Source organism: Rattus norvegicus, chromosome 15 (genome assembly GCF_021556685.1).
Source record: "Rattus norvegicus strain SHRSP/BbbUtx chromosome 15, alternate assembly SHRSP_T2T, whole genome shotgun sequence".
NCBI lineage: Eukaryota > Metazoa > Chordata > Mammalia > Rodentia > Muridae > Rattus > Rattus norvegicus.
In genome coordinates this window covers 45,954,041-46,026,129 of record NC_141548.1, presented here as the reverse complement: position 1 = coordinate 46,026,129, position 72,089 = coordinate 45,954,041, and the positions used below count along the sequence as shown (strand labels likewise).

At 42.4% G+C, this 72,089-nt stretch overlaps 2 protein-coding genes and 1 pseudogene across 2 annotated transcripts; 1 reads left to right on the top strand and 2 right to left on the bottom strand.

Moving 5' to 3' along the window:
* Window positions 1-22,204: 22,204 nt before the first annotated feature.
* LOC134482139 (cilia- and flagella-associated protein 251-like) lies at window positions 22,205-42,676 on the bottom strand. The gene is made up of 5 exons (XM_087586861.1): window positions 42,393-42,676; window positions 32,355-32,421; window positions 30,753-30,798; window positions 28,190-28,304; window positions 22,205-24,693 (listed from the first exon to the last, which is right to left on the bottom strand). The coding sequence occupies exons 1-5, from the start codon at window positions 42,491-42,493 to the stop codon at window positions 24,540-24,542; spliced, it is 483 nt and encodes a 160-aa protein (XP_087442987.1). The 5' UTR covers window positions 42,494-42,676; the 3' UTR covers window positions 22,205-24,539.
* Window positions 42,677-43,261: 585 nt separating this feature from the next.
* Window positions 43,262-48,565, top strand: Nefm (neurofilament medium chain). The gene is made up of 3 exons (NM_017029.3): window positions 43,262-44,368; window positions 45,193-45,317; window positions 46,736-48,565. The coding sequence occupies exons 1-3, from the start codon at window positions 43,295-43,297 to the stop codon at window positions 48,072-48,074; spliced, it is 2,538 nt and encodes an 845-aa protein (NP_058725.2). The 5' UTR covers window positions 43,262-43,294; the 3' UTR covers window positions 48,075-48,565.
* A 14,039-nt stretch (window positions 48,566-62,604) lies between these two features.
* On the bottom strand, window positions 62,605-64,049 carry Slc25a3-ps1 (solute carrier family 25 member 3, pseudogene 1; annotated as a pseudogene).
* Between the last annotated feature and the right edge of the window lie 8,040 nt (window positions 64,050-72,089).

Here is a 72,089-nt window from a genome sequence, read left to right as displayed (position 1 = left end):
AAGGCAGACCTATCAGAATCACAATAGACATTTCGCCAGAAACTATGAAGGCCAGAAGATCCTGGACTGATGTCATAGAGACCCTAAGAGAATACAAATGCCAGCCCAGGTTACTGTATCCTGCAAAACTCTCAATTAACATAGATGGAGAAACCAAGATATTCCATGACAAAACCAAATTTGCACAATATCTTTCTACAAATCCAGCACTACAAAGGATAATAAATGGTAAAGCCCAACATAAGGAGGCAACCTATACCCTAGAAGAAGCAAGAAACTAATTGTCTTGGCAACAAAACAAAGGGAAGAAAAGCACACAAACATAAGCTCACATCCAAATATGAATATAACAGGAAGCAATAATCACTATTCCTTAATATCTCTCAACATCAATGGCCTCAACTCCCCAATAAAAAGACATAGATTAACAAACTGGATACGCAACGAGGACCCTGCATTCTGCTGCCTACAGGAAACACACCTCAGAGACAAAGACAGACATTACCTCAGAGTGAAAGGCTGGAAAACAATTTTCCAAGCAAATGGTCAGAAGAAGCAAGCTGGAGTAGCCATTCTAATATCAAATAAAATCAATTTTCAACTAAAAGTCATCAAAAAAGATAAGGAAGGACACTTCATATTCATCAAAGGAAAAATCCACCAAGAGGAACTCTCAATCCTAAATATCTATGCCCCAAATACAAGGGCACCTACATACGTAAAAGAAACCTTACTAAAGCTCAAAACACACATTGCACCTCACATAATAATAGTAGGAGATTTCAACACCCCACTCTCATCAATAGACAGATCATGGAAACAGAAATTAAACAGAGACATAGACAGACAAAGAGAAGTCATGAGCCAAATGGACTTAACAGATATTTATAGAACATTCTATCCTAAAGCAAAAGGATATACCTTCTTCTCAGCTCCTCATGGTACTTTCTCCAAAATTGACCATATAATTGGTCAAAAAACGGGCCTCAACAGGTACAGAAAGATAGAAATAATCCCATGCATGCTTCGGACCACCACGGCCTAAAACTGGTCTTCAATAACAATAAGGGAAGAATGCCCACATATACGTGGAAATTGAACAATGCTCTACTCAATGATAACCTGGTCAAGGAAGAAATAAAGAAAGAAATTAAAGACTTCTTGGAATTTAATGAAAATGAAGGTACAACATACCCAAAATTATGGGACACAATGAAAGCTGTGCTAAGGGGAAAACTCATAGCTCTGAGTGCCTGCAGAAAGAAACAGGAAAGAGCATATGTCAGCAGCTTGACAGCACACCTAAAAGCTCTAGAACAAAAAGAAGCAAATACACCCAGGAGGAGTAGAAGGCAGGAAATAATCAAACTCAGAGCTGAAATCAACCAAGTAGAAACAAAAAGGACCATAGAAAGAATCAACAGAACCAAAAGTTGGTTCTTTGAGAAAATCAACAAGATAGATAAACCCTTAGCCAGACTAACGAGAGGACACAGAGAGTGTGTACAAATTAACAAAATCAGAAATGAAAAGGGAGACATAACTACAGATTCAGAGGAAATTCAAAAAATCATCAGATCTTACTATAAAAACCTATATTCAACAAAATTTGAAAATCTTCAGGAAATGGACAATTTCCTAGACAGATACCAGGTACCGAAGTTAAATCAGGAACAGATAAACCAGTTAAACAACCCCATAACTCCTAAGGAAATAGAAGCAGTCATTAAAGGTCTCCCAACCAAAAAGAGCCCAGGTCCAGACGGGTTTAGTGCAGAATTCTATCAAACCTTCATAGAAGACCTCATACCAATATTATCCAAACTATTCCACAAAATTGAAACAGATGGAGCACTACCGAATTCCTTCTATGAAGCCACAATTACTCTTATACCTGAACCACACAAAGACCCAACAAGAAAGAGAACTTCAGACCAATTTCCCTTATGAATATCGACGCAAAAATACTCACTAAAATTCTGGTAAACCGAATCCAAGAGCACATCAAAACAATCATCCACCAGGATCAAGTAGGCTTCATCCCAGGCATGCAGGGATGGTTTAATATACGGAAAACCATCAACGTGATCCATTATATAAACAAACTGAAAGAACAGAACCACATGATCATTTCATTAGATGCTGAGAAAGCATTTGACAAAATTCAACACCCCTTCATGATAAAAGTCCTGGAAAGAATAGGAATTCAAGGCCCATACCTGAACATAGTAAAAGCCATATACAGCAAACCAGTTGCTAACATTAAACTAAATGGAGAGAAACTTGAAGCAATCTCACTAAAATCAGGAACTAGACAAGGCTGCCCACTCTCTCCCTACTTATTCAATATAGTTCTTGAAGTTCTAGCCAGAGCAATCAGACAACAAAAGGAGGTCAAGAAGATACAGATCGGAAAAGAAGAAGTCAAAATATCACTATTTGCAGATGATATGATAGTATATTTAAGTGATCCCAAAAGTTCCACCAGAGAACTACTAAAGCTGATAAACAACTTCAGCAAAATGGCTGGGTATAAAAGTAACTCAAATAAATCAGTAGCCTTCCTCTACACAAAAGAGAAACAAGCCGAGACAGAAATTAGGGAAACGACACCCTTTATAATAGACCCAAATAATATAAAGTACCTCGGTGTGACTTTAACCAAGCAAGTAAAAGATTTCTACAATAAGAACTTCAAGACACTGAAGAAAGAAATTGAAGAAGACCTCAGAAGATGGAAAGATCTCCCATGCTCATGGATTGGCAGGATTAATATAGTAAAAATGGCCATTTTACCAAAAGCGATCTACAGATTCAATGCAATCCCCATCAAAATACCAATCCAATTCTTCAAAGAGTTAGACAGAACAATTTGCAAATTCATCTGGAATAACAAAAAACCCAGGATAGCTAAAACTATCCTCAAAAATAAAAGGACTTCAGGGGGAATCACTATCCCTGAACTCAAGCAGTATTACAGAGCAATAGTGATAAAAACTGCATGGTATTGGTACAGAGACAGACAGATAGACCAATGGAATAGAATTGAAGACCCAGAAATGAACCCACACACCTATGGTCACTTGATTTTTGACAAAGGAGCCAAAACCATCCAATGGAAAAAAGATAGCATTTTCAGCAAATGGTGCTGGTTCAACTGGAGGGCAACATGTAGAAGAATGCAGATCGATCCATGCTTATCACCCTGTACAAAGCTTAAGTCCAAGTGGATCAAGGACCTCCAAATCAAACCAGACACACTCAAACTAATAGAAGAAAAACTAGGGCAGCATCTGGAACACATGGGCACTGGAAAAAATTTCCTGAACAAAACACCAATGGCTTATGCTCTAAGATCAAGAATCGACAAATGGGATCTCATAAAACTGCAAAGCTTCTGTAAGGCAAAGGACACTGTGGTTAGGACAAAACGGCAACCAACAGATTGTGAAAAAATCTTTACCAATCCTACAACAGATAGAGGCCTTATATCCAAAATATACAAAGAACTCAAGAAGTTAGACCGCAGGGAGACAAATAACCCTATTAAAAATTGTGTTCAGAGCTAAACAAACAATTCACAGCTGAGGAATGCCGAATGGCTGAGAAACATCTAAAGAAATGTTCAACATTTTTAGTCATAAGGGAAATGCAAATCAAAACAACCCTGAGATTTCACCTCACACCAGTGAGAATGGCAAAGATCAAACACTCATGTGACAGCAAATGCTGGCGAGGATGCGGAGAAAGAGGAACACTCCTCCATTGTTGGTGGGGTTGCAGACTGGTACAACCATTCTGGAAATCAGTCTGGAGGTTCCTCAGAAAATTGGACATTGAACTGCCTGAGGATCCAGCTATACCTCTCTTGGGCATATACCCAATAGATGCCCCAACATATAAAAAAGACACGTGCTCCACTATGTTCATCGCAGCCTTATTTATAATAGCCAAAAGCTGGAAAGAACCCAGATGCCCTTCAACAGAGGAATGGATACAGAAAATGTGGTACATCTACACAATGGAATATTACTCAGTTATCAAAAACAATGACTTTATGAAATTCGTAGGCAAATGTTTGGAACTGGAAAATATCATCCTGAGTGAGCTAACCCAATCACAGAAAGACATACATGGTATGCACTCATTGATAAGTGGCTATTAGCCCAAATGCTTGAATTACCCTAGACGCCTAGAACAAATGAAACTCAAGACGGATGATCAAAATGTGAATGCTTCACTCCTTCTTTAAAAGGGGAACAAGAATACCCTTGGCAGGGAAGAGAGAGGCAAAGATTAAAACAGAGACTGAAGGAACACCCATTCAGAGCCTGCCCCACATGTGGCCCATACATATACAGCCACCCAATTAGACAAGATGGATGAAGCAAAGAAGTGCAGACTGACAGGAGCCGGATGTAGATCGCTCCTGAGAGACACAGCCAGAATACAGCAAATACAGAGGCGAATGCCAGCAGCAAACCACTGAACTGAGAATAGGACCCCCGTTGAAGGAATCAGAGAAAGAACTGGAAGAGCTTGAAGGGGCTTGAGACCCCATATGAACAACAATGCCAAGCAACCAGAGCTTCCAGGGACTAAGCCACTACCTAAAGACTATACATGGACTGACCCTGGACTCTGTCCTCATAAGTAGCAATGAATATCCTAGTAAGAGCACCAGTGGAAGGGGAAGCCCTGGGTCCTGCTAAGACTGAACCCCCAGTGAACTAGACTGTTGGGGGGAGGGCGGCAATGGGGGGAGGGTTGGGAGGGAAACACCCATAAGGAAGGGGAGTGGGGGGAGGATGTTTGCCCCGGAAACCGGGAAAGGGAATAACACTCGAAATGTATATAAGAAATACTCAAGTTAATAATAATAAAAAAAATATTTAGGTGAAAAAAAAAAAAGAATGTCATCAGTAAGTATCTAGCACCTGTTGGGAAGTCCTCTCAGCTCTGCTGCAAACTGTGTGCCTGTGTTTTCAATGAACGAATTTGGAAAGTATCTTGGCTTATACTCATGAAACTGTTACCTTATTGGAATATGGCTTGTAGGGGTAACATCAATGTGTTCTCATGCTGTGGTCCCCTACATTTGGCTCCAGGATAAAACAGCTCTTAGCCCCTTTGAGATATGAATTATGTTTTTTGACACTTCTCCATTGCAGAGGCAGGGAGGCAATTCACTAGCTGATGGGTAAGGATATGCTTTCTGGCTCACAGATGATGGGTTCTTCTTTGTCACATGGTATGACAAAGTGACAAAGTAAGCTCTCTAGAGGCTACTTTAGAGTCACAAATAACATTCAAGAGGACTGAGCCCTCTTGTCACCTCTTATCACTTCTAAAGATGCTTTTATCACCTTTTAAAGGCAGTCTCCAATGCCCACCACATTGGTGATTAGATCATTAATAATTGGACATTAGAAAACACAAACGTTCAGACCCTAGCACAAATAAAGTCATGCTTTATATCATATGAATCAAAGAAGTATGTTCTAGACAGTGAGCTATACCACACCTAGCATTATGGCAAAGTCACAAAACAGCAGCAATGCCAGATGTTAGTGACACTTAGAAAATAACTGGAACCCTCTCTGTTGCTAGTAAGGATACAAAAATGGTACAGTCACTCTGGAAGACTGTTTGGATCACTTTTAGGGGAAGGGAGTTTCTCTTCACAAAAACGGATTTTCACCACAGTATCAACAATAGTACTTTTTGAAGTACTAAATAGTTGAAAATATAACCACACATATACCAACACACAGTACTTAAATTTTTCTTCCTAATTGCCAAGACTTCAAAGTAGCCAATATATCTTTCAGTAAGGTAATAAACATGTTGTGATCCAGAAAGTTGAATGTCGTCTAGCACTAAGTAGAAATGAAACAGGATGGAGGAACCCCAAGTAAAAGAGGCCAATCTGAGGCCATAAGCTGTCAGTTCCCATAAGCTGTGAGATTCTAGAGAAAGAAAAGCAATGATGACAGATGAGAATGCAGTGGCTGCTGGGGGTGGTTGGGGGTGATGAAAGGGTGAAGCATGGAGGGACTTTAGGATAAGGAAGACACCCTCTATAATGGTGGATGTATGATATCTGCTTTATGTCCTTCTAAACTTGTAGCATGTAGACTATACCCCATCAGGAGGGAGACCTAATGTCCACTGTAGACATGTAGAATGAGTTCACGAGCCATTACAGGTGATAGGAGATACTGACATTAGGGAGACGGTTGATGTAGGGAGCAAGGGATTTGGGGTAATCTCTGAAGGACTAGGGTAGATATGCATGCAGCTGTCCTCTTACCTTATGTGATGCCTACTTTAATTGTGAGCTTGGTACAAGCTAGAATCACCTGGGAAGAGAGTTCCCATGGGCATGTCTGGGAGAGATTATCTTAGGTAATTCATATGGGAAGACCCGGTCTACTTTGGGCAGCATCATTTCCTAGGCAGAAAAGAGGACTAACAAGATCAAGCTAGCCACAAATGTCCAAACAAGGGTTTATTCATTCATTTCTCTTTGTTCTTGTGAACGTTATATCACTAGTTGTTTACAGTTATGGCCTTGAGCTCCCCTCTAATGATGAACTATAACCTGTATTACAAGTCTTTCTTTCCTCCAAGTTGTATTTGTTGGGGTATTTTATTGCAGCCACTGAAATGAAAATATAACTCCGCGTCATCACTAAGACAGCTGTCATTACATTATGCCTAGTGTCATTACATTATGCCACTGACCTCTTGACTGCAGTCCATCCAGAACACAAGATTGCCTCCCTAATAGAGTCATACAGTCGTGTGTGTGTGTGTGTGTGTGTGTGTGTGTGTGTGTGTGTGTGTGTGTGTGTGTGTGTGTTTATGCATGAGTGCACCCAAATGTCATTCTGGGTGAGAAACAATAAGTGTCAGAGAGCTCCTATAACACCTTTAAAGAGTGTTCCCCAGAGATGAAGTTAATAACATTTGTTTCATTTGCCAATTTGGGAGACAGAACTTCCTGAAACTGGAACAAATCACCACCTCCCACAGGAATGATTCCCCTTTCCCTGGGAACTGAGAAAGACAATCACAAAAGCGTGGCTCAAGAGTGGGCAGGAAAATGACTCAGGTATTGTTTCTTCTGCACTGTGTGATGCAAGGCTTCACTCTGCAGATGGAGTTGGTGAGGTTATGTTAGGAAAAGCCAAGCATGCGTTGGTTCAGGCTAGGACCTCTGACTATGAGTATGAGGACTACCTTGCCTCCAATCCTCACTCAAGGCCATCTTAGGCTACATATCTTCCAATGTTCTTGAAAGTACAGTAGGGTTTAACAGACTAAGAACTTAATACACTTGATACAGCAGCTAAGAAAACTAAAAGTCAACTCTTAAGAAGCCCAGGACTTTCTCACTAATACCATTCCCACATGCTAGAAAACAGCAGCATTGTACATTTTTCAAGAGGTAGAATGAGTTAGAACAATTTAGGAGATGCATAGTAAAACATGTTAAATGCTAAACTTAGGAAGTGTTCTAGCCAAGAGAGCATTTTACTTGATCATGGGAAATAAAATAGTCTAAGAAAATCTCTACACAGGCAGGCAGCATATCATCCATGCTCTGTCCAGAAAGTGCCTCCTGCCAGAACAGAACAGTGGTGCACTGATGACTGGGAAACTCCAGCTCTCCAGAAAATCAAGGAGACCCATTCCATGTGATTCAGTAGCAGAACCTCCTGCCGAGTGTTTGAAAGAAGTGAGCCCACAAGGCTGGGGCTTAGTTCAGTGGTAGAATGTGGTGTTCTATCTTGAAAGGGATCCTGGGTCCAATTCCTCAGAACCAGAAATGGGTGGGATGATGGGGGAGGGAGTGGTATTGGTGATACCACATAAAAATCAAATTCCGAGTACTGTCTAACAAGGCAAAGAGTATTCTCTGCGGCTATCCTAAGCTCTGAGGAGAACCTACACAAGGGCAGTGGAATCAACAGAAAATGGGTCACGAGAAAGAGAAAAGCACAGCTCAATGAGGCTGTGGGTCAGACCCAATTAAGCATATTCATGAATTATGCAAAGATACGTTATGATGCTTGTATATCCACTTACGTTGTTAGTTATGCATTACTTAAAATAAAAAACAAGAAGAATAAACATTGTATAAGCCTTTTCCATAGTGTTTGTTCTCAACGAGCAACTTCTATCCTTTCCTGAGCAATCAAAGACTTAAATTTCAGACATCAGACTTAGCCCCCAGCCTGTAGGAAGTGTTCTATTTTTATTTTTTAACTCCTTCCTCCGCCCTCATGACCTCACCTCCTTCCTATAAATACTCATTCAGATTAGTTGGGTAGTTTCTCATACACAAACACGTGTCATTGTAAAATGTAGTTTTATGTGTCTACATATGTTCAGTTTGCATGAATTTTGTGCTTTATAGTTTGCTGTAATTCTTGTTTCTTTTCATCAGGCCCTGGGTTTGTACCCTGTCTGTATACAGCTGGATGCATATCTGTTACACTGTCTCTCAGATATGCATGGTATCCCACAGAATGCAATCTCCTCTTTACATTTCTCCATCCCACTAGTTACATTCCACAGTTACATTTCCTGGCTCCCATAAACCCTCCCATACAGAATTTCTGCAATGCTGTGGGTTTCTCTGTAGTAAATACCTCCAGATGGATCTGTTGCTTCTGATTAAAAGCAACATTTCCCAGGGAGGAAATTATTTGGCTTATGCTTTCAGGTCACATTCTATCACTGATAGAAGTCAGGGCAGGAGCTCAAGCAGGAACTGAAGCAGAAACCATGAAGGTGTGGTGTGACCTGCTTCTCACCCTTAACTAGTTTTTTTAACACAGCACAAGACCACCTGCCTAAGGAATAGTTCTGCCCACGGTGGAATGGTGCTCCACTATCTCAATAAGAAATAAAGACAATTTCCCCACAGACAGCCACTAGTGCAATGCCTATGACCATTTCCAAGCAGAAAAGAAGGAGGCCAAGAGCACACAGCTTGGCTGTGGACTTTACTGTGGAATTCCAAGGAGAAATGATGGGATATGTTGGTATCAGAAAACCAGAGGACCCTTTGTTTTACACATGCTTCTCTGATTTGTGTTTTTAGAAGTCTTGCCTATTTCTCGGGAGGAATGCAGATGAAGGATCATTCGAGAAATGGCTTCAAAAATAGAAAGAAAAGGAAGCCTTAAATACAGACTGTGGTTCATGAGTGTCCACTGGTGAATTTTAATATTCTTTCTTTATTTTGTGCGTTTGGTGTTTTGACTACTATGTGATGGGAAGAGTTTCTTTTCTGGTCCAATCTATTTGGAGTTCTGTAGGCTTCTTGTATGTTGATGGGCATCTCTTTCTTTAGGTTAGGGAAGTTTTCTTCTATGATTTTGTTGAAGATATTTACTGGTCCTTTGAGCTGGGAGTCTTCACTCTCTTCTATACCTATTATCCTTAGGTTTCATCTTCTCATTGAGTCCTGGATTTCCTGTATGTTTTGGATCAGTAGCTTTTTCCATTTTACATTATCTTTGACAGTTGTGTCGATGATTTCTATGGAATCTTCTGCTCCTGAGATTCTCTCTTCTATCTCTTGCATTCTGTTGGTGATGCTTGTATCTACTACTCCTTGTCTTTTCCTTTGGTTTTCTATATCCAAGGTTGTTTTCCTATGTTCTTTCTTCATTGCTTCTATTTCCATTTTTAATTCCTTCAACTGTTTGATTGTGTTTTCCTGGAATTCTTTCAAGGATTTTTGTGTTTCCTCTCTATAAGCTTCTACCTGTTTATTTATGTTTTCCTGCATTTCTCTAAGGGAGTTCTTTATGTTTTTCTTGAAGTCCTCCATCATCATGATCAAATGTGATTTTAAATGTAGATCTTGCTTTTCTGGTGTGTTTGTATATTCAGTGTTTGCTTTGTTGGGAGAATTGGGCTCCAATGATGCCATGTAGTCTTGGTTTCTGTTGCTTGGGCTCCTGCGCTCGCCTCTCACCATCAGGTTGTCTCTGATGTTACCTTGTTCTGCTATTTCTGACAGTGGCTAAACCGTCCTGTAGGCCTGTGTGTCAGGAGTGCTGTAGACCTGTTTTCCTGTTTTCTTTCAGCCAGTTATGGAAACAGAGTGTTCTGCTTTCGGGCATGTAGTCTTTACTGTCTACTGGTCTTCTGCTGTTCCTGTGGGCCCGTGTCCTGAGTTGGCCAGGCAGGTCGCTTGGAGCAGAAATGTTGGTCTTACCTGTGGTCCAGCAGCTCATGTTGCTCGTGGGGGACTGCTTTTGAGCTCTCCGTGAGGGCAGCAACCAGGAGGGCCTGTGCCGCCTTTTCCAGGAGCCCCCGTGCACCAGTGTCCCAGAGGGCGTTAGGTGTTTTCCTCTGGAGTCAGTAATGTGGGCAGCATGTAGTCTCTTCTGGCTTCCCAGGCGTGTCTGCCCATCTGAAGGTTTAGCTCTCCCTCCCATGGCATTTGGGTGCAGAAAACTGTTGATCGGGTCCCTTCAGGTCTGGGCGGTGTCTGGAGTGTGGGGGACCTGCAGCTCCAGTGCCCCTATCTTCAGGTTCTCAGAGGCCCTATACTCCTCTTGGGCCAGGGATGTGGGCAGGGTTGGGCAGTATTGGTGGTCTCTCCCGCTCTGCAGTCTCAGGAATGCCCACCTGTCTGGGTGGTGAGCTCTCTCTCCCAAGGGGTTTGGGAGCAGTGAGCTGTGGGCTGGGATCAGCGAGGTTCCCACTGGTGAATTTAATTATCTGAAACAACTGATAACTTGATAGAAAAGAAGCAGTCTCAGAAAATGTGTCTTGTGATGCTATCTGTATCCCTGGATCCTTTAACTAGCATGTATCTTTATCACAAACAGTCAAGCTTCTATAAGACATAAAGCTATCCACATTAGTCCTGGCTTAATTCGTCAAGGTCTTAAAGAGAACAATTCTATTAGCAATGACATTTTTAAATCAAATGATAGAATTCAGCTGCAATAGCCGGGGCAGCCAGATACAACTACAGTAGCATAAAAGGCTTCCAGATAATATCTATTGTCATAAAAAAAAATCTACTACCCTGATATATCTATTATCATTTCTCTCACTGTATGCATATTGAGATGTGCCAGCCAGTATCTCTTCCACCAAAGGCGACAGTCCTGTGTAACTACTTTTTTGTTGTTTTTATAGAAGAGAAGATGGTAAGCAGGAATATGGGAAGGGTATAAATTTGCATCTGCAAGATATCTGCCTAGTAGTTATTGATTTTATCTTCCCCGAATAGCCTATTAAAAGGAATCACTTCTATCGCTTCTCGGCCTTTTGGCTAAGATCAAGTGTAAAAGGAATCACTTCTAATGCTTCCAGGCAACCTGCAGGAAATCATTACTAGTGGGGACTGTTGTTTTATGGGTCTTTAGAATGGGAGCTTTAAACATGAACATGAAATGTGGAAAGGGAGGGTGTCCTGTGTCAGACTCTGGCTGAAGGCTGCATTTGATTCATTCCTGCTCTCTGGTTTATCATCAGGCTCAGCATTAGCTCAGGATCTCCTTCTTGGAACCACCCTCTTCCTCCTCCTCCGCCTCTTCCTTCTCCTTCTCCTCTTTGTTCTCCTCATCTTCCTTTTCCTCCTCTTCTCTCCTCCTCCTCTCTACTTCCCTACAGGAAATCTGCACAAGAGTCTATGCTGAACTTAGTTCTTCCTCTTCCTTTGCAATCCACCCTTCCCTTTTTTATCTCCTTTCACAAGACCATTTCTCACTAGCTACCAGTCTTTCCCAAAGTCCCTGATCTCCGGCTAATAGAAGAGCAAGTGCATTGCAGGGAACCTCTACATCACAATAAACATCAAGGTGAAGCAGGGGATGAGACAAGAAGATGACAGGAAGTCCGGAATGCAAAGTCTGCCTCCTCACAGGACAACTGAGTGTACAGGTGAAGAACTGAATAGAGTAACAGTCCAGTGTGGCTAAAGCATACATTCCATGTCCAGATCACATACATTCCAGGTCCAGATCATATAAGGAACCCTACCAAGTCTTTTGGAAACCTTCAAATACCAAAATGCACACCTAGTAACAATGGTGTTGAACACTGACTCTATACAATTTCTCTCCTCTCTCATTTAATCCTTTCAGTTTTAAGGAGAAGGAATGATTACTCCCAAGTCAAGGCTATTCAAAATGCAACCCCTTAAGGGCTTCCAATCCATGTATTGAGAAGTAAGGCTCTAAGAGGTAACACTTGGCCTGTTTTACTTGAAAGAATAGAAATAAAGAATGCTATGCCAAGAGAAAGGCTGCATGTGCTAATGGCAATGGAACTAGAGAGCTGAGTTTACCTAAGTCGACTAGAACCCAGATGATGTCAAAAGGAGCCCCAGATGCTAGTCACGGATTTGGTGCTTCCTCTGCTTTGATTAGATCTTCTTGAATTGTTCTCATTCTTCCCTTTTTGAATGGAAACCTTTACTCTATGCCACTCTACATTGAAAGTACATAACTTACTTTTTAGGGCTCGAAGATAAGAGATTACCTTGAATCTTTAGAAGAGACCTGGAAGGATTCTTTAAAAAATAAATTTGTTCTTGGACAATATATAATGTATGCTGAATACTGTCATTCCCCTTAGTTCACCTTTTGTATGAGCCTCCCACTTCCCTAAAAGTCTCTTTCTCACATTCCTGACAATAAATATGTTATATGACCCAATGAGTTTAGCCAGGTCTATCCGTGTGACTGTATATTTAGAGCTTTCCCTTGGAGTAGGATGAATTCAGTGGTTGTTGGACAGCTTAAAACAATGGCTCCCCTTCTGAAATCTTTCAGTAGCCAATGGTTCAGACCTTGGAAACATCTAGAAAGCATGAGTTGAGTTAGGAGAAAAATTTGGCCGAATGCTACAGACTTTTAATGGTTAGATAATGCTGCTTCTAGAAGCAATGGGTTACTGAGCAAAATTCCCAGTGCTAGGTACATGATACTTTCATATCAGTTGTTGATTATGGTGGCCCCATGAGCCATCGTTACCTCGTTAATGGCAGAGCTAATCTTTGTGGGTCCTGTGAGAGTAACTACAACTGCTGTGATATCTCATCATCGTCTACAACGTATCCTGAGGCTTGGGTGGGGGGGCGATAAATGTTTTGTCTAGGACTGGGCCCTCAATCATCACTTATTGTTAGCATCTTGGGGATCCACAAGTCCCCGCATTCATATCTGTTCATGGTAAAGAGGATTCTCTGATTGAGCCTGAGAGTAGCCTTTGTTATGGGTATAAACACAAATATTTAGAGGCATTTTGATGCCGTGTCATTATAGTTAAATGAGAGTAGTGCATTTCCCTCTTGAACCTGTGACCTCTCCAAGCACAGGTTGCTAACCAAGCCTGTGGTGCCATGAATGGATTCTCTACTGTGAAACAGTCCTCAAGTAGAAACAGAGGATGGATGGTTGCCCCATAACTGTCATGCCACTAGCACATGGGTGGGTACATTGGCCTGACAGGTTTGTTTTTTAGTTTGTAAGGTTCACCACCAGTTAAAGCCACTGTGATGGTTTGTATATGTTTGGCTCAGAGAGTGGCATTATTAGGAGGTGTGGCCTTGTTAGAGCTGGAGAAGTAGTGCCAACCCTTTGGAGGAGCCCAGAAGATTATGTGTGGATCCCAGACATTGAAACAAGAAGCTGTAACATTGACATTGCCTTGGAAGACCCCAAGATGTTTAAGATGCCAGAGTCATGTGTTATCTGCTGAGGAGCACTGCTAACAGGGAGTAGAACCAGCCCAGGAGAAAGGACTTTGTCGCAGTCAACGAAGATGAAAAAGGAGTTGGAGATCTGAAGACTGCTTTGGCATCAGATATGGAGATGCAAAGTTTGGAGTTTGCCCCACCGGTTTCCTGTCTTATTTGGGGGATTACAGTTAAGTGATTGGATGAATCTCAGAAGAAACTTTGAACTTGGGACTTTTAACACTGTTGAGAGTGCTATAGACTATGCGGACTTGGAAGTTGGACTAAATGTATTTTGCATTATGCTATGTTTAGGTGTGGCCACCATAGACTCATGTTAGAACAAACTTATGGGGGCCAGGGAGTAAATGTGATGGTTTGTATGTGCTCGGCCCAGGGAGTGGCACAATTAGAAGGTGTGGCCTTGATGAAGTAGGTGTGGCCTTGTTGAATTAGGCATGTCACTGTGGGCATGGGCTATAAAACCCCCACCCTAGCTGCCTGGAAGTCAATATTCTACAAGCAGCCTTCAGATGGAGATGTAGAACTCTCAGCTCTGCCTGCACCATGCCTGCCTGGATGCTTGCATGTTTCAGTCTTGATGATAATGGACTGAGCCTCTGAACCTATAAGCCAACCCCAATTAAATCTTGTCCTTATAAGAGTATGTCTTCTAGAAATTTTCCAAAATTTCTAGAAATAACTATGTTTTACTAAAAATCTTTTTTAAAGAATAAATTAATTGTGGCTGGAATAAGCATTTGGGGGAAAAATAGTTTAAAGAAAAAGAAACCTAAATGGTGAATTTTCTGAGTCTGATATAATGAGCAAACAATGTGATTTACCTTCTATCCTAAAGACTTCAAAATGGAAATGAAGTTTTTATATCATGTCTGACAGGAGACATAATATGTCCTCCTTTTGGGGGGAAATGCGTATACAGGAAATCTCAGATCCTCTGTTAACATTCCTTAGAACTTCCTTTCAATGTGGTTTCTGTGTTTTATCTATAGTGCACAGATTGAATCACATTTTCAATAGCTTTCCTTTTTAAATGTACCATAATATATAAATATACAAATATTTTTCACAAAAAAATTTCACTCCTCAGGAGATAATTTAATTGAGCAATAACTGACTTTGCCATGGAAAATGCAATCTACTTCATTGTTCTCTATGCGACCATGTCTGACATTTTTATTTTAAGATTTATTTAATTGGCATATTGAGTGTTTAGTCTGCATAGATGCCTGCACACCAGAAGAAGGCATCAGATCCATGGGGTACAGTTACAGACGGTCGTGAGCCTCCATGTGGGTGCTGGAAATTGAACTTGGGACCTCTGGAAGAGTAGCCAGTGCTCTTCATCACTGAGCCATCTCTCTGGCCCCTGACATTGTAATTTTAAGAAATTACAAATGTGAAAAATTAGTATCTTTGTATCTGTATATATAAAGGGTGTAGATATTTGTGTTCATTCATATCCAGATACACATACATGTATGTGCAGGTGCATGTGTATGTGCAGCTGTATAGTATGTGTAAGGGCAGGTGTGTGTGTACAGGTATACAATCCTATGTGCACATGGGTACCAAGACTGGAGCTCAAGTGCAAGTGTCATTCCTTAGACTTGGATGTTTATACTCTTACTGGAAATTGAATTTATTATGTAACAAGCACTTTGCCAACTGATCCCTCTCCTCAACCCCTTGAATAGCTTAGTCTATAAATTTCTATCACAATATACATTAGGCACTGTGATAAGTGTTTAAAACCAAATAGTAAATGAAATACTATCCCTTCCCTCTAATGAAAGCAAAAGAGCCAAAACAGAGGTATTTCTAATGCAAAGTGGTCTAGAAAGCTCCTGTCTACACATCTGTCTCTCCACTGGATGAGAGCAGAGACTGGGTCTGCTCTTAACACATTTATTGCTTAAGAGAGGAACAGCGTACACATCCGGGAAGGGTGACTGCAGAGAGAGAGCCACAGCTGAGTTTGGGCTCTACAGCTAGTAACTAAAAAGGGTCAGGCAAAACACTGTTGTACTCTGTGAGAAGTCAGGATCAGACAGTCTAGAACTATGGCCTTTGGAGAGGGGGAGGGAGGAGGGGAAGGAAAGTAGGAGGGGCACAGGGAGGGGGAGAGAGAGAGATGCAAAAGTAGAAAAAGACACATGGAAGCAGCTTCTGTATATGTGTGACTGGACATCCCAATTAAACATGGCGCCTGCCAGATAAGAACCCATGCTGTGATCCCAGCCCACGCCAGCTGTCTTAGTCATGATTATTATTGCTGTGATGAAACACTATGACCAAAAGCACCTCGTGGAGGAAAGTTTTCTGACTTACATATCACTTTTATATCACTACTCATTATTGAAGGAATTCAACTGGGATTCGAGCAGGGTAGGAACCTGGAGGCAGGTGCTGATGCAGAGGCCATGGAGAGGTGCTGCTTACTGGCTTGCTCCTCATGACTTCCTCAGCCTGCTTTCTTGTAGAACCCAGGACGAGTAGGGCAAAGTAGACTGGACCCTCCCCAGCAGTGTTTTGCCTGACCCTTTTTAGTTACTCAGTCGCTGATTAAGAAAATGCCCTACAAGCTTGTGTACAGTCTGATCTGGTAGAGGCATTTTTCTCAAATGAGACTCTTTCCTTTCTGATTACTATATCTTGAGTGAGGCTGACATAAGCTAGCCAGCACGAAAGCATATGCTCAGCATTGAATGCTTTAAGAGCTGGCATCTGCATAAAGCAGATCGTGTGTGTGTGTGTGTGTGTGTGTGTGTGTGTGTGTGATTGGTATATATATTTTAAGGGGATAAAATTAGATTAATGCAGGGTTATTTTTCTATTATGTGCAAGGCCTTGTGTGAACATCTATAGCATCATAAATCCGAAAAAAAGAAAAAAAATTTTAAAAAGCTAATGGAGTGACTACTAATTTCACTGCGGTGCCTCTCTCTACCAGGCTTTATTATGTAACAATGGCATCTGCCCAGTAGGGGGAGCTCTCTACGTATTTAAGTCTTAATTTCTTTGGTCCAGAGCGAAATAGACAAACAACCCTTACTAACTATGAAATAAGGATCTCTTAACTAAATAGTGGTACAGTTAAGCCTCCCAGCCTCACATTCCTGGCTGCCGGATCCTCTGGGCTGGTGCTGTTGGGCCAATTTCATCAGTAGCTCCTTTGACTGCAGTCAGACATTCTCAATGGAATCTGAACTCTGGAACCAGCTGCAAGCCTGGCAGGGCTCTCTAAAGCATTCTTTCTGGAAAGCAAGCTCGGAGAAACTGCAGTGTCTAGATCCTTGCTTGGCGCATACAGCATGTGCAATAAATACTGTGTGGACATTCTACTCAGACAAGCCTCTGGGAGGCTTTGGGAACAGAATAACAAATAAACAGTAATCTAGCTTCACTTTTTAAAGTGTGGATGCATGTATGCATGCATGTGTGTGTGCGTGCGTGCGTGCGAGCGTGCGTGTGCGTGTGCGTGTGCGTGTGCGTGTGCGTGTGCGTGTGTGTGTGTGTGTGTTTGCTGATGTGAACATGCCACAGTGTAACTATGGAGTCAGGGGAAAGCCTCACCTTTACCTTTTCAGGATTGGATTTCCTTGTTATTTACCACACTAAGTGCACCAGGCTGGCTGGCTCATTTCCAGGACTTCTCCCTTTGCTTCCCATTTCCTTGTATGAGCCATGGGATTGCAAATGCTCACCCTGAGTTCTGAGGATTCTAACTCACAGCCTCATGCTTGTGTGGCAAGCACTTTTACCTCTCTTCACTCTCTGTAATGGACTACTCCCACAGACCTGCTCCAGTTCATTCCTCCCCAGGTAACATCTGCTTCCTCCTCTGTGCCTTCACTCCTAGCTCTTGGGAGGGACTTCCTGACCTTCTTCCAGCAATAGGACAGAATCAACAAAGTCAGTGTGCTGATTAGCCATATGCTGAGTACTCTATACTGTAGAAAGTGCAGTTAACAAAATCATATAGTTTTATTTTCTTTTTAAAGTAAAATTCCCTACTCCACATTCCCTCCATGTCTTAGTTAGGTTTCTAGGACTGTGATAAAATACCATGACCAAGCAACTTGGGAAAGAATGGGTTTATTCTATCTTAATCTCTCAGGTCATTGTTCAAGGAAGTCAGGGCAGAACTCAAGGATGGAACCTGGAAGCAGAAGCTGAAGCAGAGGCCATGGAGAAACGTTGCTTACTGACTTGCTCCCTATGGCTTGCTCAGTCTGCTTTCTTATACACCTCAGAGTCATCTTCCCAGGGGTAGCCCTGCCCACAGCGAGCTGAGCCTTCCCACATAAATCATGAACTAAGAAAGTCTCCCATAGACTTGCCTATAGGCCAATCTGGGTGAGTTTTTTTTTTAAGTTTGTTATTTGTTTTTTTGTGAATTCCACACCATGCACCCCAATCCCCTCACCTTCCCCTCCCCTCATACCCACCTGCTACCTCGAAATCTCCCCCACAACAAAGAAAAATATCTTGCTGTAGAACCTGTAGTATGTCACATGCATTACATCTCACATTGTACCCTTTTGTCCATCTCTCTCTGCTACAAATGTTCATTGCAACAAACACATTGCAACCACCATTAGTCAGGTACATGGCCCCTGGTTTCCACCATTCCATCAATACTGAAACTTCACCTAGACTTCTCTCAGACATCTCGTTGTTGCTCTGTGTTATGGAGATCCTGCAACTGCGGTTCTGCAGGACTAGTCCCATCATGCACTTCAGCAGCTCACCCATGGGGCAGATGTTGGAGCGGGCAAATTCAAAGCCCTTCATCTGGGCCTGAGAGGTATCTGAGCTGGTTCAGCCCACTGGTTCAGCAGCAACCCCTGCAACCAGGGCCAGCTCTACCCCACTGCTCAGGCAAGGTGCATGGCTCTCCCAGTATTGCAGTGGCAGCTCTCCAGGGACATGGCCAGTTCCCCCACTCTCATGACCCCAGTGCCAGCTCTCCCACCTGCCATAGGTAGCAAGGGACAAGGAGGGGAAGAGTGTTGCATCAAGTGCAACAGGGCCATCTTGTCTCTCATGCCCCAGGGTCAGCTCTCCCACCTGCTATAGGTGGTGAGGGATGAGACTGAAGGGAAGCATGTCTCCTTGCATGGAAGACAAGTTTCAAGGCCAGCTCTCTCACATTATAGTCAGCTCTACTACTGTGCTGCCCGGGTGAGATGTAGGGCTCCTCTTCAGCTTTCCTACTCTCATGATCCTATGGGGCCAGCTCTCCTACCCATGCCTGTGTGAGGACAAAAGGGAGGGGAGGGTATCCATCACCCATCAACTCCATACACAGCCAGTAAGAGGCAGGGCCAGCTCTCCTGAGTGCTACAGCAGGTGAGGAGCAGAGGTTGCTCTCATGACCCTGTAGAGGCCAGCTCTCTTGCTGCTGCTGCTGCTGCTGAAGACAAATGGGAAGGGGGATCTCCCTCTCAATAGTGCTATAGGCCAATCATGCAAAGGTGCACTCTCAGTTAAGATTTCCTCTTCCCAGATATGTCTAGGCTTATGTTGAGTTGACAAAAGCAAACCAGGACACCCTACCGGTTCATAACAAACGAACAAATAAACAAACAAACGAATGAACAAAAAAGTAACTGACACACCCATGGAAAGAAAGCTTGTGTAGAATGTGTTTTCAACATCTTACAAGTAAGTGTGCTGGGAAGGTAGCTCAGCGGGTAAAGAGAGTGCTGTGAAAGTGTGCACACACATGCACACACACACATACACAAACAAACGTGCATGTGTGTGCATGCATGTACATGCATGCATGCATGCGTGTGTGTGTGTGTGTGTGTGTGTGTGTGTGTGTGTGTGTGTGTTAGAAGATTCCCATTTTTATAAGGTGTCTGGTTAATGGCTAGAATCCTAAGAGGCTCTGAGATCTCTCTCTTCCCCAACTATTTTTTGTCTCAGGCATCACTGTTTAACCAGAGTGGCTAGAGTGTCTGTCTCTGCATTCTGGTTTTATTCAGTCATTTGCCTCATTACAGACCCCATCTTGTTTTCCTTGAATTACAATTGCTGGCAGTATGATCTTAAGGCTCATGGAAAAATGTTATTCATGTAGCACACTTCAAAACCTTTCATGGTGCACTTTCAGATATCACCAATGAATTGTTGGATCTGTCCTCAACCTGGCAAACTATCGCTCAGGAAAGCAAGGCATGTGCAGGGCTCCTGGCTTACAGAATTTTGAATAGGACAGATTTACAGCTGAGCTCACAGGCTGGCTTTGCCTGAAACAAGTCAATTAGACTTAATTGTGAAACATGCAATTAACCTAGAAACTAATGAAGCTGGCTCTGTGAATGCATACATTTATCATCCGGGTGTTTATCTCTACATTGTGGCTGCTCATGGGTAACTGCTTCAGCCCTGGCTTTCCTCTGTGATAGATTAATAAAGTCATGTAAACTATGGAAATTAATGAGGCAGCAGGTTACAGTCTAAAATATGGACCATCAAGAGGAAGCTGAGTACCAGTTGCAAGAGGCCCAGGTGCTGCTGCTGCGCAGGGCCATTCATCCCTAACATACCTGAGACTGTCCCAGAGGAAGCCATTGGTCATCATTACCTTCCCCCCAAATCCCTACTCCTTCTCCACCTACAAGAAGAGACATTAAGGAATCGAGTTGGCAAAGTGCTTACCTTGCAAATGTGAGAACCAGAGTTGAGCCCCATAACTCTCCTTTTAAAAAAATATTGTAGTCTGTGGACATTGTCATCCAAGTGATAGGAAAATAGAGACCAGCAAATCTCTGGAGTTTATTTGCCAGCCAATCTAGCCTAATTAGCAAATTCCAAACCGGTGAGAGCAAAACCAAGGTGTTTGTATAGCACCTAAGAAACAGTACTTAAGCTTGCCCTCTTTCCTACATGTGTGAGTGTGTGTGTGTGTGTGTGTGTGTGTGTATGAGAGAGAGAGAGAGAGAGAGAGAGAGAGAGAGAGAGAGAGAAAAGAACTGAGATGTTTGAATCTCTCCACACTCCACAAATGCATGTTGAAATTCTAACACCCAATATGACATCGTGGTGTTAGACATGAGACAGCAGAGTTCCCAAAGGTAAGAATGGGGCTGTCATGAATGACATTTGTATCCTTTTAAGAGAGACCTCAGAGAGCTCCCTCTCTATGTCCACTGGGTGAGGATCCTGCAAGAGCCCTCACCAGACACCTGATCTCGGACTTCCTGACCTCCAGACTTTTGAGAAGTAAGTGCCTGTCTTTTGTCCTTTCCCCAGCTTTGTAGCCCTGCTCTTTAGTGATTTAAACAAAATAACTGTGGCTCGACAGAGTGGGTAAAGGAAACAGATGTTTTCTGCTGCGTTTAGTGTTTGCTCTTTTTGTAGTTTGGAGGCAGTGGTTCACTTTTATTTTATTTTCTAGTTATAGGAATATATTTAGGCAGAGCCAACTAACGTTCTGATGACCTAATTAAATCGAAGAGTAAACCTATTTGGAAAACAGAATAAATGTTATTCTTGAAGTCTTATTAAGTCTGGTATTAAAATTGAGATATAATACAGACATATAAATAAGAAGTAACTTAATTCCAAGTCATAATCTGCATATAAATAAAAAAAATATAACCATAGGAGAGACTGGGGAATTGAATATGTCAGGTATTCTATTTGACATTAAGACATGTGATTAAAGCCATCACTAAAACATTCTGCCCAGAGATGCATATCTCCCGTCCTACTCCAACTAAAAAGAAGCCTCAGAGGCTAACAGTTGTCTCAGCCGCACCCTCACAGCTCCTTAAACAGTTGCTCTTCATACAGACTGCACTTTAGAATTTCCTGGTAAACATCAAAAAATTAAAATAAAACAAAAATTCTGTCAACTGCCCCAACACCAACTCTGCCCACAGTGGCCACAGTGTATTGTTTTACAGTGGCTTGTGTTGTTGGTTGCTGTGGTTTTGTTTGAAGTTGGCCATGTGACTGCTCAGTTTCTGCAGGGAAATATTCAACCACTTCCTCCACTGACTTTAAGGCCAGCAGCATGAGGTTAGGAGACAGGAAGCATGGCGCATAGCTCAGGTTCCATCTCCCAGAAGTAAGGTGACTTTCAAAGGCTGAGACTTTGCTGTGTCCCACTCCCTTGCCCTCTGCAGGTTTGGATCTAATGATGTCTATTGAAACTCCTTCCAGACCGCAATTCTTTTTCTGTTGAATAACTTTGGCCTTTTATTAACTCAGATGTGTCTTTGTTTAATGAGTTTGATGGAGAAGAATGAGAAATTGACTTTGAATTCCCCAAGGCTGATACCCAAGCATGTTCGAGCCCTAAATTCAGCTCTCAGCACTGCCTGGCAATGGTCAGATCTAGCAACACATTTAACTGATGGATAAGGTCTTCTACGTACATCAGAAACAATATTTTATTCATGATTTTTTTCTGTCACTGTGATAAAACATCATGACCAAGGCAACTTAAAGAAGAAAGAGTTTATTTGGGTTTGTGGTCCCAGGGTAAGAGTCTGCTACAACAAGCAGGAAAACAGATGGAGCAGAAAAATGAGAGCTCATGTCTCAAATCACAAGCAAGAAGCAGGGGGTCGGGGACGGGTCCTAGGAATGGTGCAAGGCTTTAAAAACTCAAGAGTCTATCCCTGGTGACACATGTCCTCCAATATAACCACACCTCTAAGACCTCCACAGACAGAATCACCAACTGGAGACCAAATGTTCAAATTCATGAGCCTATGGGGGACATTCTTGTTCAAACCACCACAAAAACTGAGAAAACTGGATCTTTAACTTCACTCCACTCCCCAGGATTAAACAAAAGAGTGAGTTGGTTCACAGACTGCAGTCACAAGTATGTACACATGCACCTGATTGCCACTGCGCTCCTCTCCCATCCCTCACTGAACATTATGCATCCCACACTGCAAGTTGCAACTTAGAGACCACGGAAAAAATGGTGTAGAACCAACAAAACCCCATGCCTGGAATCAGAGGAATTTTGTTCCCAAACAGATGGTTTTCTAGGTGAACTCGATTTTCTTAAATCAATTAACTGCTCCATTGTCTAGTGTAGAAACTGAAACCAGATGTTCTTTATTAGCAGATCGCGCGCGCGCACACACACACACACACACACACACACACACAATCGGTGCCAAAAATCTACAGAGTAGCAAACAGTTAAGATCAGGCTAACCATGACTTCTTTGTGGACTAACACTTTTGTCTGACAGCATTCCACAAGGAACCAACAGCAACAATGCAGAATAATGCTCATGTAAAGGTGGCTGGGGAGAGGGCAATAACATTAACAAAGCAAAGAAGATTGATGGGAAAGAGGAGGAGTTTCATTGCAGGTATCTGAGTACTAATTATGATCCACAGAGCATCCTAGGGGTGGACTAAGCAATTGAAGATAGAAAATCAAAATTGCTTTTACAAATTAACATTTTTAAGTTGTTGTTTTAAGCTAATAGAAGGTTTGGGGCTTGGAAAAAAGAGTTAGAGATCAAAATGAGAGATCGCACACCAAAATGTGCTGCTTATGGTCTGCCTTTGCTGGTTGTCAGTGTATGTTTTACCTTCATTAGTACGTTCACTTCTCACTCAACTCTTTAAACCCCAGGTCACCTTGCAAAGGAGAGACAAGTATATAATCTATGCAGCCATTTGGGGTTTGTTCAGATCTGGCTGTTATTAAGGTTTCTGTGCTCTGAGGGTTCCCCAGAGTTCTTCCAGCTCAGAGATCTTCATATCAATGTCATAATCCTAGAGGACAAGATGCAGCCTCTGAAAGGCTGTACACCAGATCTTCAGAATGACATTGGCAAGTAGGTTTGTGGCTTTGTGAATTACAGGATCCTATTGCACTAGCTGGTGATCCCAGCAGCAACATGGGAGCAATGGAAAGAAAAAAAGACATGGCCTTGTTGATGAAAAATATGGATATTCACCCCCAAATGGTCAATAAGGTAGCCTTGTAAAACTTCTGCATCTGCCTTTCCAACACACACATACACACACACACACACACACACACACACACACACCACACACTCACACACTTTCACACGAATGCACACATTCACACACACATGCACATACATACACACACACATGCACACACACATGCACACACACATTCACACACACATGCTCATGCATGCACGCATCGGAGCTCTTCCAGTCACTTCATTTGGTCCAGATAAGAGAACTTAAAGGAATAAGGAAAGATACCAGCAAAACAAAAACTATCTTCTCTTTCTTTCATAAAACTTCAGAATCCTGACAAAAAATGGGGATAGCATCTCAAGCAGGCAGATGTATGCTGCAAAGAACATGTGCTCTTCTTCCAGCCCCTGGATTTAAAAATGAAGACTCACGTCTTACAACCTTGGCCTTCTAACTCAAAATAAGAAGCACAACAGCCTCATGTTTCCATTTGGAAGCGTGACAGTTGATAGTTCTTGTTCACTTGATGGGTCCTAGAACCACCAAGCTGACAAGACTCTGACTGTCCTGCAGGGGATTATCTAGATTAGGTCAGAAAGGTTATGTAAGACAGAAAGACCTATCTTAACTGCTGGACAAATAAAAGGAGACCCTGAGCTGAGCCACAAAATTCTTCCTTCTCAGCTTCCTGTCTGAAGCTGCAATGTGACGCGGACTCTAAGCTCCTGTTAATGTGATTTATCCACCATGAAGACCATGTGCCCTTTAAACTGTGAGCTCACATCATCCCTTTCTGCCTTAGATTGCCCTTCTCAGGACATTTTATCACAGCAATAAGACAGTAAGGTTACATTGAATGTATAGACAGTGTCCTAAACACTGTTGCCCATGCTAATGGTTGCTCCCAGCCACAGAGCTCGACACCAAGGCTGGAGTCTTTTTCCAGCACTGTTTCTCCAGACTTGACCTCGCTTCCAATTTTCCAGTGGTGACTACAGCATCTGCCAGAATCGAGAGAGAGAAAAGGGGTGAGCACTGCTTTGAGCTATAAGAAGACTCCATAGTTAATTCATTTTGTAATGTGACATCCTCAGAAACTTGTCTGACAGCATTCTAGTCCGTGTTAGACACATTCTGAACTCTACAGCCTGAGGCCTATAGGAAAACCTTTCAGCTCCTAACCCAGAATTATAACCACTGTGGGAAATCAATTGCAACCAATTTGCTGATTGAAAGCATAAAGTTTACTAAATAAGAAACAATGAGGACAGCACAGAGCCTGCGAATACTTGTATAAGACTGTATTCATCAACATAGGGGAGGTAGGACCTTAAAGGACCCATCCTCCATGATGGTCTTTAGTTAATTGTTGCTGGGGGTGGGGGTGGGGTGTATCCTGGACACTCTTAGTGGTGTAGCCACTGGTACAGTGTTCATGCCCCTGCAAACTCATTCTACAGATCACAAGAGGAGGAGGAGAAGGAGGAGGAAAAAGAGGAGGAAAAAGAAGAGGGGAATAAAAAGAGAGTCATGAGAGTGGAGAGGGATGAACTAGAGGAAGAGGACCAGTGAGAGTCCACAGGGTAACATGGTGAATAGGATTAAAATACACTATAGAGATGTGTGAAAATACAATAAAACTCAGTATGGTTTAATCTGTGCTAATGAAAAACATTTTTAATTTGTATTTTACTTTTATTGTATGAGTTTTGCTTACATGTGTATCTGTGTGTCACATGCATGTCCAGTGCCTACAGAGGCTTATGGTGCTAAGAACCAAACTCTGGTCCTGAGGGCCAGGGGTGTGGAAGCAACTAGCACTCTTAACTGCTGAGACATCTCTCCCGCTCTAATAAAAACATTTTTAGAAAGAAAATTAAAAGTAAAAGACTACACAGGTGAAATTGACAACAGTAATTTGGAAAAGCCTTGACCAATGGTATGATACAAATTACCAATAGTCAAAGTCTGGGGATATGTTTTTCCGCTATTTCAATGATGTAAGTGGTCTGAGACACTAGAAAAAGTGGGGAATTTTTTTAAACTGTGAAGATGAGAGCTTATTCTAAAATATGGTAATTTCTAAATGCAGGGGCTTAAAGGAAGAAACGTTCTGGTCAAGGGACTATGATGGTAAGCTTGAAAGAAACAAGAGTTCAGAACTGTTCCTGAATATTCCACTAGGTTTCAGGGAGAAAGACATCAGCATCCCTGATCACAGGATTTCTAAGTTGACTTGACTTGTGTACGGCATGACCCGTGTTACACCACTAAGAGGGTCCAGGACATGCCCCACCCCACCCCCCCAGCAACAATTAACTAAAGACCATCATGGAGGATGGGTCCTCTCAGGTCCTACCTGCTCCACGGCAGAATGTTGATGAATACAGTTTTGTACAACTCTTCCTATATTTATCTATCTCCCCCAGGACACCTGCATTTGAGAAGCCTCTTATCCCCCATTTAATATGCTTTATTTTAAAACAAATATAGACTTTCTTTAAGAGATTTTAAAAATTTTTTTTATTAAATTGACTTGGTATTTGTTCATTTGCATATGAGCGTGCGTGCATACATGTATGTGTGCACCCATTCCATGGTAGACATGGAGATTTTAGAACACAATTTTCTGGGTTAATTCTCTCCTTCTGCCTTCTCAGGCAGCATCTGTCTACTCCAGCCTAGTTGATGTGGGAGCTTCCAGGCAATTGTCTTATCTTCCATCGCACCACAGCAGTTGCAGAGTTACACCTGTGAGCTACCACATCTGGTTTGTTATGGTTTCCAGAGATTGAACTCAGGTAGTCAGGCTTGAGGGGAAAGTGCGTTTGTTTGTTTCTAAAGCAAATGAGCCGCCGCTGCTGCTGCTTCTTCTCCTTCTTCTTCTTCTTCTTCTTCTTCTCCTTCTTCTTCTTCTTCTTCTTCTTCTTCTTCTTCTTCTTCTTCTTCTTCTTCTTCTTCTTCTCCTCCTCCTCCTCCTCCTCCTCCTCCTCCTCCTTCTCCTTCTCCTTCTCCTTCTCCTTCTCCTTCTCCTTCTCCTTCTCCTTCTCCTTCTCCTTCTTCTTCTTCTTCTTCTTCTTCTTCTTCTTCTTCTTCTTCTTCTTCTTCTTCATAGTTGTTCCTGGATTCGGTTAATTTCTCAAAAACCTTAACCCTTCTGTGGATGTTGTCATTCTCTTCTATTTGTAGAAACAGCAGCAAACAAGTGCTGACAAGAGTCAGGACCTAGGGTTAGCTTCCAGTCCTCCCTCCCTGATACCCGAGAGCTAATTCCCCACCACCTCCTTCTCCCAAGATAAAGTTAAAATACCTTCATAAATACACCTCACAAAGCAGCATCCCTGACAAGCAAATCTGAGTGCTTTGGAAGTATAAAATATGATATAAATGCTTAATTTAAAAAAATTGGCATGTGTCACTTGCTATTTTTACCAGCTGTCTAACAAGAACCCACACATATGTTTCTAAAATAACTGGATTGCCAAGAAAAAATAACCTAAGATACATATGCTGCCCTCTGGTTTCCTGGGCCATGTGTAGTTTGACCCCATTATAACTGCCCTTGCCTCTGCGGTGGAAAACATAAGTTTGCAAGGTAGAGGTTCCTTCTTGGCCTCTAAAACCAGAGGTTCAAGCTCCTCATGAGTATCCCCAACAATGATCAGCAGTCTCAAAGGACATTCTCCTGCCTTTCACTGTGCCAATCAAAACAGAGCAGATTCAATGTAGGATTTTAACTGAACTTCAGCAAGCAAGAAAAATCAAAAGGTCAATCAATATAATCAGTAAGTGTGTATGTCACGCCCAGGTTGCAATTTACACAGCACCTCAACGTAAGGGTTTTCCTTCGGGAAGCAGAAAGCCAAAAATCAATTTTTCTCCATACTGATTGGAAAAGACTGCTAGTAAAATAGACTCTCACTTATGCCGTCCTCTTAGCATGTACTGTCTAATCACAAGTGTCCATGGGCTGTTGACTGTGCATGTGAAGTCCTGAGTCATGTGGACTCCCTGTCTTTCCTTCCACGTAAAATAGAATTGACAAAGATGAAGAAGAGGAGACAGTGGAGAGAAACCAAGAGCCCCATGGCCGCCATGACCATGATCGTTAGCACAACACTCTCTCTTTAAAAACCACATTCCTGACTCCTTCAACCTTGCTCTTTGCTTCTGTTTGACCTATTCTCTGGGACACAAGGATTAAAAGTCCTCAAACAAGTGTCCTGAGAGAAAAATCAAGAGGCCAAAAGCTATCCTCAAGAGAACTGTCGCCAACGTGGGTCAACCCTGCTCCTTTCTCTTTCCTTGAATCTCAGATTCGTGTCTCTGACACTTTCCCTGCTGCCGTGTACTTCACCTTGTCTAATTACAAGGCAGGTGTTTTATTTATAAAACAGACAGCACTGTCCTGCAGAAACAGAAGTGAGACAGTTCCATCCGACACTCTCCTCCAGAGAGTGAAGACAGAAAAGTGAACCAGCAGCAAGAAGTCCCTACCTTTCAGGATCCGGAAGTCCTGCTGCAGGGGCAAGATACATCCAATGTATAAAGTGAAAAGTGGTGGCCAGGAGACTCCCTGAACAGCATGCTGCCATGGCAATGTTGGGGGAACCTAAAGGAGAGGAGTGGGGGTAAATGTCATCTTCAGGAGGGAGAAGCTGAGCTCAGGCCCAAAAGACAAATTTTAGCTAGAAAGCGGGCAACAGAGAAAGCAGTCCAGAAAAAAAAATCCCATAGTTTTAGAATTTTGTCCATCCTGTCCTTTTGCTCTGTCATTTCCTTCCCAACTGATTTTTATTTTTAATTCTGATGTGTTTAGGAGCACTGACCTCTCTCTCTCTCTCTCTCTCTCTCTCTCTCTCTCTCTCTCTCTCTCTCTCTCTCTCTCTCTTCCTGCCACACCCTAGCCAAGATGATATATTTCCAACCTCAGCTTTGCCATTGTGAATGCTCTTATTCAGCTAGATTAACATCTCTACTGTGTCTCCCTTGAGTCACTATTAAGGTAACGAGGCAGGCTGTGTACCCTGCTAGGTCACTGAGGACTCTCCTATAGTTAATATTTTACTGTGGAGGTATATTGAAAGTCACACCTTCCAAAAATGGAGACTTATATGTCCCCCAAAAATCTATTCTTTTCTCCTTCTACAGTAATAGAGTTACTGAGCCCATCCTGAATGACCAGAGACTGTACCTACCAGCATCCCTGGATTGATTTATGTGACTTTGCTCCTGTCTCCAGTAGATGAACACAAACCACATGTGTCTCACCCGAGGTTGGCCTTGAAAAGACACTGAGTATTTTCCCCTCTTTCTGGAGTTGCAAAATGGATTTGGCTGAAACCCAGTTCTAAGTCTGCAGGTAAGGTCATTGTCTTGTGGTACAGCAAAGAAACTGGAGAACTCTAGAACCCCAAAATGACAACATAAAGTAAATCAATTCACTGAAAGCTCAGGATCAGCACAGGGAGGAGGACCTATCCTTATTCTCTTAGCCGGTCACTGTGCCGGTCAGTCATGTATGTACCAGAGTATCATGCCACCTAGGTTTAGCTTTCTCACTTCATGTATCCCTCCTCGTGCTCATGCTGAAGAACTCATCCCATTTAGACAGATTAGGTGTTACCTCTTACTGCCATGAACAACCTAAAGTCAAGGGCGGTCTAAGGTCACTAGACATGCTAATGCTTTCTTGATCACTGATTCCCAAAGTCTCAGTCTTTATATTCAATAATTTCATCATGTCCTATCCCTGCTGTTATGAACACACACACACACACACACACACACACACACACACACACACACACACTTTGGGTGTTGATGCAAGGTTGACAAGGTTGGATTTTACACTTCAAATACAGATCCTAGATGTTAAATTAAGCTGCGCACCATAGCCTGGCTTTATAATTATTGCTATTACACATTTGTTGCTGCTGTCAGATTGCAAGACACACAGGAAGATATAATTGCAAAACAGAGTTCTGGAAACCAGGGTAGACATGTTTGGCACTTAAGGGTAATTTACACCCATAATGTAATTAAAAATGAGGTGATTTGCATTCAGATTTGCATGTTGCAGTATTTTCTCTGATTATAAATTATTTTTAAATGTTCTCATGAGCAAAGGAAGTGTCTGAGCATTGTGGCAATTATTGTTTGAGAAGAACGGTGTTGGGAAGGAGTCTAAGTCTTTTCTGGAGGCTTAGCAGTCAGCTAAGAAAACAGCAAGCTGTCTGTCAGATATTTTAATAACAAGCATGCTCAAGGCGCAACTGCTTACACCCCCACATTATTTTTGCATAAATATACTTATAATTTCCCTCTGCTTCTCACCTATTGATACGTAAAAATGTAAGATGCAGAAGGCCATAAGTCTAACCACTCAAATGGATAATACACCAAATGCTATCCTAACGAAAAAATTAGGGCTCTGAGTTATGATAAAAGGGTTCGCAGATTATGGGTAACACGTGCGTGTGGTGGTGGGGGGGGAACTCTAGAGCTGAGAAGGGAGTCATTCTCAATACCTAAAAATCCTTAGTGGGAGGATTTCAGCATCATTTTTCTCTATGGTCTTAAGAATGAACAGTGAAGCATTTCATCTATTGTTAGGAATATGAAGGACTTTGTTTAGAATATGTTGCCAGCATACCACAGGAGCTCAGTGATTACTTGTGATGTTGTTGAGTCTAGTTAAAGGAAAATGGACAATTCTACTTGTTGCCACCATTTATTTAGCACAATTCCAAGACATCTCAGAGTACACTTAGATTGGGACTCTTTTCATGGACCAGACAAAGAAACTGTTTGAACAGTTATGACCAGGTTCACAGGGGTGAAGAACTAGAAATCAGTGAAGTTCAGATTTGAACCCAGGCAGACAGATTTTGTAGATAAAGATTTCCTCCCTCACCCCACAAGAGGCTTCATCTCCCAAATCTATTTTTGGTAGCATTTTGGCTTTGTGTTCTACCAGAGATAGTACAGGTAGCTATGTCGTGCTATGCCTAAGGTTAGAGATAAATAAGAGTTTCACCAGGTTGCATGTGCTGCTCACCATAAGTCAATGCAAGCTTCCAGTTCCAAGAACAATGAGAATGAACCTAGAATAGCGGAAAGGAGCAGAAATGGAAATCAGAAACAAGGGTTACCTGTGACATGGGAACCTTCTCTTCCATGTTACGTACTGGAAGTGAATAAACACACTCCCATACTCAGGCATATGGCAAAATGCTGTCACTAGAGGACCTGCTGAAACTGAGCACACAGCAGCACTGGCTGAACGGATCTGTATTGTCTATAGCACTCTTACTGCTCACCCTGTGAGCTGAAACACATCCATCTATGCCCCTTTCACTCTGGCAAAATTCTTGCCTCTCTTTACACCTTTCCATGGAAGAACCAGGTGTTTCTCTTTGGGTTTGCATAGCATCTACCCAGAGTTCCACCAGCCCGGGTAGAAATGAGATGACTGGTCATGTGATTCTCTAGGATGACTGGTCATATGACTCTCTAGGGTTTACTGAATGTGGTTTAATACACCAAGTGCTTTAGAGAGTCACATTGTGAAATCAGACACCTTTATCATTGTTGATTTACAAATGAAGAAAAGAAGGTTTGGGTGGTTAACTTAAAAAAAGTTACAAGAAAAATAGCATCAAGGAGTCCATTACCCATCTAGGAATATAAACTCAGTTTAAACCGAATATAATGAAGTTCCCTTCTGTGTAGCATAGGCACATTGTGCTACAGAGTGAAAGTTGCCCAACTTTGAGGTTTTTTTAAGGTTTACTTTTATTTTTGTAGCTATGCTTATGCATGTATGTCTGTGTTGCGATATGAACATATGCTTGCAGTTGCCTAAAGAGGCCACAAGAGGGCGTCAAATGACCTGGAGCTCCATCTGCCCAGTTTGGATGTGGGAACTCACGTTCTCTGCAAGAGCAGTACACACTCTTAACTGCTGAGCCATATCTCCAGCCTCTACCTCCATATCTTTACATTTTTTTGTCCTCCCGATTTTCCTACTCTAAATCATATGCTCTTGATATCTTCTACCTCATCCTTGTGAACATTCACTCTCATGGCAAAGGTGTTCTCTTGCAGATATGATTAAGAAAACATCCAGGCATAGTGGCACACACCTTTAATCCTAGCACTTTCGAGGCAGGGGCAGGTGAATCTCTGTGAATTCCAGGACGGCCAGGGCTACATGGTGAGACTTTGTCTTGGAGAAGAAAAAAAGAAGAAGAAAGGAAGAAAGGAAGAAAGAAAGAAAGGAAGGAAGAAAGGAAGGAAGGAAGGAGGGAGGAAAGGAGGAAGAGAGGGAAGGAGGGAGAGAGGGAGGGAGGGAGGGAGGGAGGGAGAGAGAGAGAGAGAGAGAGAGAGAGAGAGAGAGAGAGAATATGAATGAGAGAATGAATCAGTCTTGAGTGCTCTCAAAATTCTCATGTTGAAGCCCTAGCCACACAGCACCTCAGAATAAAACAATATCTGGAGAAGAGACTAAAAGAGTGTAATAAATTAAAATGATTTCAATAGATCTCCCCCAAATCCAATGATTGGTATTCTCATTAGTATCCTCATCAGATCAGAAAATGGTGACACAGACCCACAGAAAGTAATAACAATGGAGAGACAGGGATAAAATGGCATCTACCTGTCTAGGAGACCTCTGAAGACATTGACCAAGCCCATACCTGTCCGCAGACATTGAGCCTCCCAAGCTGCCAAAAGAAAAAATATTAAAATAAGATTAGATACATTTCTGTTGCTTGCACTGGGCATGCATTATACCAGATCATCTCTAGAAGGTCAATTCGGAGCCTAAGATGGGTAGGTTGTCAGAGGTAATGCTGGAGGTCCACTGTAGTCACAAAGGTCTTATGAGAGGAAGTCTAAGTAGCAGGGCAAAGGTCAGTAAGGAGAGAGGTTACCATGTCTCTACCTTTGGAAAAAAACAGGAGTTCGTGATCTGGGCCTCTTCACAGATGGATTCAGAACATACAGAAGGGAAAACATGGATTCAATCTAGAATCCCCATAAGGGGCACAGTGGTTCTCCTATCAACACAGTGGCTTTAACTCACAGGTAGTGAGTGATTCCAGATTTCCACCCCCAAGACCTGAAGATAAAACCTTTGTGTATTCCTGTAAGACTCCGAGTCTGTGGCAATTTGTTACAGCATCTGCAGGAAGGCAGGCAAGCATTATACTGCTGTTTCACTGTTTGCTACATTTGTATATTCTTCTCCATAGCCAGCTCCTCCTCATCCACTTCCCAAATCCACATCTTTAAATCTCATCTGGGTTATTGGAAGAGCTTCCAAATTGATTACTTTCAGTCCTTTCCATCCTCCAAACTATTCTGCCAAGGTGATTTTTCTAATTCAGCACAATCAGGTCAGTCTTCTAATTAATTAAATACTTTGGCCCTGGCCAGTTCTAGGTACAATGGTTTCATGACAAAAGAGCCCTCTGTGGCCTCTCTGCAAACCCCCTGCAGCCTGTGGTAAATGTCAACCTAGATTTTCTGCCTTTGCTCTCCTCACCACCTACCACTGGATGCTTCTGCCCCGTGCTAAGCTCTCAGGATTCCTCAAGCACACCATGCTTGGCATTGCTGCCCTTTCTGCCTACTTCATGATTCACAAGTCCTTTCCCCCTTCCCAAAGTAATCTCATGCTTGTCAGCAGAGGCAATTCAGCTGTCTAAATTGCCTACCCTGTCTCCTTAGGACACTTTTTGTTCCTCTTTAGATACTCTGGAGACAGTAGCCCCTGCAGTTGTTGTATTGTCACTGCTGGATTTTCCTTCTTCTCTTCACCAGAGCCAGGATTCTGCCTCTCAAAGGGCTTCTCAACGCCCACATGTTGCTGGTGTAATTTGGGGGAAGAGGAGGTAGGTTTTCATGTACTCATCCACACAGATACTCATTTGGTAATCACTCTTGGCAGAACAACGTGGCATTCACAAACATACAAATATGCACACACACGCACATGTGCACATGCGCATGCACACACACACAACTGACTTAATGTCTACCATCTAGAATGGCATGGTTAGGTAGGCAGCCGTGCATTAAGATTAGGGAAATGCTCTGGACTCCATGTTTTAATAGGGTTATTTGTCTCCCTGCAATCTAACTTCTTGAGTTCTTTGTATATTTTGGATATAAGCCCTCTATCTGTTGTAGGATTGGTAAAGATCTTTTCCCAATCTGTTGGTTGCCATTTTGTCCTAACCACAGTGTCTTTGCCTTACAGAACCTTTGCAGCTTTATGAAATACCATTTGTCGATTCTTGATCTTAGAGCATAAGTTCAGAGCTAAACAAAGAATTCACAGCTGAGGAATGCTGAATGGCTGAGAAACACCTAAAGAAATGTTCAACATCTTTAATCATAAGGGAAATGCAAATCAAAACAACCCTGAGATTTCACCTCACAAGAGTGAGAATGGCTAAGATCAAAAACTCAGGTGACAGCAAATGCTGGCGAAGATGTGGAGAAAGAGGAACACTCCTCCATTGTTGGTGGGATTGCAGACTGGTACAACCATTCTGAAAATCAGTCTGGAGGTTCCTCAGAAAATTGGACATTGAACTACCTGAGGACCCAGTTATACTTCTCTTGGGCATAAACCCAAAAGATACTCCAACATATAACAAAGACACATGCTCCATTATGTTCATAGCAGCCTTATTTATAATAGCCAGAAACTGGAAAGAACCCAGATGCCCTTCAACAGAGGAATGGATACAGAAAATGTGGTACATCTACACAATGGAATATTACTCAGCTATCAAAAATAATGACTTTATGAAATTCATAGGCAAATGAAGGGAACTGGAAAATATCATCCTGAGTGAGGTAACCCAATCACAGAAAAATGAGTGCACACATGGTATGCACTCATTGATAAGTGGATATTAGCCCAAATGCTTGAATTACCCTTGATGCACAGAACACATGAAACTCAAGAAGGATGAGAAAAATGTGAATGCTTCACTCCTTCTTTAAAAGGGGTACAAGAATACCCTTGGGAGGGAATAGGGAGGCAAAGATTAAAACAGAGGCAGAAGAAACACCTATTCAGAGCCTGCCCCACATGTGGTCCATACATATACAGCCACCCAATTAGACAAGATGGATGAAGCAAAGAAGTGCAGACTGACAGTTACCAGATGTAGATCTCTCCTGAGAGACACAGCTAGAATACAGCAAATACAGAGGCAAATGCCAGCAGCAAACCACTGAACTGAGAACAGGACCCCCGTTGAAGGAATCAGAGAAAGGATTGGAAGAGCTTGAAGGGGCTCGAGACCCCATATGAACAACAATGACAAGCAACCAGAGCTTCCAGGGACTAAGCCACTACCCAAAGACTATACATGGACTGACCCTGGGCTCCGACCTCATAGGTAGCAATGAACAGCCTAGTAAGATCACCAGTGGAAGGGGAAGCACTTGGTCCTGCTAAGACTGAAGCCCCAGTGAGTGTGATTGTTGGGGGCAGGGTGGTAATGGGGGGAGGATGGGAAGGGGAACACCCATAAAGAAGGGGAGGGGGGCTAGGGGGACGTTGGCCCAGGGAAAGGGAATAACAATCGAAATGTAAATGAGAAATACTCAAGTTAATAAAGAAAAGAAAACAAAAAAAGAAAAAAAGAAAAAAAAAGATTAGGGAAATAACCAGCAGTAGGAAAGCCCAAGGAGAAAGCCAATCATAAGCTCCAGAGACTGAAAGATGACCTCATAGCTAGAGAAATAATGGGGAGGTTCTGGAGAGGGACAGTTTTCTAAAAGCATCATGGGAAGCACCTGAGACTGACAAACCCTAAATCAATGACTCCCTCTGCTGCAATATAGTGACTCTGTACACACCTAGTGGCCTCATCAAACCATAAGCACACCTTGGGAAGATAAGTACCTCACTCATAGAAGTTGACTTCTCAAAATATATTGGACATGGCAGGTGGACAGGGATGTGTGCATACCATTAGGAGTCAGAAAAAAAACAGCCAATTATTATTAGTGAGTCACTACGGATGGCTAAGGAAGCATTCTTATCATTAGGCATTGAGTCTCTAATAATTTTATGTAATAGAAATCCAGGAACTGATCAGTGCCATAACTAATACAGGGTAGATGTCTCTTTTCAAGGTCAACTCTTGCTCAAAAAAAAAATGAAAAATTATTCTCTTCCTTGACCCTGATAATGGATAACTAGAAGCAGATTTATGTGGATGGAAATGAGTGAGTCAGAGTACTTTATCCCATAAATTTAAAAAAAAGTGGATTAAGACTGACTTGTCTCTAAGCAACATATATAAATGCAATCACAATTTAGTGATTTTAATACATAAAATAGATGATCAAGAGATTCACTTAAAATTATTCATGGCTGTCTTTTCACTATTTCAAGAGATTTTTAAAAGCTTCTTCCTTGCCAGATATCCCATTGCAAACCTTTACCAGTAAGACTAGTGGGCCAAGCTATTTCTGTGGCCAAAATATAAATGAATGTTAAGGGTCTCTCAAAGGAGAGGCAGTTTAAGAGCATGAGATCCATAAAGGAGAGAAAGAAAGGGGATGGAGTGAAAAGGGAGAGAAGGAAGGAAAAATGTCCAGGAAGGACGGAAGGGAGGGAGGGAGGAAGGAGGGAAGGAAGGAAGGAAGGAAGGAAGGAAGGAAGGAAGGAAGGAAGGGAGGGGAGGAAAGAAGGGAGGTAAGGAGGGAGGGAGAGAGAGAAGGAAGAAAGAAGGACTGTAAAGATAAGATTAAAAGACTTTCTTTATAATTCAAGTGCAGATAAGGGAGTAATAAATAAGTTAACTAGATAAATTTTGTGTGAAATGAATGGAAATCTTATAAAAACCCAAAGTACATGTAGATGTGAATAAGTTAATGCTATGACAAAGAGGAGTTTTACACACAGAGCATGTACCAGAGTGAGTTTATTAGATGGCCTTCAAATCACACAAAAGTAATTGAAATTAATTTAGGTGAAAACACAATAAAAAAGACAAGTGACTCAAAACGTATTTTGATGTCTTTAATAAAGTCCCAAATGAAACAAAAATGCTCATCTAAGAAAATAAAGTACTTCTATATTAATTGCAGAAGGGAGGAGAATATGTATGCATAACATTGCCTGAGTGTTTTTTAACATGGCGTGACAATTAGGCACTAATGAGGGATACTTAAAATGAGAGATGACTTTTAAAGTTGGAAACAGTGACCTTCTTGCAGCTTTGTGTGTACTTAACTGCTCTGTGTCTTCGTTGCTTTTCCTACAAAACAGAGATGAGAAGTTCATCTGAGGAAGTTGTGTTGACTAAATAAGTCAATTCAGGGAAGTTGTGGCAAAATGTTTAGCACACTGAACACACGTAAATGATTGGTAATTATAGTAACCACGATCTGCCTCTCTGCAACATTCACATTTGTGTGGAGAGTTCCAGTTTGAGGCAGGGTTTGGCTGTCTACTGAGGAAGTTTTGTAATGTTAACAATGCCATCAGAAGATCTGGTTCCAGCACCACCACTTGGTAGATGCATGGCCTTGAGCAAATCCTTTGGTCAATTTGATCAACTGTTAAAAAGGAGAGAGAGAGAGAGAGAGAGAGAGAGAGAGAGAGAGAGAGAGAGAGAGAGAGAGAGGAATCACTTGATCACTTGTGCTCTGCCCCAGTGCTAACGCCAAGTGAGGCTGGTGCTGATCTGACTGGGCTTGGTTTCTCACTGCCATAGTGGAGCCTGAACCTGGGACTTCACTTGTGTTAGAGAGATAGAGTAAGCAGCTATCACTGCTGTAACTCCGCACTTCTTTTGCCTTTTCCTTTTAAAGCAAGCTGTTCTGGAAATCATGGTCCTTCTGTCTCAGCATCCTGAGTAGCTGGGATTGTAGGCGTATGCTACCAGGTCTGATTAGTTTCATCTTACTTCTTAAACATAAAGTTTTATTTGTATGTAAAAGCTGGACAGTGGTATTGTTGGGGTTGGGTCCCATTAAATAGAAAGGAATATAGTGCACCAGCATTACTCAGACAGGCTGCAAGGTGCCAGATCACACATCAAAAATCCACTTGGTCTCACCCCCACATCACAGATCACACCCCACACAGCCTTCAACTTCATGATGGTGTTTACCTCTAGAAATGAGAGGCAGATAGGAAACTAATATCAAACTCAGTCAGAGTTTCCTGATGAACAGCTCCAGTTGTTCTTGTTGAGAGTTGTTGATTGATTGTGTTTGCTTTTGTAGGCAAGGACTCAATTAGCCCAGGATATCCCGAACTCAACATAGTAGCAGTATCCTTGAACTCCTAATCCCCCTCCCTCTACCACTCAAATGCTAGGATTACAGTCAGGGGCAGCCACACTTGCTCTGTTTAGTCATTTTTGATCTATAGAAACTCTAATAATCTTTTTGTGTACACTGGAAAGTCCAGGTTAAACACAAGGCTCAAAACCAGGTTCCATGGCACTCAGCACTGTGTTTTCCGTTTATTTTGCAAATATGCATAATATTACATAATCAGACACTGCAATCTATATTTAAATTTGTTTAAAACTACTGCATTTTGTAAATTTTTATATTGTAAACTTCTATTTTATACCCAATAAACTAATGAAATATTTTAAAATATATGATGTTTTTAAAATATATGATCCAAGAAAGACCTGGGGAGCCATCATGAGGGAGATGATTTGTGAGAGAACCCAGCTTTTCAGAATGGTCAAGACTAAGGAAAATAACTCAGGTTTTAAATGGTGACAATTATTAGGTGAGAGGTTTGCATTTATATATCCCTGTAGTTAGTTCAGAAATTTAATCTCCAAACCATAGATTAAAAATGTTATGGTTATAAAGTTCATTCTAATGAAACATCTCCAGTAAGAGAAACGTATTTCTCTAAGTCAGGCCACAGTAAGCTTGAACTAAGACTCAATGTTACAAGGCTGCAGTGGGGTAAAGTCAGAGGCACTGCAGCTTTAAGAGTTTAGGTGCACCTCATCAAGATCTGTCCTGACTCAGTAAGACCAGTTTGAGCATCAATAACATGCTTCAAATTATAGCAATACCTCTCCAATTTATTTGTACTAAGCTCTAACTATAGACTTTCTCCTGGAGAAGCTCTAGTGTATTTTTAAAACCTAAGTCTCCTTCTTCTGGCTTTTCTGGAATTGATTCACAGCAGCAGAGTGCTAGCATTACACAGCAAAAAGGAAAAGCAGCAAGTTGGTGTAAGCGAGGAGCAAATCTTAGCCCAGAAAACATGAAATTTCCACAGAGAAAGTGTTCAAGCTGATTAAATACACATACATAAAGACGGAATATTTTAAGATTTAAGAAGACTTCAAGCTACCTTTATAATGGCAGCAACTGGCAGAAATATAATATAATATAATATTCAATGTATACAATATTTGGTAAGAGAAGTAAGCATACTGAAGGGGACTTAATGCCAGAAAGGAGATGCTGCACCAGACGGATTTGCTTTAATTCAAAAAAACAATAGCAACATACACATATGACCCAATTGCTCTGATAAAAAAATCTTTCTCTCCTGGGGATATTTTCTCATTCCTTCCAACATATGAAACAAATCAACAAGCCTGGGCTGTTTGTAAACTTTGACATCTGAGACTCAAGCAGAAATGAGTAAGTGGTCTTGTTTTCTTTTCAATTCATATCTTCCTCTCCAGCACACTCTGTTCTGGGCCTCTTACATCAACCACCCTTTTAATAACTACCAAAGGAAAATCCATAAATAATTATTCATTATAGGCTCTAGAAGTAGATCCCAGGCAACACCATGGGACTCGCACCACAGCAGGCTGCTAGGATCTTATCATAGGCAGATGCAACCTACCCACTGGGCAGTGTGTTCCCTCCCTCCCTGCCTTTCTTCCTCCCTTTCTCCCTTCCTCCCTCTCTCCTTCCTTCTTTCTAGAGCTTCTTGCTGCCCCTCTCCATCCGTGTGTGTGTGTGTGTGTGTGTGTGTGTGTGTGTGTGTGTGTGTGTGTATAAAATCTTAAAAGAAAAAGTAAGGAAGTAAAAAAGGAGAAAATATCATCCATATATAATATACATCTTCATTTTTGACCCAATAAATGAATCTTTTGTGCAAATATTGTATTTCCATTTCAATCAATAGCTGTCCTGACTCTCAGTAAAACCAGCTTGACCATGCTGCAAATAAATGTAACAGTGCCCCTCCAATTCATCTGTACTAAATTCTATCTATAGACTTTCTTCTGGTGAAGCTCTAGTGTTTTTCGAAACCTAAGTCTCCTTCCTTGGGCTTTTCTGGACTTGACTGGCCAGCAGCAGACCGTCAAATTCCTTATAGTGCTTTCCTCTTAACTCAAGTTAACATTCACATTTGTCCTAGTGAAGGGGTTAAAAATAGAAAAAAAAGTTCTTCCATTCTCCAGAAAAGCAATTCAAAATAGACAGTATCTTATTCAACAATTCAGAGATAATTTCATTAAAACTCTGACATCTGAATTATATGTATAGCTTCCTTCTTTGGAATAAACCACAAACATACTGTAGTAAACTCAATGCCAGCCCCATGGTGCAGTGAAGTCGGATGCCTTTCTTGTTCATTTTCTCTGTTGCCAGTCTGTTACAGTGCAACAGCTAGAATGTCACCAAGAGAGGAGATATGCAAACTATTTCTCTCTGTGAAAAATATTGCGGAAGTAAATTTTCTTCAAAACCTCAGGAGAGAAAAGGGAAAGAGAATAGCTGCCCTTTTAACAATAATAGTAATTTTAAAAAGACTGGTGGGTTTACCCTTCAAGTCACCTTCAGGACAAATATAGAAATGAAAGGACAAAGTGTAAAGGGGAAAACTGCAGAAAACTATGATGGGACTGAAGCCATAATTTTTAAACCATTAGCACATTTTCCCCTTAATGAACTTATACATCTCTGCATCATCCCTTAAGACCAAAATTAATCAATAGTTCAGGTGACATTGAGACTAAGATGTTATCAGCACCAGGTTTAGCCTAAGTAATCGGCCATGACTTTGTTTGCAAGCAGCGCTTTCCTTTCTGCAACTGGTTGGATGTTTAACAATTTTTGCTGGTTTAGACACCAGGCAAAACAGGCTGATTTTGTGAAATTAAACACATGTTTCCTTGTAAATGTCTCTGCAGAGTCTTCTCATTGCCAAAGCCTCGCAGAAAGCTCGCAGCTGAAGCCTGTTTGTTATCCATGTGCTATCACTGCAGGGAGCTCTCCCCACTTAGTGTGCAGCAAGATCCTGCGGCAGCTTCCTACATCTCAGTAAGAGCAGGCAGTCACACAGAGCTCAAGGATAAATGCCGCATAGTTACGATCAGCATTTATGGTATCCTGCTGAGGTCCCTCCCTGCTAGCCCACATCTGACAGGCCCACCAAGTTTTCCTTTTCATTTACTTTTCCATAGGAAATCAATACATTTGGGCTTTACAGTATTTGCAAGTTAGTCCTCCACTTTGTGGAACATTACTCTTAGTGACTTGAATCTGGACTCTCTCTGCCTGAACAGTAAGCAAGACTCAGCAGATCAGATCAGCCTCATACCCAGCCCCCTCACCCTCCACCCCTGCAGCCTGCAATGCTGCAGATTCACATCTGAGAACCAAAAGAAACTCCTCAAATGAGTCCTTTTCCTTTTAAAAATTGACTTCTACCTTAAAATGTATGGGCTGGGGGCTTATAAAATTACAAAATCAAAGCCTCGGAAAGGAAGGCGTCTGTGACTACTTACTGACTAGAGAATATAAGCCAAAAGAAAGAAGGTGCATCAGTCTGTTGCCTCTGCTTCCAAGCACCAGTTTATTCTGGCCCACAGCAAGCATTTCACAAACAACAGCCGCTCCAGTCTGTGACCCCCAGCCCTGGAAATCAGGACTGCATTCCATCCTGCACTTTCCTCAGCAGGACTCTGAACTTTTTCACTCTGAATTTTCCCAAACTGCAATCCAAAATAGAAGGGCGCTTTCAGTTAAAAATACACAACCAAAGGAAACCCTCTGTGGAATGTTTGTTTAAATAAACATGCTTAAAGGATGCTCGATCTATTCCAAATCAGTCATCAAAATCTACATAAGGAAATATGCTGCATTTTAAAGGGGGAGGAGGTTTATTCAAGCCTGAGCTGAGTCTGCCCAGTTACCTTTCAATTAATTTAAAACTAATTCAGTTGCCCTGTCAGTTGTTACAGTACACATAAGTAGTACCCAGAAAGAAAGATGACTATGCAACTTTCAAACTTATACATGCTATCTCCCTGGGTTTTTCATCTCGGATTTCCCCTTCCCAATGATAGTTGACCTTCAAATTTCAGGCCTTGTGTCTCCTTTCCTAGCATCCATCATTTGTTGCTAAAGTCAAACTGGGTTTTGAGTCTCTGTTTTCCTTAACTGGGTTTAATGAATTTTAGTTGCTTTCAAAATCTGCAGTCTGTTCATTGTGCCAACTCTGCAGTGCAGAGAAATATTAGCGTGGGTTTTCCAGCTTGTTTCCTACAAATAGTAACTACAAACAGGTTTAAGAGTATTCACTGGGGAAGGTGAGCCAGAAGTGACCCTCCTCTGGGCTCTGGAAGGCTGTGAAACCAGCAGAATCCCAAGGGCTCGCCTGGGCGCTGTCCTTGGTGCTGCCGGGTCCTTGGGCGTCGCAGCGCCTTACCTGCTAGAAGCTTCAGATGTCCCCCAACCGTTAAGCAGACTGGAGCGCCACTTCCCACTTTTAACACAAATGACTAACCCAGCCTGTCCTCTTTGTCCCATTCCCAGAGGTTTCAGGCGGGCCACTCCTCAAAAACTCTCTCCTTTTTTCTTCTGAATAACTCTCAGCTCATCTCTTGCTGCTTTAAGACAAGGAGTAGGGGGAGGAGAGGGAGGACAACGAAGATAAGGATGAATGGGGGAAGACAAAAGAGAGTGGGGGATTAAGGGGTGAAAGACGAGGCTGCAAAGAAAAAAGTACCAGGGGGAAGGGGTTCAAGGGAAATGCCCGGTGAGAAGAACTTTTTAAAAAGAACAAAAAAGTAGAGGGAGAAGGGCGCGGGGGTCGAGGGGGGGGGCGGACGGGGAGGATGTGTGTGATAAAGAATAGCAGACCCTAAGGCCAAAAGTAAGGAAGAAAGAGGCTAAGAGGTAGGGAGCCAAAGGAAGGCCTCCTGGCCGAGGAGAGCTGCCCAAAGGGCCAAGAGTGGCGAGACAAAGAAAGGGCGCTGGGAAAGGGCACTTGCTCCAAAGCTGTAAACTGCAAACTGCAGGTGAAAAGCAGAGAAGGGGTGACAACTGGTCTGGAACCCAAGGGGATGCTAGGAAAGGATAGGGCCGGCGAAACCCAAGTGTGGGGTCCAGTGAGGCGCGGACCCACGTGGAGGGTGGAACGGCCGCTGAATCACCGCAGGGCTTGTCTCCCCCTTTCCCCCACCCCGGCCCCGTGCCCGCAGTCCCCGCCTCCTCGGCCGCCGCCTCCACGGGGCGGGGCCCTGGCCCGGGACCAGCTGCTCCGCTATAAAGGGGCTGCGGCGAGGCCGGCAGAACGCTGTGACAGCCACACACCCCAAGGCCTCCAAGATGAGCTACACGCTGGACTCGCTGGGCAACCCGTCCGCCTACCGGCGGGTCACCGAGACCCGCTCCAGCTTCAGTCGTGTGAGCGGTTCCCCGTCCAGCGGCTTCCGCTCGCAGTCCTGGTCCCGCGGCTCGCCCAGCACCGTGTCCTCCTCCTACAAGCGCAGCGCGCTCGCCCCGCGCCTCGCCTACAGCTCGGCTATGCTCAGCTCGGCCGAGAGCAGCCTCGACTTCAGCCAGTCCTCTTCGCTGCTTAACGGCGGCTCCGGCGGCGACTACAAGCTGTCCCGCTCCAACGAGAAAGAGCAGCTGCAGGGGCTGAACGACCGCTTCGCCGGCTACATCGAGAAAGTGCACTACTTGGAACAACAGAACAAGGAGATCGAGGCAGAGATCCACGCGCTGCGGCAGAAGCAGGCCTCGCACGCCCAGCTGGGTGACGCTTACGACCAGGAGATCCGAGAGCTGCGCGCCACCCTGGAGATGGTGAATCACGAGAAGGCTCAAGTGCAGCTGGACTCTGATCACTTGGAGGAAGACATCCACCGGCTCAAGGAGCGCTTCGAGGAGGAGGCGCGGCTGCGGGACGACACCGAGGCTGCCATCCGGGCGCTGCGCAAAGACATAGAGGAGTCGTCGATGGTTAAGGTGGAGCTGGACAAGAAGGTGCAGTCGCTGCAGGATGAGGTGGCCTTCCTGCGGAGCAATCACGAAGAGGAGGTGGCCGACCTGCTGGCCCAGATCCAGGCGTCGCACATCACCGTAGAGCGCAAAGACTACCTGAAGACAGACATCTCCACGGCGCTGAAAGAGATCCGCTCCCAGCTCGAGTGTCACTCCGACCAGAACATGCACCAGGCCGAAGAGTGGTTCAAATGCCGCTACGCCAAGCTCACCGAGGCGGCCGAGCAGAACAAGGAGGCCATCCGCTCCGCTAAAGAAGAGATCGCCGAGTACCGGCGCCAGCTGCAGTCCAAGAGCATTGAGCTCGAGTCGGTGCGAGGCACTAAGGAGTCCCTGGAACGGCAGCTCAGCGACATCGAGGAGCGCCACAACCACGACCTCAGCAGCTACCAGGTAGGAACCGCGGCTGCGCGGCCGGCCTGCGCCAGCGCCAGCGCCAGCGCCGCGCGTCCCCGACAGGACACTCGAGCGAGCGCGCGCCCAAAGGCCCTCTTGGTCGCGCTCCCTGGTGGCGGCATTCCAGTGAGCGCACGAGCGTCTCAGAAGCGAGTTAGCCCTAAGCCTTAGTCCTTGCTCCACCCCTCCTCGTTGCTCCACCCACATGCCGCAACTTACTTGAAATCCCCATCTTCAAAAACTGTCCCGCGGTAGATTCTACTGTAAAAGTAAAAAGGCGCGTTCTGGTGGTTGAGAAATATTCCATTTAATATGCAGAAGCACAAATAATCTCTTGTATTCCTGCCTCCTTCCTCGCCCCACCCCGCCCCACCCCCCCCACCCCGCCCCACCCCCCCACCCCCTTTGTTCCCATCCCCCCTCCACTCCCCACCCCTCACCCCCTACCAACCCCAACTCTCCACCCTGCCTCCAGCCAGGATGGGCGGAGCTCTCAAAGCTAACTCAGTCCAGAGTTTGGGTGGGGATGGGAGTAGGGAGCTAAGTCCTCCGGAGACCTTCCTCAGAATCCTCAGTGCTCCCTGTGAGGGGAGTTCTAGGTTTACCAATCTCTGTGCGTGTTGTACCTGGGAACTGTCTGGTTGTTTTTTGTTGGTTTGTTTTGAATTCTACTACCATAAAAGAAAAAGGGATAGCTAGGCGTGATGTCTGCGAGGTTCGTGGAGCTGGAGGGGGGGAGGGGGGAGGGGGAGACGAGTTCAGGGACCGGGATAGCAAGTGTCATGTGAAGGAAGTTTCTAGAGACTCCCTGTACCTTTCAGGACACCATCCAGCAGCTGGAAAATGAGCTTCGGGGAACAAAGTGGGAAATGGCTCGTCATTTGCGAGAATACCAGGATCTCCTTAACGTCAAGATGGCTCTGGACATCGAGATCGCCGCATATAGGTACAGGATCTCTGCAGACTTGGTGCAGGCACTGTAGGCACTGCAGAGGTTGATGTGAACAGCCTCCCCCACCCCACCCCCACCCCACCCCGCCCCTCCTTAAGCCAAAGCTGGCAAGTGAGACAGGCTCAGAGGCCTGATTCCCCAGCTCAGTTACAAATCGAATCCTAAGTATTAAGATGCAGTTTTATCAATTTTATTCAGCTTTAAGGAATGACTGTGGGGAGGATCGAGGAGGAGGAAGGAACTGGGGCGGGGGGCGGGGGGAGGGGGGAGAAGACTGATACATACTGTATGAAAAAAGGCCAAAGGTGCATGAAAGAATTGTTCTTTTGAGTTGCTAGGGGCATACCAGTGGGTTTAAATTTTTGTTTTAAGCATCTGTATGTCTGACAAGCAGACAGGGTTTTACTTTTTAATATTTCATCTGATGGCTTTCTTTTATAATGCCAAGGACAAATACCAGGTCATTCTTCTCCAGTTTCTCTGTTACAGCTAACTGTTGCCATCCTCTGGCTGAGACTCGATATAGACACATAAGAATATAGGTGCACTTATTTTAAGTCTATGGATGATATACATGCGTTTAATCTGGCTATAAATGTAAATCTATTAAATGTGTACCTACATACATAAAGTATCATACCCTCCTATCTAGACCTATGCAAGCATGTATGCATAGAAATATATACAATTAAACATATAGGCAAATACAGATTTGATCTCTTTATCCGTAAACTAGTTATAGGTCTCCTGAGTAATGCTGTCCTTCAGTTGACCAGATTCAAAGCATGTAGTTCTTGAAGAGGCAATCATTTTCTGTAAGGCTGTTAAGAGCAAGAACAAACTCACTTTCTTTTTAAGGGAACCAAATGACAAATAGACATTCTGTCACTGAAATTGTAGAACGAATTGTAACTTGTTCACCTATATTAGTATGTAGCTATAATTTAAATTCATCAACATTCTGACTTGTGCACAATAGTTTTAATTTTTAAATTGAACATTTTATTTGCTTTAAAAATTCAAACAAATCAATTGCTGACAATTCACAATTAAAATGATGAGGGAGGCCACAGTTTGAGGGACAAAGTGGGTTGACCACTAGGGACAGTTTTAGCATATTCATCCTACGCCAGTGGCGAGACTGCAAGACTGCTGCAGAGCTGGATTTACTAGCTGGGTGTGGCTAGCTGTCTACTGGGAGTGGCTAGACACTGCAGCAGAGGACTGGCTGGAGCTCTTGGAATATGATAACCATGTCGGTGAAATGACAGCGGGTACTCACTGCTAGAAAGAATGTTTCCTTATGTAGTTCTATTTGTTCAAAAGTGCCCACTACATTAAGCTTGTGGTAATGAAGATTAGGAGACCAAGTAAGTCTTTACTGATGTCTCATCCTCTGGTTCACTCCTTAGGAAACTACTGGAGGGTGAAGAGACCAGATTTAGCACATTTTCAGGAAGCATCACTGGGCCTCTGTACACACACCGACAGCCCTCAGTCACAATATCCAGTAAGATTCAGAAGACCAAAGTCGAGGCCCCCAAGCTCAAGGTCCAACACAAATTTGTGGAGGAGATCATTGAGGAGACTAAAGTGGAAGATGAGAAGTCAGAAATGGAAGACGCCCTCACAGTCATTGCAGAGGAATTGGCAGCCTCTGCCAAAGAGGAGAAAGAAGAGGCAGAAGAAAAGGAAGAGGAACCGGAAGTTGAAAAGTCTCCCGTGAAGTCTCCTGAGGCTAAGGAAGAGGAGGAAGGGGAAAAGGAGGAAGAAGAGGAAGGCCAAGAGGAAGAAGAGGAGGAAGATGAAGGTGTCAAGTCAGACCAGGCAGAAGAGGGAGGATCTGAGAAGGAAGGCTCGAGTGAAAAGGATGAAGGTGAGCAAGAAGAAGAAGGGGAAACTGAGGCAGAAGGTGAAGGAGAGGAAGCAGAAGCTAAGGAGGAAAAGAAAACAGAGGGAAAGGTCGAGGAAATGGCTATCAAGGAGGAAATCAAGGTCGAGAAGCCCGAGAAAGCCAAGTCCCCTGTGCCAAAATCACCCGTGGAAGAAGTAAAGCCAAAACCAGAAGCCAAAGCCGGAAAGGATGAGCAGAAGGAGGAAGAGAAAGTTGAGGAGAAGAAGGAGGTAGCCAAGGAATCACCCAAGGAAGAGAAGGTGGAGAAAAAGGAGGAGAAGCCAAAAGATGTCCCAGATAAAAAGAAGGCTGAGTCCCCAGTGAAAGAAAAGGCCGTAGAGGAAATGATCACCATTACTAAGTCGGTAAAGGTGAGCCTGGAGAAAGACACCAAAGAGGAGAAGCCTCAGCAGCAGGAGAAGGTGAAGGAGAAGGCAGAGGAGGAGGGGGGTAGTGAGGAGGAAGTGGGTGACAAAAGCCCGCAAGAATCCAAGAAGGAAGACATAGCTATCAATGGGGAGGTGGAAGGAAAAGAGGAGGAGGAGCAGGAAACTCAGGAGAAGGGCAGTGGGCAAGAGGAGGAGAAAGGGGTGGTCACTAATGGCTTAGATGTGAGCCCTGCGGAGGAAAAGAAAGGGGAGGATAGAAGTGATGACAAAGTGGTGGTGACCAAGAAGGTAGAAAAAATCACCAGCGAGGGAGGCGATGGTGCTACCAAATACATCACCAAATCTGTTACTGTCACTCAAAAGGTTGAAGAGCATGAGGAGACCTTTGAGGAGAAGCTGGTGTCAACTAAAAAGGTAGAAAAGGTCACTTCACATGCCATAGTCAAGGAAGTCACCCAGGGTGACTAAGATCGGAGTCCATTGCAAAAGGTTAAGCCATACAACAATTTCAAAATGCATGTGATTGACAGCTTCAAAACAGAATGGGTTCTCCCATGAGGGCTCCAGACATTGTATTTTCCTTTGTGCAATATGAGGGAACTGCATGCAAGCTCAGGGTGCCCCCCTCCTCAGTCCTTGGGGGAATTCAAATGCATGTTCATGTATGTACCTAGGGAATTTGCCAGTTTCCTAAGCTGTTGAAAGAGGGGCACTCGGGGGGATGTCTTGAGATGTATTACGCAAAGTACCAACTGAGCCAAAAATAATAAGTGAAACAGAACTCTCTTAGCCTTAAGAAAGCTATATATGAATACTTATGTTTACCTCACTGGTGCATTTAAAATGGACTTCAGTTCATGGGAGAACCTTGCTGACCTGCACAGTTCGCAACCTTATGTTGATTGATGTTAAATGTCACAGCAGTTCTTGCTCAATAAAGGTCATACTGGAACCATAAACCAGTTGTGTGGTGGTGTGTCTTTTCACAGCAAAGTACCGGCTGCCGAGAACTCCCTTCCTCCAGAGCACATCATCTCTGGGAATTGTTGGTGACCTGCGACATCTCAGTCCTCTGAGAGAATCTAATCGGAAAACATTGCATAAGACGTTTTCATGTACTTAGCCTATGCTTCATCCCGAAACTTTAAAACTATAGTTCTTAAATAAAAATTAAAATGTCATGGGTAAATAAAAGGGAATTTGGTGAGAGAGGTCTTCAATCTGTAGATGGGTCCATCTCCAGGGGAATAGTAAATCTTAAGGTAATAATGGAACCATAGCAAGTACCAAGGAGTTGAGACACAACCAGGGAAGTCATGTGTGTCTAGAAGGTGTGGGGTTTAAATAGTAAAGAAATATCCACTCTGGTTAACAGTCATTTCTAACACTGGTTCTTAATTTGGTTAAAAAGGATTTATAGTTTTGTTTTTATTAGTTGGGGAAATAATACCAAAAATAAATAAAAGACTTTTGTTGGATTTATTTAAAAAACGAGTTTTTCATTTAGGAGGTAAACAATTTTAGGCGAAAAGCCCTGGTCTGGACCAAGGTGAAATTATATGATTTCCTTTCCAAAGTCATCTGCCTTAGACCTTTATATCCATGTATAAATTAATAACATATTATTTTTTCCAAGACTTTATTTTTTCCTGTTAATAAGACCAGCCCAAAGGATACCCTCCTTTGACGTTCTCATTAATGTTTTTCAAGGTACTCTAATTTGAAACACTGAAGGTGCCCAAGGAAGCTCAGAGTCCCTAGCAGGTTCATAGTGGTCTTTCCCCAGCCATTAGCCAGACTTTAGTTTTGTTTTGTTTTGTTTTTTTAATTTTTTTCTTAATTAACTTGAGTATTTCTTATTTACATTTCGATTATTATTCCCTTTCCCGGTTTCCTGGGCAATATCCCCCTAACCTCTCCTCCTCCCCTTCTATACAGGTGTTCCCCTCCCCATCCTCCCCCCATTACCGCCCTCCCCCAAACAATCACGTTCACTGGAGGTTCAGTCTTAGCAGGACCAAGGGCTTTCCCTTCCACTGCAGACCTTAGTTTTTACCAAATCTGTATATCACCTATTATTTATTTGTACTTTTTCTTTAAAACAACTCAAGGTTTATGTTAAAACACTCATTTTTTTCTCCAGAGGCAATATCCATGACACCCAACATGAAATGGGGTTATTTAAGTATAACCAGCCAAAACCTCGACTCTGTGGAATTTACAAATAAAATGAGTATATTGGAGGGATACAGGGCAACACCTGGAGAACAATCAGCTGATGAAGCAAGTATTGGGAAAGGGGCGCTGGGATAGAGGTCATAGGCAGCCCAAGGCTGACTCAGCCCAGAACTATGTGGCTTTGATGAAAGTTCCAGAAAACAGCATCATGTTTGCCTCTCAATTCGGCCAATAATAGAAGAAGCATCTAGATCGTCAGTCCAATCAAAAGTGATTCCAGTCACCTGCAATAGTGGGGCGTGGTGTAGCTCCCCCAAGGCCTGAGAAGGATCAGAGGGAAGAAGGGAGTGCACCACCAGCCCTGAATCCTTCCAACCACCTCATTTGCTTCCCTAGGAACACTTCCCTGTATCGGAAAAGACAGAACCACACTTCTGACCTCCTCACAGAGTAAAACAACATTTCTTTGATAATCCACCTAAACACTTCTAAATCAATAAATGGACTTACCTACAAGAAGTAAGAATAGAGGCTAGCTCTACTGTATAAACTTTAAGTAGCTACTACATAAGTAAATAGTATTATAAAAATAATCATTTGTTCCTAGAGCAATCTCATCAAACAAAAGACCAAATGAAGGAAAAAGGAGTATCAACAGTGGTATGTGGGGTACAGAATTTTTTTTCTGCATTGTCTTTTTTTCCCAGCATGTACTATTTAAACGTGGTATCATCAACCTAGCTCTCTCTGAGGCTCCAACTGTGTACTTACCCACCCACTCCCACTCAGCACTGTTTCCATTCACTCACTTTCTTTCTTTTTTTTTTTTAATCTTTATTAACTTGAGTATTTCTTATTTACATTTAGATTGTTATTCCCCTTCCCGGTTTCCGGGCCAACATCCCCTTAACATCCCCCTCCCCTTCCATATGGGTGTTCCCCTCCCCGTCCTCCCCCAATTACCACCCTCCCCCCAACAATCACGTTCAGAGGGGTGAACCCAATTTTTTATAGGGTTATTTGTCTCTCTGTGGTCTAACTTCTTGAGTTCTTTGTATATTTTGGATATAAGGCCTCTATCAGTTGTAGGATTGGTAATGATCCTTTCCCAATTTGTTGGTTGTTGTTTTGTCCCAACAACAGGGTCCTTTGCCTTACAGAAACTTTGCAGTTTTATGAGATCCCATTTGTCGATTCTCGATCTTAGAGCATAAGCCATTGGTGTTTTGTTCAGGAAATTTTTTTCCAGTGCCTATTTAATGGTCCTTTGAGCTGGGAGTCTTCACTGTCTTCTATACCTATGATCCTTAGGTTTGATCTTCTCATTGAATCCTGGATTTCCTGATTGTTTTGGACCAGTAGCTTTTTCCATTTTACATTATCTTTGACAGTTTTGTCGATGATTTCTATGGAATCTTCTGCTCCTCAGATTCTCTCTTCTATCTCTTGTATTCTGTTGACTCACTTTCTTTCTTAGCAGTACTTCCACATATGGTAAAAGACAGGTCACTATCTTGACTTCCTCACAAATAATAAAGCAACATTCCCTTGATAATCCATGTGAACACTTCTAAATTAATAAATGGCCTTGCTGACCCATCAAGTAAGCAGAATGTACCCCTGGAGACTCTGTTCTCCATCCCTGGAATTACAGATTCTGTTGTGAATGACAAATACTGCACTTTCATTTAAAAGAAGACAAACTGAAATTCATGCATCTAAATGCATTCAGTGACAGTGAGAAAGGGTATCCAAACCTCCAAGACTTCAGGAAGCTACAGGCTGGTATCTCTAACTATAGTCTGTCTCTGGCTACAGGGACACCAAGCTATTGAAAAAAGAGAGTTGCTACTTAGCCGATAGATTGCCTTTGAGATCCTGTTCAGTTTTTTATATTGTGAGAATTATCAAAGCTAGTTAGTTCTCAATTTTCTTAATTAAAATATAAAAAATATTTTCCCTTGGCTCCCAAATCCCTTGAGAGAGAGAGCTCATCACCCGGACAGGTGGGCACTCCAGAGACTGCACAGCAGGAGAGAACACCAATACTGACCACCCCTGCCCACATCCCTGGCCCAAGAGGAAACTGTATAGGGCCTCTGGGAACCAGAAGATAGGGGCACTTGAATGGCAGGTCCCCTGCACTCCAGACACCACCCGGACCTGAAGGGATCCGATCAACAGTTCTCTACACCCAAATCCCATGGGAGGGAGACCAGCTAAACCTTCAGAGGGGCAGACATGCCTGGGAAGCCAGAAAAGGCTACACTCTGCCCACATTTCTGACTCCAGAGGAAAACACTTAACTCCATCCGGGACACCTGTGCACAGGGACTGGGGGAGGGAGCCCTGGGAAAAGGCAACTCAGGCCATCCTGGTAGTCTCCCTCACAGAGCTCAACAGCAGCCCCCCACGAGCAACATGAGCTGCTGGACCACAGGTAAGACCAACTTTTCTGCTCCAAGCGACCTGCCTGATGGACTCAGGACACACGCCCACAGGAACAGCTGAAGACCAGAAGACAGGAAGGACTACACACCCAAAAGCAGAACACTCTGCTCCCATAATTGGCTGAAAGAAAACAGAAAAACAGGTCTAGAGCACTCCTGACACACAGGCCTATAGGACAGTCTAGCCACTGTCAGAAATAGCAGAACAAGGTAACACCAGAGACAACCTGATGACAAGAGGCAAGCACAGGAACCCAAGCAACAGAAATCAAGACTACATGGCATCATCAGACCCCAATTCTCCCACCAAAACAAACACTGAATATCCAAACATACCAGAAAAGCAAGATCTAGATTTAAAAATCACATTTGATCATGATGCTGGAGGACTTCAAGAAAGACATGAAGAACTCTCTTAGAGAAAGACAGGAAAACATACATAAACAAATAGAAGCCTATAGGGGGGAATCACAAAAATCCCTGAAAGAATTCCAGGAAAACACAATCAAACAATTGAAGGAATTAAAAGTGGAAATAGAAGCAATAAAGAAAGCACAAAGGGAAACAACCCTGGACATAGAAAACCAAAGGAAGAGACAAGGAGCCACAGATACAAGCATCACAAAGAGAATACAAGGGATAGAAGAGAGAATCTCAGGAGCAGAAGATTCCATAGAAATCATTGACACAACAGTCAAAGAAAATGGAAAATGGAAAAAACTACTGGTCCAAAACATACAGGAAATCCAGGACTCAATGAGAAGATGAAACCTAAGGATAACAGGTGTAGAAGAGAGTGAAGACTCCCAGCTCAAAGGACCAGTAAATATCTTCAACAAAATCATAGAAGAAAACTTCCCTAACCTAAAGAAAGAGATGCCCATAAACATACAAGAAGCATACAGAACTCCAAATATATTGGGCCAGAAAAGAAACTCCTCCTGTCACATAATAGTCAAAACACCAAATGCACAAAACAAAGGAAGAATATTAAAAGCAGTAACGGAAAATGGTCAAGTAACATATAAAGGCAGACCTATCAGAATCACACCAGATTTCTCACCGGAGATTATGAAAGCCAGAAGATCCTGGACAGATGTTATACAGACCCTAAGAGAACACAAATGCCAGCCCAGGTTACTGTATCCAGCAAAACTCTCAATTAACATAGATGGAGAAAACAAGATATTCCATCACAAAACCAAATTTACATAATATCTTCCTACAAATCCAGCACTACAAAGGATAATAAATGGTAAAGCCCAACATAAGGAGGCAAGCTACACCCTAGAAAAAGCAAGAAACTAATCAACTGGGCAACAAAACAAAGAGAAGAAAAGCACACAAACATAATCTCACATCCAAATATGAATATAACCGGAAGCAATAATCACTATTCCTTAACCTATCCACATCAATGGTCTCAACTCCCCAATGAAAAGACAAAGATTAACAAACTGGATACACAATGAGGACCCTGCATTCTGCTGCCTACAGGAAACAAATCTCAGAGACAAAGACAGACACTACCTCAGAGTGAAAGGCTAGAAAACAACTTTCCAAGCAAATGGTCTGAAAAGCAAGATGGAATAGCCATTCTAATATCAAATAAAATTGATTTTCACCCAAAAGTCATTAAAAAGATAAGGAAGGATACTTCATATTCATCATATTCATTCATTTCACTTGGTGGAAAAACCCACCAAGATGAACTCTCAATCCTAAATATCTATGCTCCAAATACAAGGGCACCTACATTCATAAAAGAAACCTTACTAAAACTCAAAGCATGCATTGCACCTCACACAATAATAGTAGGAGATTTCAACACCTCACTTTCATCAATGGACAGATCATGGAAACAGAAATTAAACAGATCCATAGACAGACAAAAAGAAGTCATGAACCAAATGGACTTAACAAATATTTATAGAATATTCTATCCTAAAACAAAAGGATATACCTTCTTCTCACCGCGACATGGTACTTTCTCCAAAATTGACCATATAATTGGTCATAAAACAGGCCTCAACAGATACCGAAAGATAGAAATAATCCCATGTGTCCTATCAGACCACCATGGGCTAAAGCTGGTCTTCAATAACAATAAGGGAAGAACGCCCACATATACGTGGAAATTGAACAATGCTCTACTCAATGATAACCTTGTCAAGGAAGAAATAAAGAAAGAAATTAAAGACTTCTTAGAATTTAATGAAAATGAAGTACAACATACCTAAACTTATGGGACACAATGAAAGCTGTGCTAAGAGGAAAACTCATAGCGCTGAGTACCTGCAGAAAGAAACAGGAGAGAGCATATGTCAGCAGCTTGACAGCACACCTAAAAGCTCTAGAACAAAAAGAAGAGTACACCCAGGAGGAGTAGAAGGCAGGAAATAATCAAACTCAGAAATGAAATCAAACAAGTAAAAACAAAAAGGACCATAGAAACAATCAACAGAACCAAAAGTTGGTTCTTTGACAAAAATCAACAAGATAGATAAACCCTTAGCCAGACTAATGAGAGGACACAGACAGTCTGTCCAAATTAACAAAATCAGAAATGAAAAAGGGAGACATAATTACAGAATCAGAGGAAATTTAAAAAAAACATCAGATCCTACTATAAAAGCCTATATTCAACAAAACTTGAAAATCTGCAGGAAATGGACAATTTCCCAGACAGATACCAGGTACCGAAGTTAAATCCGGAACAGATAAACCATTTAAAGAACCCCATAACTCCTAAAGAATTAGAAGCAGTCATTAAAGGTCTCCCAACCAAAAAGCGCCCAGGTCCACATGGGTTCAGTGCAGAATTCTATCAGACCTTCATAGAAGACCTCATACCAATATTATCCAAACTATTCCACAAAATTGAAACAGATGGAGTGCTACCGAATTCCTTCTATGAAGCCAAAATCACTCTTATACCTAAACTACACAAAGACCCAACAAAGAAAGAAAACTTCAGACCAATTTCCCTAATGAATATCGACGCAAAAATACTCAATAAAATTCTGGCAAACCGAATCCAAGAGCACATCAAAACGGTCATCTACCATAATCAAGTAGGCTTCATCCCAGGCATGCAGGGATGGTTTAATATACTGAAAACCATCAACGTAATCCATTCTATAAACAAACTGAAGGAACAAAACCACATGATCATCTCATTAGATGCTGAGTAAGCATTTGACAAAATTTAACATCCCTGCATGATAAAAGTCCTGGAAAGAATAGGAATTCAAGGCCCATACCTAAACATAGTAAAAGCCATATACAGAAAACCAGTAGCTAACATTAAACTAAATGGAGAGAAACTTGAAGCAATCCCACTAAAATCAGGGACTAGACAAGGCTGCCCACTCTCTCCCTACTTATTCAATATAGTTCTTGAAATTCTAGCCAGAGCAATCAGACAACAAAAGGAGGTCAAGGGGATACAGATCAGAAAAGAAGAAGTCAAAATATCACTATGTGCAGATGATATGATAGTATATTTAAGTGATCCCAAAAGTTCCACCAGAGAACTACTAAAGCTGATAAACACCTTCAGCAAAGTGGCTGGGTATAAAATTAACTCAAATAAATCAGTAGCCTTCCTCTACACAAAAGAGAATCAAGCCGAGAAAGAAATTGGGGAAAGGACACCCTTCATAATAGTCCCAAATAATATAAAATACCTTGGTGTGACTTTAGCCAAGCAAGTGAAAGATCTGTATGATAAGAACTTCAAGCCTCTACAGAAAGAATTTGAAGAAGACCTCAGAAGATGGAAAGATCTCCCATGCTCATGGATTGGCAGGACTAATATAGTAAAAATGGCCATTTTACCGAAAGCAATCTACAGATTCAATGCAATCCCCATCAAAATACCAATCCAATTCTTCAAAGAGTTAGACAGAACAATTTGCAAATTCATCTGGAACAACAAAAAACCCAGGATAGCTAAAACTATCCTCAACAATAAAAGGACTTCTGGGGGGATCACAATCCCTGAACTCAAGCAGTATTACAGAGCAATAGTGATAAAAACTGCATGGTATTTGAACACAGACAGACAGAGCAGTGGAATAGAATTGAAGACCCAGAAATGAACCCACTCACCTATGGGCACGATTTTTGACAAAGGGGCTAAAACCATCCAATGGTAAAAGATAGCATTTTCAGCAAATGGTGCTGGCTCAACTGGAGGTCAGCATGTAGAAGAATGCAGATCGATCCATGCTTATCACCCTGTACAAAGCTTAAGTCCAAGTGGATCAAGGACCTCCACATCAAACCAGATACACTCGAACTAATAGAAGAAAAAGTGGGGAAGAATCTCGAACACATGGGCAGTGGAGAAATTTCCTGAACAAAACACCAATGGCTTATGCTCTAAGATCAAGAATCGACAAATGGGACCTCATAAAACTTCAAAGCTTCTGTAAGGCAAAGGACCCTGTTGTTAGGACAAAATTGCAACCAACAGATTGGGAAAAGATCTTTACCAATCCTACAACTGATAGGATTTGTATATACAAAATATACAAAAAACTCAAGAAGTTAGACCGCAGGTAGACAAATAACCCTATTAAAAGATGGTGTTCAGAGCTAAACAAAGAATTCACACCTGAGGAATGCCGAATGGCTGAGAAACACCTAAAGAAATGTTCAACATCTTTAGTCATAAGGGAAATGCAAATCAAAACAACCCTGAGATTTCACCTCATAACAGTGAGAATGGCTAAGATCAAAAACTCAGGTGACAGCAAATGCTGGCGAACATGTGGAGAAAGAGGAACACTTCTCCATTGTTGGTGGGATTGCAGACTGGTACAACCATTCTGGAAATCAGTCTGGAGGTTCCTCAGAAAATTGGACATTGAACTACCTGAGGACCCAGCTATACTTCTCTTGGGCATATACCTAAAGATGCCCCAACATATAACAAAGACACGTGCTCCACTATGTTCATAGCAGCCTTATTTATAATAGCCAGAAGCTGGAAAGAACCCAGATGCCCTTCAACAGAGGAATGGATACAGAAAATGTGGTACACCTACACAATGGAATATTACTCAGCTATCAAAAATAATGACTTTATGAAATTCATAGGCAAATGGATGCAACTGGAAAATATCATCCTGAGTGAGGTAACCCAATCACAGAAAAATGAGTGCACACATGGTATGCACTCATTGATAAGTGGATATTAGCCCAAATGCTTGAATTACACTAGATGCACAGAACACATGAAACTCAAGAAGGATGACCAAAATGCAAATGCTTCACTCCTTCTTTAAAAGGGGAACAAGAATACCCTTGGGAGGGAATAGGGAGGCAAAATTTAGAACAGAGGCAGAAGAAACACCCATTCAGAGCCTGCCCCACATGTGGTCCATACATATACAGCCACCCAATTAGATAAGATGGATGAAGCAAAGAATTGCAGGCTGACAGGAACCGGATGTAGATCTCTTCTGAGAGACACAGCCAGAATACAGCAAATACATAGGCGAATGCCAGCAGGAAACCACTGAACTGAGAATGGGACCCCCTTTGAAGGAATCTTAGAAAGGACTGAAAGATCTTGAAGGGGCTTGAGACCCCATATGAACAACAATGCCAACCAACCAAAGCTTCCAAGACTAAGCCACTACCCAAAGAACATACATAGACTGACCCTGGGGTCCAACCTCATAGAAGGCAATGAATAGCCTAGTAAGAGCACCAGTGGAAGAGGAAACCATTGGTCCTGCCACGACTGAACCCCCAGTGAATATGATTGTTGGGGTGAGGGTGGTAATGGGGGAGGATTGGGAGGGGAACACCCATACAGATTTGGAGGGGGAGGGGTTAGCGGGATGTTGGTCTGGAAACCAGGAAGGGGCATTACAATCAAAATGTAAATAAGAAATACTTAATTTAATAAAGATGGGAAAAATATTTTCTTGTAAACCTTCCTCTGGTCAGAAGTTAGATCATTGATCTTAGAGTCAATCCGGAGTCCAGCTCCAGAGTGCACACTGGAAGTCCCTCCAACACACCAGCTCTCAGGTTCACCCCTGGTAGACAACTCACATTATCAGGATGCTCATCTAATTCTTCTGTTTTGTTCAGAGGAGCCATGCCATGAGTCTTTCATTTAACATCCTTATATCCAGAGTATCACTACTTCATGACATACAAAAATGCATGGCGATTCTTCCATTTCCAACATTCCGCCCTCTTTAGAAGTGCAGACAACAGCTTTGGATTAGAGTTCGAATGCCCGCAGGGGCAGCATAGTTGTTTATCTTGGAGTCATTATCCTGTAAGTTTCCCCTTCTGTACCTGCAGACTGTGGAAGCTGAGGTCCTCCACTGACATCTATGTGACTCTACCACACAGCTACTGTGTACATAAATTTGTCAAGTGCTTTTCTCCTGGTAAACGTGCATGTTCAAGTTTTTAAAAGGGAGTTATTTCTGGTGTGTTTTAGTCTACTGCCAGTCAGTACATAGACAGTATTAAAACATTAGGATAGCCATTTCCACAACAAATAGATTGCTAGTTCCAGTTTGGAACAAGTTCTTTCCTCTGGTGGCTTATGTAACTTGCCCAAAGGGAAGCAGACATTATTTTTAGGTGAGTTATTTTATTAAGACTACACAATATTCGTCCATTTCCAAGATCCCTCTTCCTTTAGAAGTGCAGAGGTTTGACAACAGCATCGAATTAGAGTCCAAATGCCATCAAGGACAGCACAGTTGTGATTATTATTATCCTGTGTGCCTTGGGGTCATTATTATCCTGTAAGTTACCCTCTCTGCCTGCAGACTATGGAATTTGAGGTTCTCCACTAACATCTATGAACAGTTCTGAGAACTTTGAGATCTCAAAACTCTAAGTCCTTGCTTTGCCAACCTGACAATCTGAGTTTCATTCCTGGATCCCTCAATGGAAAGACAGAATCAACTCCAAAATGCTACTCTCAAACCCCAATGCAAGTACCCTGGCATGTGCTTGCCCATACTCACGCATACTGTATACACACACACACACACACACACACACACACACACACACACACACTCCAATGATGATGATGATGATGATGATGATGATGATGATGATGACGACGACGATGATGAAGAAAACAGAATTTTTCCCGCACTATAGTAGGCACAACTATTTGTTCATATTCAGTATTAAATAGAACCAAATCAACAGATAGATGATTTAATTACTTTGAAAACAAGAAACTAATCAGTACATTAATTTGCTTATGTGACTTCAATGCAAATTAAATAGCATTAATAATTATATAAGATATATGTTTAAATTCAAAAAACCCAGGATAGCTAAAGCTATCCTCAACAATAAAAGGACTTCAGGGGGAATCACTATCCCTGAACTCAAGCAGTATTACAGAGCAATAGTGATGAAAACTGCATGGTATTGGTACAGAGACAGACAGATAGACCAATGGAATAGAATTGAAGACCCAGAAATGAACCCACACACCTATGTTCACTTGATTTTTGACAAAGGAGCCAAAACCATCCAATGGAAAAAAGATAGCATTTTCAGCAAATGGTGCTGGTTCAACCGGAGGGCAACATGTAGAAGAATGCAGATCGATCCATCCTTATCACCCTGTACAAAGCTTAAGTCCAAGTGGATCAAGGACCTCCACATCAAACCAGACACACTCAAACTAATAGAAGAAAAACTAGGGAAGCATCTGGAACACATGGGCACCGGAAAAAATTTCCTGAACAAAACACCAATGGCTTATGCTCTAAGATCAAGAATCGACAAATGGGATCTCATAAAACTGCAAAGCTTCTGTAAGGCAAAGGACACTGTGGTTAGGACAAAATGGCAACCAACAGATTGGGAAAAGATCTTTACCAATCCTACAACAGATAGAGGCCTTATATCCAAAATATACAAAGAACTCAAGAAGTTAGACCACAGGGAAACAAATAACCCTATTAAAAAATGGGGCTCAGAGCTAAACAAAGAATTCACAGCTGAGGAATGCCGAGTGGCGGAGAAACACCTAAAGAAATGTTCAACATCTTTAGTCATAAGGGAAATGCAAATCAAAAGAACCCTGAGATTTCACCTCACACCAGTGAGAATGGCTAAGATCAAAAACTCAGGTGACAGCAGATGCTGGCGAGGATGTGGAGAAAGAGGGACACTCCTCCATTGTTGGTGGGATTGCAGACTGGTACAACCATTCTGGAAATCAGTCTGGAGGTTCCTCAGAAAATTGGACATTGAACTGCCTGAGGATCCAGCTATACCTCTCTTGGGCATATACCCAAAAGATGCCTCAACATATAAAAGAGACACGTGCTCCACTATGTTCATCGCAGCCTTATTTATAATAGCCAGAAACTGGAAAGAACCCAGATGCCCTTCAACAGAGGAATGGATACAGAAAATGTGGTACATCTACACAATGGAATATTACTCAGCTATCAAAAACAATGACTTTATGAAATTCGTAGGCAAATGGTTGGAACTGGAAAATATCATCCTGAGTGAGCTAACCCAATCACAGAAAGACATACATGGGTATGCACTCATTGATAAGTGGCTATTAGCCCAAATGCTTGAATTACCCTAGATCCCTAGAACAAACGAAACTCAAGACGGATGATCAAAATGTGAATGCTTCACTCCTTCTTTAAATGAGGAAAAAGAATACCTTTGGCAGGGAAGGGAGAGGCAAAGATTAAAACAGAGACTGAAGGAACACCCATCAGAGCCTGCCCCACATGTGGCCCATACATATACAGCCACCCAATTAGACAAGATGGATGAAGCAAAGAAGTGCAGACCGACAGGAGCCGGATGTAGATTGCTCCTGAGAGACACAGCCAGAATACAGCAAATACAGAGGCGAATGCCAGCAGCAAACCACTGAACTGAGAATAGGTCCCCCGCTGAAGGAATCAGAGAAAGAACTGGAAGAGCTTGAAGGGGCTCGAGACCCCAAAAGTACAACAATGTCAAGCAACCAGAGCTTCCAGGGACTAAGCCACTACCTAAAGACTATACATGGACTGACCCTGGACTCTGACCCCATAGGTAGCAATGAATATCCTAGTAAGAGCACCAGTGGAAGGGGAAGCCCTGGGTCCTGCTAAGACTGAACCCCCAGTGAACTAGACTATGGGGGGAGGGCGGCAATGGGGGGAGGGTTGGGAGGGGAACACCCATAAGGAAGGGGAGGGGGGAGGGGGATGTTTGCCCGGAAACCGGGAAAGGGAATAACACTTGAAATGTATATAAGAAATACTCAAGTTAATTTAAAAAAAAAGATAAAAGCTCCTGAGATATAAATTGTCATCAATATTCAATTAATGTAAGAATTAAAGAAAACATGAAATGTTTGTTATATATACACACATTAAATATCACCTTTTGTCTTGTTTTCTAGGAGCATATATAGGCACAAAATATTATTAATACATACTCTCATGCATTAAACAAAGCAATTTTCTTTAAAGAGTCATTCTCGGAAACCACTACAGAAAGCATTATATACGAAGTGGTATATGTTCTATTGTATAAACCTATCTCATAATGTATAAACCAACCTTTATATTTAAAGATTACTGGAAGAAATGATTCAGAGCCGCCTGAATGGATATATTAGAAAATTACTTTATTTTTGGATGCTCATTTTTCAAGGAATAATTGTGTAATGTACTACCTGGACATATCACCCCATGTATCAGATTTGTCTATGTCTTTCCTTTCTTACAGATACACATTGTATACAAATTACATTGTTCCACTCTTGAACCTAAAGGGAATGACACAAGGGAGAAATGATAGTTAAAAATATTTCTATTTATATACTACTATATCTAGAAGTAGCATTCATGTTCTGAGAAAGTGGATGTTTGGAAATATTAGTGATTCAATTACAGACAGAATCCTATGCGTAATAAGTTATGTATATTAAAAGTTCACTTACATCTAGAAGTCTATATGCCATATCACATTTTAATGAATCTGTTTTTATTTCATAGAATAAATAAAGTTTTTTACTATTACTGTACCATAAAGTAATTTTATATTCCATACAATACTCCCCAATATCCATGCAGTAATAATGCTTAGCAAGGTGTTTACCCTGCCTGTGGAGATGTCAAAAACCTATTGTACATTTGTCATAATAAACCCAATGTATGAATAAAAAAATATATGTTTAAATGTACATATAATTTCCAACATCAAAGTGTGTGTGTGTTGGGTTGTGTCATCCATGCATTTAACTATGTGGGTGCACACACAGAGTCACATGCAAAGACCAGAGAAGAACTGGAATCTTACTCTATGATTCCCATCTCATTGCCTTGAGGTCTGAAGATAATACAGTAATTATATCAGGAACAGATGATTTTCTGCACATCAAATCTATGAATGTTCCTTTGCTCTTTCTTCAATACCAATCAACAAGCAAATTCAGTCCATGTGACTTTCATGTGTCTACTCAGTTAACCCAAGTGCTTCTTCAGAGAGTCATACATGGACCACGCAACTTCATCATGGTGTGTGGGATATGTCTCATCCACAGAAGAGCAATACCCTTGTAGAATGCATTTAAGCCTTGTTCTCCCTACATTTAGGAAATGGCTTTCATCAATGTGTTAGCATAGACAAGACTGGGTTTCAATCCAAATTTTAGCAGCTTCCATAGGACCCAGGGCAGTGTTGGCACAAAAATCAGCACTGTCAGAATCAGCTAGATATATTGTCGTGTGCCATAAATAGTTGTTTTCCTCACCAAGTTTGTTGGTATATATGGCTTTGAAGATGTCATAGAAGTTGAACTTGCAGAGCCCTTGCATGGAATAGCCAATCAAAGTTGGCTGGTCTGTATTGGTGAGTTAGCTATACTCCTTTGTGCTCCAGCAGATTGCACTCCCAGCCACCCCCCAGAGACCTCTGGATTCACAAATGAAACACACACACACATACACACACACATATCAGTTAATTTTAAATGCCTTATCTATCTCAAAAGCTGAGCAGTTCTAATCCTCCTCCTCCCCACAGCTAGCACACATTTCCCTACTGTAATCCTGACCTAATGCCTTCTAATTCTATATTTTATTTTTGTTTCCCTGGCTCCTTCTGGGTGGCTCCCTAGTCTTTGCTGCCAAAGACACTTCTGAGTAGTCCTTTGGGGCTGCATTCCTTCTCACCTCCATTTTGGATGATTTTCCTTCTGCAGATCTAAATCTGATCCATCTCCCTCCAAATCATGATACTCCACCTCTCCTCCCCTTCAGTTCCTAGCTCACACAAATCCAAAGGTCTCACCTCAGTCTAACTGCCTACTCATTGACCATTGGCTGTTTACTGATCAACCAAAAACCAATTGGGGACAAGGACCTTCAGCATTTGGACACTCAGATTCCCAATTTGGGAGGCAGGATTAATTCAAAGCATTAGAACCAATCCCCAACACTGGTCCTTTAGCCAAACCATGAACACTGTCTTCTTTTGGTATAACAGAATTCATAAAATGTGCCCCTCCGCTTTTGAGAGTCCCCCTGCATGAGGCATTTTATTAAATCCAAGGGAACAATAGCAGAGTACATCAGCCTGCAGTTTAAGACACCACCAAAACCACACAGCACAAAATACTCCACAGAGCCAAATTCACAGCAGTACCCTTTCAAGGCAGAGGCTGCCAGGTGCAGGGAACGTCAGGGGAGGCCCAGAGACCCAAGATCCCATTATGTACCACCTGCAGGTGTGGGGCTTTGAAGGGGTTCCTCCCCACCAGGTGAGTCAAGGATGAGAACATCCTCTTGCCTGCTATGGAGAACACCCACAAGGTGGCATGCAGTGCATGGGCCAAATAACATGCAGCTCATAAAGAGGCCGAATCTCATCCATTTTGGAAGAGCGTGCCCTTCACCTACACAAACTATTTGAAACACTCTTGTACATGTGAACATCACTGTAGAGGGCCGCAATAACATTCACCACCACTAGATGGCACTGGCTTCCACTGCGCCCCACGTGGAAGGCCAGGATAGCCTCCGCCATTACAAGATGGCGCCAGCCTTCGCCGTGCCAGCCGGCTCCCTTTCAGGAAGTTAACTGTGCACATGTGCAAGAGTGCCTTCATGCCAGGTCTTTGCCCACTCCGGGGCGTGCCTTATGAGATCATGGGTAAACAACCAATCAGGTGTGGGTGTGCCGCACTAGGGTGTTTATAAGCACGCCATGTTGGCGTGGCGGGTGCTTCCTCTTCTAAGATTAATAAAGTTGGTCACAATAAGGATTTCTATGTACCCGAGTGTTTCCTGCCGGCGGGAAGTCGCGCGCGGGATATTTGGTGCCGAAACCCGGGACAAAAAAGCTACATCATCGCCGGTGCCAAGAGGAGGCTCCGTTTCACGGAAGAAGTCCAGAAGCTGTGGGATGCGGGTAAGACTCTGAGAGACTATGTTTAGCCTTGATCTGTTCCAGCTCAGTCCCCTGCCAGACGCGGCAGGAGCCGCTATGGTTGCTCTGGCAGCCCTCGGGTTGTTTCTATTGACCTTTGAGTTTCTAGTTACCGCCAAACGGCATCAGAGGTCGCGTGGGAACTGCCCAGCTGTAACAGCAAAGTGGAGAGTGTTGGGGGAAGGGCAAAGCGTGTCAGAAACAGAGGGTAGTGAAAAGTTGCAACGAGAAAAGGATCCTGATCGATCTCAAGCACCAGGCCCCTCTGCAGTCTTACCACTGCCAGAGGCGAAAGATTGGGGAAAGAACGCCCTGGGTGAGGAGAAGGGAGGAGATAAAAGGAACACAGCATTTTGGGAGAAAAATTTTGTCTTTGTGCCTGTTAGAAGTGTACTTAAGCTCCGGCGCCGGCTCTGGGGACGCCGCGGCGTCCCTGCACTGACGCGACAGCTTTACAAAGTCATACTGATCAGATTTGATAGAAGCAGACCGCCTGAAAATTTATTCGGGAGAATCAAACAAAAGGACATCTCAGTGCCCGTGCACAGCCTGATGGAGTTAATGTAATTGGGTTGTGAGTAAATATATTCAGGGCTGTGTTTCACTCCCATACATTGGCAAATGTCAGTCGTTCTGCTCAGATAATATATCTCAGTATCTTACAGGAATTGGGTTTCAACACGTTGGTGGACTAGTCCAGGAATTGAGACAATCCATCGCCCATATCGACTCCACTCGAGTGGATAGTCACCGTGAACACCATCTGGTTTTTTCCCTCTTTGTCTATTGTATGTCTCTGGTGCACCAGGATGTCCCCATGTCTGTCAGTGTATGTCTGTGGTTTTTATTTCTCGTTGTTTAAATGTTTTATGTTTCATGTTCAAAAGAAAAAATGGTAAAAACTTTATCTGCCGGTCATTCACACCTTGACTTGGTTTTGACTCATTTCAAAAGGGAACAAATGAATAAAAAATAGTTTCAATCAGGTCTTTGAAGCACTGTGCCTGGAGCCAGGTGTCTAGATTAGCTGGAGAAGCTGCCCAGAGGCTAAGCGTCTACACGAGCTGATCTTAAAGGCGCCAACAGCTTCTCAGCTTCTTCGATACAAGAGTTGATAGCTGTTTCTCTTAGAGAGATCCCTGACTTACTATTTGACTCAACAGGTGACAAGGTGCTTCTCTTAAAATCATAGCTAAAAAGGTAAAAATGGTGTTTGGTCTAAATATTAAAGATATGTGTAGCCACTTCAATTTTGTTTCTCATTGGTTTTAAATGTATAAATATGCTCTACTTGCCTTGGTTATGGACTATTGGCTTTCAAGTTATTGGATATGGTTAAAAGGGTATAATATTGGTAACAGAAAGTTGACATAAAGCTGGTAATCTGGATGGAGTCATTCTAGATAGCGTGTGACATGGGCCAACCTAGGGAAACAGGTCTAAATTGAAATAATATTTTTATGGAATTATTATCCTAGAAACCAGGCTTCTAAAAGAATTTAGGACATTGTCTCTTTGTTGAGGTATTGGAGACCGCACCATCGTGCGTTCATATATAAGAATTGACAGTCAAACTTTGTACTAGTTTGTTGGGTCGAGTTTTGCTTTCCAAAGTTGTGGTTTGCCCTGGAGCTATCGGTATTTTTATGCTAATTTCCACTGCCCTAAGGACAGCTGCCTAGTCACTTACTCAGAACTCAGGTGATCTTGTGGCTGTGTTCTGGTGTTACAAAGAGAACTTAAAGATTGTGATTTAGGATTGCCAGTGTTACATTGACTAACTCAAACTTATTTTTAATTAAGGAAAAATCATACAGGTAGAGATTGTTACAAGATTTACGAAGGATTGATGAGGTTTTGGAACTTGTGAGAACATTACAGCCAGTTTACTTACTCCAACTGCCATTTCAGGATAGATTTAGAGGATTGCTAACAGCCTTATATTAGGTAATTTTGCTGCTTCTTCAGTGTAAGAAGTTAGAACTTAAATCTTTCAATGTATATGGAAATTTTTACTACAAACCTTTACTCTCAAAATGAGCTTTGATATTTGGGGAGTAGCTGTTACACTACTCCAGATAAGAATATTTGAAGCTAGGGCTAGAGAGATGGCTCAGCCGTTAAAGGCTAGGCTCACAACCAAAAAGAATATTTGAAGCTAATTTTAAGCTTCTAATGATATGTTAATTGGCTGAGTACCTCACCCTACCAGAGGACTTAGGTCTTTGTTATGCACATTGGAGATAAAGCTTCAGCTGTGTTAGTACAGAGTTGTGGACTGGAGTCATAGAAGTATTTTGAAAAGAAACCTGGTAAAACATCTTATTCCAAACAACAGTTAATTGGTTATTACAAAATACTGATATTTGGCCTATTACATATACAAATTTTTCAGACGAAATTGATAATTTTACTCTTTACATGCTTTTGTACTTCCTGTATATTTGTGCATACAACCCATAGGAAATGCGCTTACTGTATTTATAGGTGGTTCATCTAATGAAAAGGCTACATATATGATTGGATCACTTGTTTATTCTCTTGAGTTTCTATTGCTTCAACACAGATTATTAAATTCTGTAGTTTAGTCACTGTTTTTAAATCAAACTTTCAATTCACATACTGATACCCAATGTGTGGCTTGTGGTTTACAATTGATTTCAATTACTTAATGCTTTATTAGAGACAGGTTTTCTACTTAAAATCAGTGAGTGATTTCAGTGTAAATTGTCTGACAACTCACTGTCCTTTCAGTGCTCTGGCTCAGACAACTAAACAAAACCATAGACCCAGCTCTTTGAAAATGGTAATGGAGTTGATAACACACCCTCATGAAACGAGGAAGACTCCATTTGCTTACTTTCAACTCCCAGCCTCACCCTGCCAGCTCAGGGATTTCTAGTAAGACTGAATCTAGACGATATTTACAAGATTTGACATTTCTAATTAATGCTTATGTTTAGGTAAATAAAGTTTGTGCGGTGCTAGAGAAATGGCTTAGTGGTTAAGAGCACTAAATACTGTTCCTTTATAGGACATTTAAGAACTCAAACTGGATTGCCTGGGCTCTTTAGCAAGGGAGGACAAGATACCAGACAGATTATAGGCCTTACATAAGAACAATTAGTCAAAAAATCTCATTCTTTATATATCCAAAACAATAATGCTGGAGACAATAATTTGGTATACAAGTCAATTTATAAATACAAGTGCTCAGTGTCCTCAATTTAATCCTCGAGGACTTACCTTAATAAATAATATCTTTAATATATCTTAATAAATAAAAAGGGGGAGCTATCTCTGTATGCTAAATAATGCTCCTTTTATTTCAATTTTAAAATTTTGGATGCCAAAGTTTATGGCACCCTACAACTAGGCATACTTCTGCCTAGGTGAAATAGAGAGATCCACTTATTGACATGATCCTGTCCAGATATTTTATATGGGGAAGAGGGAATGTTTGTGTTTTTTCTACAGGATTCTACAAGAGTGTGCCAGCTGCCTGAGTGGTTGCTGAGACTTGCTGATCCTGGTTATTCAGCTCTCATGGTTCGGGTCCCTGGAGTCATCCCTCTGCCCTGAGAGGAAGATGAAAGATTCCCCTTTACCTTTTGTCATCACAGAGATTTTGCCATTGCTACAGTCAGTGTTACCGCTGCGTGTGTCCCGTCCCACTATGGCCTGCTCTCTGACCCTCTGTACACTGCTGCTTGCTGGAGAAGACTGGACTCCAGCCGTTGCTGCCCCCTTCATTTTCCCTGGTGACTCTTGCTGCCTTAACTGGTCATTTTACAGACTGTAGCTTTACAGGAATGCTACCTGCGTAAAGCTACAGTAGACTGGGGAACTCTGTCCTGGCTATGCAGATCTCAGAAATGGTTCCATTGTCTGCTGGTTGTTCCAGAGAAAAATGACTGATCCTGAACTGTCCTGGAAAAGACCTTGACACTTTCGCTGCTATTGTAGCAGCCATTACTGCTGCAGACATTGTGTCTGCAGTGTCTGGAGTTATCCTCCCCCAATCTATTGTTAGACAAGTACAGTGGGGTGAACTTTCTGGAGTAGTTACTAACAATTGGGAATTCTAAATTTTATTATAGGAGCGGCTTGACTACGGCCCTTGATGGTAACAGCTGAGGAAGACCAAATGAGGTGCCCACTACTTATCGGGAGTGGCTCTGTCTGGTGCAGCCCTATGCTGTGGATCAGTGTTCATACTATGGTTGGTTTGCAAACTCAGATCTCAACAGAAACGTGACAAGGCCGTTATCACTCAAGCACTTGTGGCCATTGTACAAGGGGCCTCCCCTGGAATTTGGTTATCTTGCTCAGGACTCTCTCTGTATCTGAGTTCTCTGCTCCTGCACCCCATGGATCTGTGGATCCATTGCACTGGGAGGAAAGGGACTCTCTCTGTATCTGAGTTCTCTGCTCCTGCACCCCATGGATCTGTGGATCCATTACACTGGGATGAGAGAGACTCATTGTTCCTTTGATCAGCCCTTCCACATCGCTGAGGTTTCCTCATTGCACGCGATAGGGTGATCATGACTGCTATAAAATAATATAAATTATAAGGGTGAGATGTAGAGGGCCGCAATAACATTCGCCACCACTAGATGGCGCTGGCTTCCACTGCGCCCCACGTGGAAGGCCAGGATAGCCTCCGCCATTACAAGATGGCGCCAGCCTTCGCCGCGCCAGCCAGCTCCCTTTCAGGAAGTTAACTATGCACATGTGCAAGAGTGCCTTCATGCCAGGTCTTTGCCCACTCCGGGGCATGCCTTATGAGATCATGGGTAAACAACCAATCAGGTGTGGGTGCGCCGCACTAGGGTGTTTATAAGCGCGCCATGTTGGCACGGCGGGTGCTTCCTCTTCTAAGATTAATAAAGTTGGTCACAATAAGGATTTCTATGTACCCGAGTGTTTCCTGCCGGTGGGAAGTCGCGCGCGGGACACATCACAACCTTCCTGCAAGCGTCATTCTGACCAAAGTTGCCTGCTTCTTTCTATGTTGCATTCCAGGGTGACTTAAATAAAATTATGATTGTAGAACTCACAGAACAAATAACTACAAGTCCCATGTTCCTAAAAAATGGTGAGTTCCCACTGCTATTACTATTTTTAGCAGTGAAGACTAAAATAGTCATATTGACTCAGTTGGCAGGTCTGTAAGACACACACACAAAAGATTTGACAAGTAAAAGAGTAGACATTTAACGCTTTGGTTTAAGATTTATTTCTCATTTATGCCTGCTTTTGCCTACATATGCTTATGTATGCTGTGCTCACAGAGACCAGCAGAGAGCATGACACTCTCTGGAATTGGACTTGAAACACGTTAAAATAGCGATGTGACCACAGGAAAGGGAACCTGTATCCTCTGCATAAGCAACAGGTTCGCTTACCCTCAAGCCATCTCTTTGGCCCATCAGATATCAATCTTTGCAGTGATGTTCACATGCTATGTCCTACTTACATTCAGAACCCTAAAGGCTGGGTTATCTTTAACACCTTAACCCACCCTTCTCACCTCTAAGTGTAACTGAAAAGCTCTTTGGAGCAAACTACTCCCACAGGAAGTTTATAAAGCTTTCTACATTCTGGTAACTTCTATCTTCTGGGGCAAATCTGACTAGAGTTCAGTAGTCCCCAGAGTCGACCTTCAGAGAGATAATGGTCTGTCTCCATCTTTAAAGAGTCCAAAACAGTAATGATAATCACTTTGTTATAGGAGTGGGAGAGTTATTTCACTCAACAGTCAGGTCCCCTGGGCACCGAGTTCCATTATCCTATGTGTGTGTATGTGACATTGCTTTGTGAAAAACTAGTGACAAATATATCAAGATTCTAGTTGGTGCCAGAGAGACTCTGTGACTGTGTTTCCATTTTTTTAGACTTCTAAATTAGAAATTGGATTTAGCAATAAGAAGTTGGGATAAAAATAAGTTAGAAATAATCTTTAAAAGGGTTGTTTTGACTGGCTAGTCACACATAATGATGACCCCCTTAGAGTAGAGCCATGTGTTCCTAATATCACCTGTGACCAACACGTTCTTCAGTGATTGACACAAGAAAAATATTCAGGATCGAATAAAATGACCAAGTGTCCAATAAAACTCATTTTTATCCACCAGCAACCCAACTAGTCCAGGCAGTTCTGATAAAGCCTGGCTTGAATGTAACATATTAAAAAATCTGGACAAATTTTGATAAATCACTTCAACTTCCCGCCCACTCTCATCTGTTACTACCAGAGCTGGGGTGAGATTTCTGTTGCATTGTTATGAAGCTTGTTAATCACTGTGTCCCTGTGAACACAGTTAGTTGTGTCCACCCACTGAGTTCATTCTCTTGGCACACCAGAATGAGCTTATAATTAGAAGAAATCATATTGTCCTGACATTTGGAGAGCTGAGGCTCATCTACCCTTCACCAGTCACCCATGAAACATGCCACTTCAGAACTTGTCAACTTCTCCTTGGCAATGAGTAAATTCATTTGCCAATATTTTGCTAGGAATCTGTTTGGACACTTTGCTCAGGAAACAAACATCTCTGTCAAGAGATATCGAAAAATGGGAAGTAAAGAGAGTCACCCCCAAAGTACCCTGAATATCACTTGGTAACAAGAGAAGTAAGGAAGGAGGGAGAAAGGGAGGGAAGAAGGAGAGAAAGGGGGAGAGAAGAAGGGGGAGAGAGAGGGAATCTTTAATAGAAAAGATTTGTTAAAGGCTGAGAAAAGTCAAGAGCATTATCTTGTCCATATAAACATCCTATGACTCAATATTATCAAAGAAAAGAAAGTTACATATATTTCACCATGAAGCTAACATTCCCTATGGTTGAGGGCTTGTCATGCCTTCACAACACACTTGGAATAAAAGGTCTATGTCCCCTTTCCATGAGTCTGTGTTCTCACCTTTTTTGTGCACAACAGTAGAACCAATAACCTCCAATTTGCCATTATAAAAACTATGTTGGAATGTTGCTTTTAAAACCTTGAAAAGTCTGAAACATATATTCACACCAATGTCTTTGGGGACCACTAGTCTTGCACAGTCTCTCATATTATTTACTTGGCTCTTCCAAGTGTGGGCAGGCAATTACAAGAATCAAGGAAGTACAACGTAGCTTCTAAGAGCACAAATGTTGTGGTTCAGCAAGATCTTGTTTATAGCAGAATGAATCTCAACTATTCTGTCTGATTCTCTAGCAAAAAAGTACATATTCTAGACTCGAAGATGTGCAAAATAAAGTTCCACAAATAAAGCTGAGGTTCCTGGGGTGGGTGGGGCTGTTTCTTACCTGAGTTGAGTGGAAGGCATCTGCCCAGGCAGCAGAACAGAAACAATTACAGAAAAAAGATGTGAATGCATTAATTAGAATGC

Bases quoted from the DNA above. Each gene is read 5' to 3' on its own strand.
- Nefm (NM_017029.3), top strand. From the start codon at position 43,295: ATGAGCTACACGCTGGACTCGCTGGGCAACCCGTCCGCCTACCGGCGG. The intron at 44,369-45,192 runs GTAGGAACCGCG...TGTACCTTTCAG, and splicing joins ACGACCTCAGCAGCTACCAG to GACACCATCCAGCAGCTGGA. The intron at 45,318-46,735 runs GTACAGGATCTC...TTCACTCCTTAG, and splicing joins ATCGAGATCGCCGCATATAG to GAAACTACTGGAGGGTGAAG.
- LOC134482139 (XM_087586861.1), bottom strand. From the start codon at position 42,493: ATGGGACAAAGAGGACAGGCTGGGTTAGTCATTTGTGTTAAAAGTGGG. The intron at 30,799-32,354 runs GTAGATGCCATT...CCGCTATTCTAG, and splicing joins TTCAGAGGTCTCCTAGACAG to GTTCATTCTCATTGTTCTTG. The intron at 28,305-30,752 runs GTGAGCAGCACA...CCTCTCCTTTAG, and splicing joins GAAGCTTGCATTGACTTATG to GTTCCCCCAACATTGCCATG.